The sequence below is a fragment of the Amblyraja radiata genome, chromosome 10 (assembly GCF_010909765.2).
Source record: "Amblyraja radiata isolate CabotCenter1 chromosome 10, sAmbRad1.1.pri, whole genome shotgun sequence".
Taxonomy (NCBI): domain Eukaryota; kingdom Metazoa; phylum Chordata; class Chondrichthyes; order Rajiformes; family Rajidae; genus Amblyraja; species Amblyraja radiata.
Window position 1 is genome coordinate 61,752,077 of NC_045965.1, and position 72,089 is coordinate 61,824,165.

The 72,089-nt window shown below is 45.5% G+C and overlaps 1 pseudogene; it reads right to left on the bottom strand.

The window, feature by feature from the left end:
* Positions 1-10,415: 10,415 nt before the first annotated feature.
* Positions 10,416-38,154, bottom strand: LOC116977412 (annotated as a pseudogene).
* Positions 38,155-72,089: the final 33,935 nt, after the last annotated feature.

Consider the following 72,089-nt stretch of genomic DNA (forward strand, 5'->3'; position numbering starts at 1 on the left):
ATTTTCAGTAATTAGTGCTTTTCAACTTCCAGCCAAAGCACCCAAGCCACCATTTGCCGTAAGTAGTGCCTTTCAACTTCAAGCCAAAGCACCCAAGCTGCCATTTGCAGTAAGTAGTGCCTTTCAACCTCAAGCCAAAGCACCCAAGCCACCATTTGCAGTAAGTAGTGCCTTTCAACTTCAAGCCTAAGCACCCAAGCCACCATTTGCAGTAAGTAGTGCCTATCAACTTCAAGCCAAAGCACCCGCCACCATTTGCAGTAAATAGTGCCTTTCAATTTCAAGCAAAGCACCCAAGCCACCATTTGCAGTAAGTAGTGCCTTTCAACCTCAAGCCAAAGCACCCAAGCCTCCATTTGCAGTAAGTAGTGCCTTTTAACTTCAAGCCTAAGCACCCAAGCCACCATTTGCAGTAAGTAGTGCCTATCAACCTCAAGCCAAAGCACCCGCCACCATTTGCAGTAAGTAGTGCCTTTCAATTTCAAGCAAAGCACCCAAGCCACCATTTGCAGTAAGTAGTGCCTTTCAACCGCAAGCCAAAGTACGCGCCACCATTTGCAGTAAGTAGTGCCTTTCAACTTCAAGCCAAAGCACCCAATCCACCATTTGCAGTAAGTACTGCCTTTCAACTTCATCCAAAGCACCCAAACGACCATTTGAAGGCAGTGCCTTTTTACTTCAAACAAACCATATTTTCATTTTCAAACCACATTATGGGTACTCACAGTAGTGTAGACATTTGTTCAGTGTTATTCAGAGCTCAGAGAGACGTGAACCTTGGCTTCATCCATCTTGCAGAGACTGAGTGAGGCACACCACTTCCTGGTTTTATAGTCCCTCCCCCTCCCTCCAGCAGGTGCAGCAGAGAGAATGGTGATTTTTTAAATCTTCAAGCCAAAGCTTCCAAGCCACCATTTGCAGAAAGTAGTGCCTTTCAACTTTAAACCAAAGCTCCCAAGCTACCTTTTGCAGTAAATAGTGCATTTAAACCTCTAGCCAAATCACCCAAGCCATCATTTGCAGTAAGTAGTGGCTTTCAACTTCAAGCAAAGCACCCAAGCCAAGCACCCAAGCCAAGCACCCAAGCCACCATTTGCAGTAGGTAGTGCCTTTCAACCTCAAGCCAAAGCACCCAAGCCTCCATTTGCAGTAAGTCGTGCCTTTCAACTTCACGCAAAGCACTCAAGCCACCATTTGCCGTAAGTAGTGCCTTTCAACTTCAAGCCAAAGCATCCAAGCCACCATTTGCAGTAAGTAGTGCCTTTCAACTTCAAGCCAAAGCACCCAAGCCACCATTTGCTATGTAATGCCTTTCAACTTCAAGCCAAAGCACCCAAGTCAACATTTGCAGTAAGTAGTGCCTTTCAACTTCAAGCCAAAGCACCCAAGCCACCATTTGCAGTAAGTAGTGCCTTTCAACTTCAAGCCAAAGCACCCAAGCCACCATTTGCAGTAAGTAGTGCCTTTCAACTTCAAGCCAAAGCACCCGCCACCATTTGCAGTAAATAGTGCCTTTCAATTTCAAGCAAAGCACCCAAGCCACCATTTGCAGTAAGTAGTGCCTTTCAACCTCAAGCCAAAGCACCCAAGCCTCCATTTGCAGTAAGTAGTGCCTTTTAACTTCAAGCCTAATCACCCAAGCCACCATTTGCAGTAAGTAGTGCCTATCAACCTCAAGCCAAAGCACCCGCCACCATTTGCGGTAAGTAGTGCCTTTCAATTTCAAGCAAAGCACCCAAGCCACCATTTGCAGTAAGTAGTGCCTTTCAACCGCAAGCCAAAGTACCCGCCACCATTTGCAGTAAGTAGTGCCTTTCAACTTCAAGCCAAAGCACCCAATGCACCATTTGCAGTAAGTAGTGCCTTTCAACTTCATCCAAAGCACCCAAACGACCATTTGAAGGCAGTGCCTTTTTACTTCAAACAAACCATATTTTCATTTTCAAACCACATTATGGGTACTCACAGTAGTGTAGACATTTGTTCAGTGTTATTCAGAGCTCAGAGAGACGTGAACCTTGGCTTCATCCATCTTGCAGAGACTGAGTGAGGCACACCACTTCCTGGTTTTATAGTCCCTCCCCCTCCCTCCAGCAGGTGCAGCAGAGAGAATGGTGATTTTTTAAATCTTCAAGCCAAAGCTTCCAAGCCACCATTTGCAGAAAGTAGTGCCTTTCAACTTTAAACCAAAGCTCCCAAGCTACCTTTTGCAGTAAATAGTGCATTTAAACCTCTAGCCAAATCACCCAAGCCATCATTTGCCGTAAGTAGTGCCTTTCAACTTCAAGCAAAGCACCCAAGCCAAGCACCCAAGCCACCATTTGCAGTAGGTAGTGCCTTTCAACCTCAAGCCAAAGCACCCAAGCCTCCATTTGCAGTAAGTCGTGCCTTTCAACTTCACGCAAAGCACCCAAGCCACCATTTGCCGTAAGTAGTGCCTTTCAACTTCAAGCCAAAGCATCCAAGCCACCATTTGCAGTAAGTAGTGCCTTTCAACTTCAAGCCAAAGCACCCAAGCCACCATTTGCTATGTAATACCTTTCAACTTCAAGCCAAAGCACCCAAGTCAACATTTGCAGTAAGTAGTGCCTTTCAACTTCAAGCCAAAGCACCCAAGCCACCATTTGCAGTAAGTAGTGCCTTTCAACTTCAAGCCAAAGCACCCAAGCCACCATTTGCAGTAAGTAGTGCCTTTCAACTTCAAGCCAAAGCACCCAAGCCACCATTTGCAATAAGTAGTACCTTTCAACTTCAAGCCAAAGCACCCAAGCCACCATTTGCAGTAAGTAGTGCCTTTCAACTTCAAGCCAAATCACCCGTCACCATTTGCAGTAAGTAGTGCCTTTCAACTTCAAGCCAAAGCACCCAAGCCACCATTTGCAGGAAGTAGTGCCTTTCAACCTCATGCCACCATTTGCAGTAAATAGTGCCTTTCAACTTCAAGCCAAAGCACCCAAACAACCATTTGCAGGCAGTGCCTTTTTACTTCAAACAAACCATATTTTCATTTTCAAACCACATTAAGGGTACTCACAGTTGTGTAGACATTTGTTCAGTGTTATTCAGAGCTCAGAGAGACGTGACCCTTGGCTTAATCCATCTTCCAGAGACTGAGTGAGGCACACCACTTCCTGGTTTTATAGTCTCTCCCCCTCCCTCCAGCAGGGGCAGCAGAGAGTATGGTGAATTTTTAAAAAACATTAATATCTCTCTGATTTGTCATCATTGGGAAAAATCCTCTGCACCCGTAAGTTGGAGGGGGGCTCTGTGCGAGGTGGCCAAAAATGACGGCCATAGATGGCAGCGTTCTGTCGGAAATCGCAGCACAGTGGGCCAAAAGCGGTCAAGATCAGAGATTTAGTAATATAGATATGGACGCACTGATCTGTTCCGTATTCATGCCTACTATATTCTGTTGTCCTGATGCAAAAGTAAGAATGTCATTGTCCTATCTGGGACACATGACAATAAACTCTCTTGAATCTGTAATCTTAAATTTCTCTCAGTTTGGTGAACTAGTATCTATAGTGGCAGATGTGCAGGAGTGGGTGCTGTCTGTGTATGGCAGCCTGCCCGCAGTCCGTCTATTCACCTTTTTTTAATTTTAAGTCCTGTCAAAAAATGTTAGTTGAAGGTCTTTTATGTGATGGGTGGGGGTGGGGGAGGGGGAAACTTTATTTCTTAGTCCCCTACCTGGTCGGAGAGGCAGCATCCCTCCGAGCTGCTTCTTCGCCCCGTCCTCGCGGCCTACCATCGAGAATGGAACGGCGTTTCCTGTCGGGACCGACCGGGACTACAGCTTCGGCGGCGGCGCAGCACTGGGACTCCATCATGGAGCGGGTGATGCCTTACCGGGTCGCCGTGCGATAAGCTCCAGAGCGCTGTGGCCGCCGACTCCCAACATCGTGGAGCTGTGGCTGCGGGCAGCGATGGACTTGGAGCACCGCGGAGCCTGGGATCGAGTTCGCCAGGGTCGGAGCTCCAACCGTCGCGGCCTGAGGACTACGAGTGCCCCGGTCTCCAGGGAGGAGGCAGCCGCTCCAGACTTTCCAAGCCGCTGAGGAATGTTTCACCCGACGCTGGAGTTCCATCTTCACGGCAAGAGGGCCCTGAAAATTATCGGACTGGCTGCAAGGCCACAAATGGGCCCCAACCTCGGGTGTTTCACAGAGGAAGAGGACTTAACTTTCTGGTGCCTTTCCCCACAGTGGAAATTTTTGATTCTGCTGTGGGGGGACGTTTGTATTGAACTCTATAATGTGTTGTGTCCACTTTTTTTTTTTTTTTACCTTTTTCTATGGTTTGTATGGAAACTTATTATTCATTTTTTCGGTTTGGAAAAAGAGAGATCTACAATCATTATAGGCAGCATGGAGTAAATGAGGTGCTTGAGGAGTATAAAGAATGTAAAAAGAATCTTAAGAAAGAAATTAGAAAAGCTAAAAGAAGATATGAGGTTGCTTTGGCAAGTAAGGTGAAAGTAAATCCAAAGGTTTCTACAGCTATATTAATAGCAAAAGGATAACGAGGGATAAAATTGGTCCATTAGAGAGTTAGAGTGGACAGCTATCTGCAGAGCCAAAAGAGATGGGGGAGATATTGAACAGTTTCTTTTCTTCGGTATTCACCAAGGAGAAGGATATTGAATTATGTGAGGTAAGGGAAACAAGTAGAGTAGCTATGGAAACTATGAGATTCAAAGAAGAGGAGGTACTGACACCTTTGAAAAATATAAAAGTGGATAAGTCTCCAGGTCCGGACAGGATATTCCCTAGGACATTGAGGGAAGTTAGTGTAGAAATACAGGGGCTATGACAGAAATATATCAAATGTCATTAGAAACGGGAATAGTGCCGGAGGATTGGCGTACTGCGCATGTTGTTCCATTGTTTAAAAAGGGGTCTAAGAGTAAACCTAGCAATTATAGACCTGTTAGTTTGATGTCAGTGGTGGGCAAATTAATGGAAAGGATACTTAGAGATAATATATATAAGCATCTGGATAAACAGGGTCTGATTAGGAACAGTCAACATGGATTTGTGCCTGGAAGGTCATGTTTGACTAATCTTCTTGAATTTTTTGAAGAGGTTACTCGGGAAATTGATGAGGGTAAAGCAGTGGATGTTGTATATATGGACTTCAGTAAGGCCTTTGACAAGGTTCCTCACGGAAGGTTGGTTAAGAAGGTTCAATTGTTGGGTATTAATGGTGGAGTAGCAAGATCGATTCAACAGTGGCTGAATGGGAGATGCCAGAGAGTAATGGTGGATGGTTGTTTTTCAGGTTGGAGGCCAGTGACTAGTGGGGTGCCACAGGGATCTGTGTTGGGTCCACTGTTGTTTGTCATGTACATCAATGATCTGGATGATGGTGTGGTAAATTGGATTAGTAAGTATGCAGATGATACTAAGATAGGTGGGGTTGTGGATAATGAAGTAGATTTTCAAAGTCTACAGAGAGATTTATGCCAGTTGGAAGAGTGGGCTGAAAGATGGCAGATGGAGTTTAATGCTGATAAGTGTGAGGTGCTACATATTGGCAGGACTAATCAAAATAGGACGTACATGGTAAATGGTAGGGAATTGAAGAATGCAGGTGAACAGAGGGATCTGGGAATAACTGTGCACAGTTACCTGAAAATGGAATCTCATGTAGATAGGGTGGTAAAGAAAGCTTTTGGTGTGCTGGCCTTTATAAATCAGAGCATTGAGTATAGAAGTTGGGATGTAATGTTAAAATTGTACAAGGCATTGGTGAGGCCAATTCTGGAGTATGGTGTACAATTTTGGTCGCCTAATTATAGGAAGGATGTCAACAAAATAGAGAGATTACAGAGGAGATTTACTAGAATGTTGCCTGGGTTTCAGCAACTAAGTTACAGAGAAAGGTTGAACAAGTTAGGGCTTTATTCTTTGGAGCGCAGAAGGTTAAGGGGGGACTTGATAGAGGTCTTTAAAATGATGAGAGGGATAGACAGAGTTGACGTAGATAAGCTTTTCCCACTGAGAGTAGGGAAGATTCAAACAAGGGGACATGACTTGAGAATTAAGGGACAGAAGTTTAGGGGTAACATGAGGGGGAACTTCTTTACTCAGAGAGTGGTGGCTGTGTGGAATGAGCATCCAGTGAAGATGGTGGAGGCAGGTTCGTTTTTATCATTTAAAAATAAATTGGATAGTTATAAGGACGGAAAAGGAATGGAGGGTTATGGTCTGAGCGCAGGTATATGGGACTAGGGGAGAATACGTGTTCGGCACGGAATAGAAGGGTCGAGATGGCCTGTTTCCGTGCTGTAATTGTTATATGGTTATATGGCGCTCTGGTTGAAGGCGACGGAGGAAGGAACCTGGGGCTCGCCTGGATCAGGAGCAGCTCCAGTAGACTGAGCACGCACGCGGGCGGACCGGATAGTAAAAGGCTTGGATAGAGTGGATGTGGAGAGGATGTTTCCAGTAGTGGGAGACTCTGGGACCAGAGGGCATCGCTTCAGAATTAAAGGATGTTCCTTTAGGAAGATGAGGATGCATTTCTTTAGTCAGAGGGTGGTGAATCTGTGGAATTCTTTGCCACAGAAGGCTGTGGAAGCCATCAATGTATATTTTTAGGCAGAGGTAGATAAATTCTTGAGTAACTCAGCGGGACAGGTAGCATCTCTGGAGAGAAGGAATTAAGGTTCATAAAGCAGGAAAGGGTGCAGAAAGGATTGACAAAGATGCCACCAGGGCTGGAGGTAAAAGGAGAGGCTGGGACTATTTTATCTTGCGTGTAACAGATTGAGGCTATGCAAAATAATGAGAGGCAAAGATAATGTGATTGGTCATAGTCTATTTCCCAGTGTAGAGGAAACTAGAACTAGAGGGTATGGGTTTAAGGTGAGAGGGGAAAGATTTCTAAGAGACTTGAGGGGTAATTTCTTCATGCAGATGGTAATGCATAATTGGAACAAATGGCCAGAGGGAGCTACAGAGGTGGGCACTTCGATAGTGTTTAAAACACATTTAGGCAGGGCAGCGCGGTTGCGCAGTGGTAGAATTGTTTGCTCTATCCTGACTATGGGTGCTTGTCTGCACGGAGTTTGTACTTTCTCCCTGTAATCTGCGTGGGTGTTCCCCGGGAGCTCCGGTTTCCTCCTTACCGTCCAAATACGTACAGGTTTGTAGGTTAATTGGTTTGGTAAAGTTGTAAATTGTCCCTAGTGTGTGTTAATGTGTTAATGTGCGGGGATCACTAGTGGGGCACGTAAATCAGCGGACCGAAGAGCCTGTTTCTGCGCTGTATCTCTAAACTAAACTAAAAAGCAGGTAGACAAAACTGCTGGGGAAACTCAGCTGGTGAGACAGCATCTATGGAGAGAAGGAATAGGCGACGTTTCGGGTCGAGACCCTTTGTCGCCTATTCCTTCTCTCCAAAGATGCTGCCTCACCCGCTGAGTTTCTTCAGCATTTTTGTCTACCTTCGATTTTTCCATCATCTGCAGTTCTTTCTTAAACTAAAAGGCAGGTATTTGGAAGGGAAATATTTAGAGGGATATTGGCCAAACGCAGGCAAATGCAACTAACTCAGTTATAAAACCTGGTCGGCATCAACGAGTTGGGCTGAAGTGTGAGCTGGGGATGGCGTCAGCAGCTGTTCGCAAGTGGCCGCCATAACCAAAATCCGTTACAAGGGGGTCCATTAAATATAAGGTTTCCTGTATTTAACCTGTGTTTAGGTACCTGTTGTTATCTTTATGCTTAACAAATATAAAACCTCCATGTACTTTGAGTTCAGGGAGATTCTTTGAGAGATTCTACGATAACAATACTAGCTTGTTGAGTTGTACAAAGATCTATAGCCGCAATCTCCGCCTGGGACTTTCATAGTCATAAAAAAGGTTACCAGCAGTTCAGCCAAGATTTTAACAAATGATGCAGCGGGATTAAATAGAGTCATGGAGTCATGCAGCACAGAAACAGGTCCTTCAACCCAACTTGTCCTTACTGATGAAGGTGTGTCATCTAAACTAGTCCCATTTGCCCACATTTGGTCCATATCTCTCTAAAACTTTCCTATCCATGTACCTGTCCAAGTGTCTGTTAAACGCTGTTATAGTCCCTGCCTCAACTACCTCCTCCAGCAGCTCGCTACATGTACCCACCACCCTCTGAGTGTAAAATGTGTATCAAAAGTTACCCATCTCACTTAAAACCTGTGCCCTCTGTTTCTTGATTTTCCTACCCGATAGATCAGCTTCATGATTTTATACACCTCTATAAGATCACCACATCATCCCTCTGTGCTCCAAGGAATAAAGTCCTAGCCTGCCCAGCCCTTCGCCATAGCTCAGGTGCTCAAGTCCTGGCGACATGCTTGTAAGTTTTCTCTGTGTTCTTTCCAGCTTAAATGATGAAGTTCCTGCTCCGATTCATATGTTTGTCCCTGACCTAACCCCACCCTACCACCAGCTGGATATTCTCTTAGCTCAAGGGCAGCCTTTTCTATTTGTGATGTGTACATGCCGAGATTTAATGTTCTTTCCAGTAATCCACTTGGCAATGATTAAGTAGCTGTGAACTCTGCATCCCACTGCCATTTGGAGCCCAGGAGATAATGTCCTTTTAACAATAGTCTTGTTAGGGCGGCACAGAGGCTCAGATGTAGTTGCTGAACTACAGCACCAGAAAACCAGGTTCGATCCTGACTACAGGTGCTGTCTGTACAGAGTTTGTATGTTCTCCCTGTGACCATGCGGGTTTTCTCCGGGTTCTCTGGTTTCCTTTCACACTCCAAAGACGTACAGGTTTTCAGGTAAATTGGCTTTGGTAACATTGTAAAATTATCCCTAGTGTGTAGGATAGTGTTAGTGTACGGGGATCGCTGGTCGGCAGAGACTTAGTGGGCTGAAGGGCTCGTTCCCACGCTGTATCTCTAATGTCTAAAGTCTGTGTGAAAAGCATACTAACGGGAAATATTTTACCACAATTATGCCCAATCTGTGATTCCATTTGTAGGCCTCCCGATTAGCTATCAGTCCTCACACACACACACACACACTATTTTCTACACTAATAAGTTCATAAATGATAGGAACAGAATAAGACTATTCGTCCAATCAAGTCTACTCTGAAGTAGATCATTCAATCATGGCTGATCTATCTTTCCCTCCTAACCCCATCCTCCTGCCTTCCCCCATAACCTAATCAAGGACTAATAAGGACAAAATCTAATTCCTGGGCTTCATTGTCAAAGGTAAAATGTTGGACAAAGATTACTACAGTGAAGTTGACAGAGGGGAAGTGGAGACATTTTGACTTGGAATGCTTTGTTACAGGAGATTATTCAAGGAAATAATATGTGTTGCCAGATTCCGCGTGAAAGATTTGGAAAAAAAGTAGAGGCTTGTTCTGGCAAAGAGCCTGTCGTACCTGACAGGCAGATAGTCCACCTTTCTTGTTAGAAACTTCATTGGCAACAGGAATGAGAAGTGTAGTTAGAAATTAACCAATTGTTAGTCTATCTTGCAATTGAGGCACAATTAGATGTGAATGAGAATATTTGTTTCTTTAAAAACCATAGAATGATAATTACACAGTCACGTTCAAGTTTTGCAAATAAAAAGAGTGTAGCTACATCCCAAATATAAAGCCCAATCATAGTAAAAACCATTAGCTTACTTTAAGAAGTTTGAAGAAGAGTCTCGATCCGAACATCACCTATCCATGTTCATCTTAGATATTGCCTGACCCACTGAGTTACTCCAACATTTTGTGTCCGTTTATGATCATTTCATACACAGTTTACCACATAGCATTGGTATACTGATAGCAGGACTATATCAATACAGACATTCTGATGATGCGCATTTATTATCAATTGCCAATTTTGCAATTAACTCAGAATTGTTCACAGAGTGCAGAATATAGTTCTCAAATCTGGGCCCCAAAACTGCAGGTAATGGCTTAAACCCGGTGTTACAAGGAAAATTCTAGGACACATAGTTTGTACCCAATTTAAGGAATCAGTTGTTGTAAAATGTCAGCCCAAAACACAAAAGAAAATTGGAGTCACATAGAAAACTTAGGGTTATTCTAACAAACCTTCAAAATACTTATTTAATACAAATTGGCTTGAAGGCTTTTGATGTTGTCGTCTCTGAAACTAGTTGGAGATTTATTGAGAAAAACAATCATTTATTGAGAAACTAACTATTGAGAAATGTTGTAAAATAATAAAATGAACAATCGATTTTTGTTGCTTGTGATGAATACTTAAAATGAAGTCAAGGACGACCAATTCTAACTTATGGGGAGGTGGGGAGGAGAATGGGATTGAGAGTGCAAGATAGGTCAGCCATGACTGAATGGCGGAGTAGACTTGATGGGCTGAATGGTGTAATTCTGCTCCTGGAACTTATGAATTTACTGATGGCAAGTGTCTTAACTGGGTGAGACTCTCTTACGACCTCTGGTAGCCACAATGCACACGGTTATGGCAATGATCAGAGTTACGACAACAACAAGACAACAAACTATCAGAACAATTGTTGTAACATCAATCACCGGAGAGTTATTAGGTTGGGACGATGAGCCAGGGAGCACGGATGAGCCAGGGTGCACGGATGAGCCAGGGTGCACGGATGAGCCAGGGTGCACGGATGAGCCAGGGTGCACGGATGAGCCAGGGTGCACGGATGTGGTTCGACGAGGTGAATGAGCTGTTGTCGGTGGCTGCGACTGGTTTGGTGGGCTGGTCGGGCTAGGTGGAACTGGAGGCGCCATTACCAAGGCAGCCGGTGCTATATTCGACAACGCTGAAGCTTGATTTGCCTTATCAAATGTAATGACACCAAAGTAGATTTCAGTCCCGTTTTTCAATTGAATATTCTCAGAGATTAAAAACGATTCCTTGGAGCTTGCAGTCTGAGGATTCAACCCAGTGGTGTTAATCTTGTGAGTCGATTGAAAATTATTTTTCAGCTGTGTGAAGTTCTTGCTCATCCTTATTTCATAATGGGATGCTAAACGAAGAAGAGAAAAAAAACATGAAAGCAAGTTAATTCACAAAAGAATGACCACTCAAACTTTGTTATTGTAACATGCTAATAAAATATTCATTCAGATTTTGTTAGGGAAGAACCGGGTCACGATCATAAGTAATAGGAGCAGAATTAGGCCATTCGGCCCATCAAGTCTACCCCACCATTCAGTCATGGCTGATCTATCTCTCCCTCCTAACCCCATTCTCCTGCCTTCTCCACATAACCCCTGACACCCGTACTAATCAAGAATCTATCCATCTCTGCCTTAAATATATAGATTGGCATGACCTCCACAGCTTTCTGTGGCTAAAGAATTCGACAGATTCACCACCCTCTGTCAAAAGAAATTCCTCCTCATCTCCTTCCTTAAGGAATGTCCTTTGATTCTAAGACTATAACCTCTAGTCCTAGACTCTCCCACTAGTGGAAACATCCTCTCCACATCCAAGGTGCAGTATATCCCCACACTACAGAGGTACATGTGATAATAAACTAAACTCAAACGCAGGATTGTCTGAACAGTATGCAAAAAAAAGAGTTCCAATGCACATAGGTACATCTGACAATAAAGCACCATTGAACGATTGAATAATTTATACATTAAATAATAATTTTAAATTACCATTTCCTTGATCCAGATCGTCTCCTGGCGCTGTCCAGTTCAGTTGTATGTTATCGTGGACTATTGTTGCTTTAAGATCCATGATTTTACTCGGGGGGAATACGTCAGGAATAGATCCTGTAGGTACATTACTTACTAAACAGGTGCCACCTGATTTAACTCTCTGAAAACTTCCCAGTTTCTGAGTGTTGTCACCAATGGACGGTGGCCGAGGTGGGTTTTGTTGAATTTGTCCTAAAAGAAAAAGAAAAGGCCACGTTTCGGAAAAAGGGTCAAGATATCTAAAATCTATTGTGAAATGACACCGCAGGCTGCAAGATGAAAGAACGAGTTATCGACGATTAGGAAGCAATGTGGAGTACATGCCCCAGTCGGCATCAATGGTGCCGAGGTGGAAATGGTTGAGAGCTTCAATGATCTGTCGTTGATCAACCACACTGATGTGGCAGTCAAGATGCCTCTACTTCCTGAGGAGACTGAGGACATTTGGCATGTCTCCAATGACTCTCACAAATATCTACAGATGCACCGTAGAAAGCGTACTGTCGGGTTGCATCACAGCTTGGTTTTGAAACAGCTCTGTCCAAGACCATGAGAAATTGAAGAGAGTTGTAGATGTAGCCCAATTCATCTCACAAACACTGTAGACTCCGTCTGGGCCTTGGAAAAGCAGCCAACACAATCAAAGTCTTGTCCCACCCCGGTTATTCCTTATTCTCCCTGTTCCCATCTGGCAGAAAGTATCGAGCTTGAAAGCATGCACTACCAGACTCAGGAACAGCTTATTTCCTTCTCTTTACATAAGCTAGGGTACAGTCTGATTCACCTCTACCTCATTGTGGGCATTGGACTTTGTCTGTGGAGCTGATTCACTACAATGCTGAGAACTGTATTATGCATTCCATATCTTCCCCCTTTGCTCTATAGACTATACGATTGTATTTATAGCACGCAATGAAAAAGCTTGTCACTGTACCTTGGTACACGTGAAATATTGTTGATATTAAGAGGGGTGATCCAACGTCTTAATGGAAAGGGGAACAGTGGGAGGAGGAACCCACAAACATTTTACGTCAGAGGCAGGGCAGAAAGAGATAAATGTATGAATGACCAGCGCCAGAGGACTTGAGAATTCGGGAGAGACTCTTGCCTTATAGAGGCAGGGTTTTGGGGGGGAGGGGGGGCTAAGAGTTAACAAAGATTTCATCACAAGTGTGGTATTTATTTTATATTGTGATTTTCCGAGTGTTATCATGCAGTGAGGACACTGGGCAATGGACAAGTGGACAATAGGATACTGGATGTAGAATAAAGGAACTGCAGATGCTGCTTTACATTAAAAATGACACAAACTGCTGGAGTAACTCAGCAGGTCAGGCAGCATCCCTGGAGAACATGGATTGGTGACAGTTCGGGTCGGGACCCTTCTATGGATTGATTGTAGGGAAGAGGATGAAGGCAGGAAGAGAGAAGGAGCAGGACAAAGCACGAACACAGGCAAGGGGGGATGGGGGGATGGGTTGATAGAGGTTCATAGAAACATAGAAAATAGGTGCAGGTGTGGGCCACTTAGTACTTCGAGCCAGCACCACCATTCAATATGATCATGGCTGATCATCCAAAATCAGCACCCTGTTCTGGCTTTTTCCCCATATCCCTTTGCCCATAGAGCTAAATAACTCTTTCTTGAAAACATCCAGTGAATTGGCCTCCGCTGCCTTCTGTGGCAGAGAATTCCACAGATTGACAACTCTCTGGGTGAAAAGGTTTTTTCTAATCTCAGTTCTAAATGGCCTACCCCTTATTCTTATACTGTGACCCCTGGTTCTGGACCCCAACAGAGGGAAAATTTTTCCTGCATCTACCCTGTCCAAGAATTTTATATGTTTCTATGAGATCCACTCTCATCATTCTAAATTCCATCAAATATAATCCCATTCGACCCATTCTTTCATCATATGTCAGTCCCGCCATCCCAGGATTTAGCCTGGTGAACCTACGCTGCACTCCCTCAATACCAGTAATGTCCTTCCTTAAATTAGGAGACCAAAATTGCACACAATACTCCAGATGAGGTCTCACCAGGGCCCTGTACAACTGCAGTAGGACCTCCTTGCTCCTAAACTCAAATCCTCTCACAATGAAGGCCAACATGCCATTAGCTTTCTTCACTGCCTGCTGTACCTTCATGCTTACTTTCAGTGACCGATGTACAAGCACACCCAGGTCTTGTTGCACCTCCACTTCTCCTAATCTGACACCATTCAGATAATAATCTGCCTTCCTGTTCTTGCCGCCAAAGTGGATAACCTCACATTTATCCACATTATACTGCATCTGCCATGCTTCTGCCCACTTACCCAACCTATCCAAGTCACCCTGCAGCCTCATAGCATCCTCCTTGCAGCTCACACTGCCACCCTGCTTTGTGTCATCCGCAAATTTAGAGATGTTACATTTAATTCCCTCGCCTTAATCGTTAATATATATTGTAAACAACTGGGGGCTCAGCACCGAGCCTTGTGGCACCCCACTGGGCACTGACTGGACAAAGGACAAAGATGAAAAAAACTGAACGTGTGAGACCAGAGGAAGGAATGTAGGTGGAAGCAGGATACTGGATGAGATGAGATGGGAATATGAAGGATGGGAGATTGTCCTTGAGACCATGGCATTTAGAGTCATTGAGTCTTACAGTGTGAAAACAGGACCCTCGGCCCAACCTGCTCACACTGGCCAACATGTCCCACTACACTAGTTCCACCTACCTGCGATTGGCCCATATCCCTTTAAACCGGTCTTATCCATGCACCTGTCTAAATGTTGCTATAAAGTTGCGAGAGTACCTGGCTGCTTGTTCCGTACACCCTGGCAGCTTGTTCCATACACCCACCACCCTTGTGTAAAAATGTTGCCCCTCAGATTCACATCAAATCCTTCCCCCCTCAGCTTAAACCTATGTCGTCTGGTTCTTGAAGTTTGTCAAGTCTAGGGATAGCAAGGTAATGGGCCTGTCGCACTTAGGCAATTTTTTAGGCAACTTCAGGCGACTAGGCTGTCGCCACAAGGTCCCCGGTGGTCAACGTGGTGTCGCCTGTATGGTCGTGAGCAGTCTCCTCAGTAGCCCAAAGAGTCGTAGCGTCTTTCTGGTCGCCGCTGGATTTTCAACATGTTGAAAAATGTTCGGCAACAGTGGCGAACATGGATTTGACGCCCATGAGCGTAGCTTGACGTAGGTGCTGTCGTAGGTTGTCGCCAGGTTAAGTAAGGTTGTCGCCAGGATGTCGTAGGTTGTTGCCAGGTGACGCAGGTTGTCACCGGTGCTGACCGGTGAATTCTATTGTATTCGTCGGCAGTCGCCTACAAATTCACGTAAGTGGAACAGGCCCATTAGTCCAGTCGCCGGCTTTTCGGCGACCTGCTACGAATATGACAATCGCCAGCAGTTGCCTAAGTGGGACAGGCCCATAAGAGTCCCAATGGCACTTGGGCTAAGGTGGTGATACTGTCAACATCAATGTGTAGCATTTATCCATCAATACATTACCATTCTGCACATATCCAGGGATGTACAGGGCACGACCATGCCTTCTGGCCGATAATCTTGTCACTCCATCTTTTCCTTGAACATTTATTTTGAAGCTGTACCGTCCATTTCCACCAAATTTAACAAAGTATCTAGAATAAATGCCATCGTTTTCAACCGCGTCAGGACCTGAAGACAACAAAGCAAATAAAGCTTATATAATGGCGTGCACAGGAAATTACGATATGTTAATTTTGTTCAGAACATCCTTTAATACATTGCTATAGTAGCAATGTTACAAAATTTTGAGATTTTAAAAATCAAGCCTTTAATTTATCCCATCAAATAAAGCATAAAAAGAAGTTTAATTTGACACCTAATTCGCTTTTATATCTTCAGTATTAAAAAATTTATGGCCATTTGCATACTCGGAAATTGGCATCTTGTTCCCTATTGCTTTTTCATTTACTTCAAAAGCTGTGATCGAGAACATTTAAAAGCCCATAACTTTCTTAAAATTTAAGAGAACTGAAAGAAATTTTCAGTTATTATAGATTGAAGCATTCTGAAACAAATATGAAACAATCTTACTTAGATGACTTGAAATTAAAGCATATAGTTAGTTAGTTACCTAATTGTAGCTAATTACAAAATTCAATTACTAGATCTAAACATCTATCCATTTCTTAAGAATAGATTAACATTTTTAAATAGCCTAAGTGTCCAAATAACATTCACACAAGAATTCAGAATATAACATAATTTTTAAATCTCATTGTCATGGGTTTATAGGCCAAATGGAAGGAATTTAATGTTTAATACCTGTAAATTAATGGCCATTTAAATCAGCTTGCGAGTGGGATTTTCTGGAACGGGACCATTTGGAACGTTGAGGTTGCGGTGATTTAGTCCCCATATTGGCAGCAAATACACTGCCGGTTTGTTCGGGGACTAAATCACCGTTTCGCAACTTAAAATGTGAATTAAATACATCTTAAGAAACACTTTTATACAAAAAAAAAACTACAGGGAGATGGGGACGGGGAGATGGCAGCCCTGCCGGCAGATTTTTCGTTTTTGTTTTCTTTTTGTTATTTTTTAGTGCGTTAAAAGTTTGTTTAATGTTCTTCGGTATGTTTTATGTGGGGGGAGGGGGGAGGGGATTGGGGGAAACTTGTTTTCAGGTTTCGGATCACTTTCTCCGGGCTCTGCGACCTACCATCGCTGGAGGCCTCTTCGGACTGTCGTGGACATAACATCGGAGCGGATCACTTGCCTGGGATCGCTCCCACCGTGGACTTACAATCAAGGGCTCGCAGTCTCAGGAGAGGCTAGTCGGGAGCTCCAATGCAGCGGAAGGCTCAACCAGCCCCGATGCGAGGTTCGATTGCCCGGCGCGGGGAAGCTGACATCCCCCCAGATGCAGGAGCTGATCGACTCGACGTGGAGGGCCTGAAAGCCGCCGGCTACGGGAGTCAAGATTGTCACGCCAACGGAGGGCTCGAGGCCCCCGACCGAGGAAGAACAAAAGGAAGGATTTGAACTTTTTTTCGCCTTCCATCACAGTGAGGAATGTGTAGGAGTCACTGTGGTGGATGTTCATGTTAAAATGTGTTTTTGAGTGATCTGTTGCTATTAATTGTATGACTGACCTGGCCAATGAAATTCCTCGTATGTTGCAAAACACACTTGGTGAATCAAGTGTGATTCTTATAGGAGCAGAACCTGACCATCTGTGGAAGAGTCTAGTTCCTACACCGGCCTTATCAGTCATCTCTGAGGCCTCAAAACCAGAGAGGAAGGAAGGAAGTCATCCTTAATCCTGACGGAAGCTGAAGCTCTTTTGTGGGAAAATGCCGCGCACAAAATGGTTGCCTCATTTCCTGTATTGAACCATGTCTACACTTCAATTATACCTCAAGGTCTAGACCCTATTCCTTTTCACCAGAGGTGCTGAGTTACTCCAGCTTTTTGTCTCATACTTCAACGCCTGTTATGCTCTGTAGCTCTCGGAAAGGAACAGGGATGATTCGTTATAGTCGCTTCGTTCTCGTTCTTTCACGTGCGTTTACCTGCGCCATTGTCCAGAAGGTCAACGATGATAGACTTGCCATCTGCCCGCTCCACTGTGGCTGACACTTTAGCGTTAATGACTGGCTCAAAGCCGTAACTGACCTCTGCGAAAATGACCAGGGGGCTCGGCCACGTCGATGTACCCTGATTGATGTGAGCATTGACAGTGACAGGTGGAACACCAGCATCCGCTGCGCGGGACATCATCACAGTGATGCTCAGAACCTGGTTTGCAGCATCCATATTCTTTATCGAGTATCTCCATGATCCTGTCTGATAGAAAGTCACGCCACTTTAATATGCAATACAGAGAGCAAATCAAAATCAACAAAAAGAGAAAACATGAAATCCAATAAGAAACATGGGTATTAAATCATGAGACGAATAGATCAGGTAGACATGATAATTGCTCGTTTCTAAGCTTCCCCCAGTCTAGTTTCAGTAAAAACACTGAATCAAGCACTTGAAACAACTACATTTTACTTTACCAAAAGCGCGTCACAGATCACACTCTGTACCTATCCCACCGCGGGTTCGATCCTCGCGTCTGCCTGTTCAAGCCCTCTAGGCCTCGCTCAGACAGAGGCACTCCAGAAGGTTACGCGGTCCTGAGCGCTCTTCCAGAAGATCGACGCCGAGCCTCGTGATCACGGACTATTATATTGTCCCGGGACCTTGAGGGGCCGAACCACATAGGGGTGGTCTCTTAATCACCCAATTACAGATATCGATTAACCCCATACATAACAGGCATTTACCTAACCCAATGATAGTTGAACAGTTTAATACATTGTATTCACAATGGACTTCGAGATGAAGTCAACTTGGAAACATTTACCCTGATTAACAAAAAACCCAGACAAGGCTCAACACCTCATCTAATCAACACTTGGCAAAGTCAAACTCTGCAACATTATTTACAACTATTTACAAGATGGTATGTCTGGTTTGCAGCCAGCCAATCCATTCTATGCTTTTTGCACCAGATTGGCAGGGTTTGTAGGGCTTCCCAATCTTTGCATGCAAATTGTATCTAAGCTTCAGACACACTGGCACCTCTCCGCAGCCTGTCCCAGCTCTGCAGAGAGTAATTCCAATTTGACCAAATCTCCCAGCAACCCTGAAACTTAACCCCATTTTGAAGCCCTAGCTGGTCCAATTTAGCCAGGATTAACAGACGCACAGAGTCTCTTGCCCAGAGTAGGGGAATCGAGGATCTGAGGACATACAATAGGTTTAGGGTGAAGGGGGAAAGAAATTAATAGGAATCTGAGGGGTAACTTTTTCACACAAAGGGTGGTGGATGTATGGAACAAGGTTCCAGAGGAGGTAGTTGAGGCAGAGCGACAATCCCAACGTTTAAGAGACAGTTAGACAGGTACATGGATAGGACATGTTTGGAGGGATATGGACAAACGCAGGCAGGTGGGACTAGTGTAGCTAGGACGTGTTGGGCAGAGGGGCCTGTTTTCACACTGTATGACTCTATGACACCATGACATACCTCTGCAGTGCCAGGAATAGCAAGTTGTCCTGTACGCAAAGTGTTTGTCTATGTTAAAGCTTGTATCATTGTAGATCATTCCCCCGAGGATCACGAACTAAGATGGATGGTGTACCTCCCTGCCACGTCATTACAAAGAACGTGTCGTTCCCAACGGTTTTATCAATGAAAACTGTACCGTTTAACCAACTATTACTGCTGATGAGCTTTCCATAACTTTTAAGCTGTAACCAAAGAGAAGAAATGTTTTTAATCCGGTGAGGCAGTTATTTCCAGCAAACATGACTGGAATGTTGCTCAATGAATCAAACCTGGATTGACTGCTGGTTAATGTCACCATTGCCTGATACTAATCCGGTGAATGCATCAACTAGTCCATTTTCATCCACGTTATCTGTGGCCGAAAAATGTAAGCCATCTGATAATGAAGAACAAAAAATTGTAGTGTTAACATAGAGGTCATTTACAATTTCATTGATCCATTTCGGTACATGTGACAATAAAACACTCTTGACTCTTGAAAGGGAAAATGTTTACACAAGATATCAATCACGTTATCTATACATAACTAGAACTGACCTTATCTTCACGGTTTGTGCAAAACGGTACGCGATAGCGCCTACGATTTTCCACCAGCTTACTCAATGTTCCTATGCTGTGATAGCACCAAGTTTTGTTTCAATCGGTTGGAAGCTGGTAAGAGTTATTGAGGTTTAAAAAAAAATAAACCCGCGCGTGCGCAGATCGATTGCCTCTACTGCCATTCAGCGGCGCGTGGATTTGTCCCTTCTACTGTCACTCACACGGGAGGATCTGGATGGTCCGGTGGAGGTCTCCAACCGGACACAATTTTCGGAGGGAAGGGACCGGAAATGGCCCGACCCAACCCAACCAGGCCCAGCCAAGAGTAGGAGATGGCGTTCAATGTCACCAAATGGAAAGCGGAGATTCTGATCCGGCGGAGGAGAACAACCCTGTGAGTCCCCATACGCACCCCCAAACCCCTTCCCCTATGGTTCCCCTCGCTGGCTTCCTGCCCCCCCCCCCCCATGCTACCGCACTATACCTCCATCTTTTCTCCGAGCTCTATCCCATCCCCTTTTCCCCCACACCACCTGCACCCCAAACCCCTCCCTACCCACAACCCCACCCCCACAAACCCTTCCTCTCACACACCCCTCCCTCCACCCCCACAACCCCTCCGCCCAACTCCCCTCTCCCCCACACCCCTCCGCCCACACATACCCCCCCACTCACCCCTGCCCTCCCACAACCCAGAACATCACCCAAACCAATCTCCCTTCATGGACTCCGTTTACATCCCACGCTACCTCGGTAAGGCCACCAGCGCAATCTAGGACGAGTCCACATCCTAGCCACTCACTCTTCACCTCTGTTCCATTGGCCAAAGGCACAGAAGTGTGAGAACAGCTCACCTCCAGATTCAGGGACAGTTTTTTCCCAGCTGTTATCAGGCAACGGAACCATCCTACCACAAGTAGAGAGCAGTGCTCAACTACTATCTACCTTGTGGGTGACCCTCAGCTATGTTTGATTGGTGGTTTTTTTTTTTTTTTTTTTTATAGGGACAGTGCATATTAATGAACATTTGCATGTAAATATGCGAGATTGTAGCCATCAGTAGCTAATTTCCGTCTCTAGTCCCAGGCAAAGGTGGGGTGAAGTGTCTTGCCCAAGGACACAACGACAGTACACACTCCAAGGAGGATTCGAACCGAACACTTAGCCCATTGTGCCATCTGTCGTCCCTTGGAGTTTATTGGACTTTATCTTGCACTAAACGTTATTCACGTTATTCCCTTTATCATGCATCTGTGGACGGCTCGATTGTAATCATGTATAGTCTTCCCACTGACTGGTTAGCACGCAATAAAAGCTTTTCAATGTACCTCGTTAAACATGACAATAAACTAAACTCAAATGTAGATTGGGCATCTTGGTCGGTATGGGCAAGTCGGGCCAAAGGGTCTGTTTCGGTGGTGTATGACTCTATGAGTCTAAATAGTGGACACATTGATGGGATAATCTTGTGTGCTAGAAACTTGTGGGCCCAAGTGTTCTTCAGGTTCATTTCCAAACAACGTTGGCCCCGTCCAGATGAAAGCAACCTGTACAATTCTCACCCCATCCACAATCCCGTACCTCAGTTCCCTCCATCATCAGCACAAATAGTTGCACGGTGGCGCAGTGGTGGAGTTGCTGCCTCACAACGCCAGAGACCGGTTTCAATCCTAACTACAGGTGCTGTCTACGGATTTTGTACGTTCTCCACGTTACCTGCTTGGGTTTTCCCCAGGTGCTCCAGTTTCTTCAAACATTGTACAGGTTTATAAATTAATCAGCTTGGTATAATAGCAAATTGTCCCGAGTGTGTGCAGGACAGTGTAAGTATGCGGGGATCGCTGACCAGCACAGACTCGATGGGCCAAAGGGCCTGTTTCCGCACTGAAAAATACACTAAACCAGACCAAACTAAACTTTGAAACCTATTTCTTGCCTGTCATAATTGATAGTTCTCCCAGATCTTTGTCTGCGTTTGGTCCCAATGCGATGGTGTGGACAATAGCTCCACTTTGTTTCACTTCTTTGTAGCAAGTGTTTATAGAACTGTCCTGCCCATCGGTCAGCACAACTATTTCATCGCCGTTTGTAGCGTTGTCATCTCCGCGAAGGACCTGGAAAACAATCATCGCTCCGTCAACGCTGGAAAACGATTGCAACGATTACCATGGAAAGTGAAATTAAAAGTCCTCTCGGACTTACCTGGAAAGCAGATCGAACCCCATTACAAATATTTGTTCCACCATTTGCGCTTGTAGGCAGGAACTTTATCAGTTCCCTCCGAACTGCTTCACTGTCGACTATTTTCAGATGTGTTTTAATAGTTGCCACGCTATTAAAAGTGACGATGCCAACCTTGGACCCTTCCTCAATGATCTGCAGCAGGAATATCGACGCTGCTTGTTGGAGCCTAGCAATACGATTTTCCTGTTTTCGGAAAGAAAACAAGTCAGATTCAAAATTCAGACTTCTTCAGAAGCAGCCAACTACATGCTTCAACAATATGTTTAATTTAGTTTTTAGTTTCGTTTAGAGATACAGCACGGAAACAGGGGCTTTGGTCCACCCAGTCTGCGTTGACCAGCGATCCCCGCACATTAACACGATCCTTCACACACTAGGGACAATTTTTACATTTATACCAAGCCAATTAACCTACAAACCTGTACGTCTTTGGACTGTGGGAGGATACCGAAGTTCTCTGAGAAAACCCATGCGATCACGGGGATAACGTACGAACTCCATACAGACAGCACCCGTAGTTGTGATCGAACCCGGTTCCTTGGCATTGTAAGGCAGCATCTCTACCTCTGCACCTCTATGCCTTATGACCTTAAGATCATCAGACATACGAGCAGAAATTCGGCCTGCAATGTCTGCTCTGCCATTCAATCATGGCAGATCTATTTTTCCCTCTCAACCCCATTCTCCTGCCAACTCCCCATAACATTTGATGCCCTTACCTGGCAATCTTCGCTTTGAAAACACCCAATGACTTGGCTTCCACCATCATCTGTGGCAATGAATTCCACAGACTCAGCACCCTAAAGAAATTCCTCTTCATTACAGAAGCCAATTAGCCTACAAATCTACATGTCTTTGGAATGTGGGAGGAAACTGGAGATCCTCTGGGCCTGTACTCGCTGGAGTTTAGAGGGACGAGGGGGACCTCATTGAAACCAAATAGTGAAAGGCCTGCATAGAATGGATGTGGTGAGGATCTCCACTAGTGGGAGAGTCTAGGACTAGAGGTCACAGCCGCAGAATAAAAGGACATTTCTTTAGAAAGAATATGTGGAGGTATTTCTTTAGTCAGAGGGTGGTGAATCGGTGGAATTCATTGCCACAGAAGTCTGTGCAAGCCGTCAATGGATATTTTTAAGGTGGAGATTGACAGATTCTTGATTAGTACGGGTATCAGGGGATATGGGGAGAAGGCAGGAGAAATGGGATTGACTGGGAAAGATAGATCAGCCACGATTGAATAGTGAAGTAGACTTGATGGGCCGAATGCCCTAATTCTGCTGCTAGAACTTATGAACTTATGAAGGGGTATACTAATAGATATCCTTAACTTAAACCAACACTACTATTCCGTACTGGGACATACGATGTTCATGCTACCAGAGTCATCGATAACTAAGCACAGCACTCGGTTTTTGACATATAGTAGAGTTATTGCCGGCACGAGGGATGGAATGTTAGCCGGAGGGTTATTCTTGAAATCATCTGACTTGCTGATCACGTCCCAAGTGCTCCTGTAATTGCACATTCTGTTCTGCATGTTGGGCGCTTCAGCATTGTGAGTCTTGTTATCACAGAATTCAACCACCTGAAAGACGAATGCAAGACTCGGTGTGAGAAGTGTCGCAGAATCTATCCAGCGAGAGAACACGCGCTTTCTTGGCATTTGCGGATTTGTTTCCTACGTTCCACTTTCTAAATGTGTAGAAAGGAACTGCGGATGCTGGCTTATACCGGAGATAGACAGCAAGTGCTGGAGTAACCCAGCCGGTCAGGCAGCATCTCTGGAGAAAAAGGTTGGGTGACGTTCTGGGTCGGGACCCTTCTCCAGACTCTGTAGAAGAGTCAGGTCCAGATCTGGAACATCACCCATCCTTTTTCTCCAGAGATGCTGCCTTACCCGCTGAGTCTATATCCTACTTCTAAATATCAGCTCAATGGAATCATTTTCCCTGAGCCAGCAGCTTTTAAGTACAACAAGGCTCTCCTGGTAATTTGGATCTCCCCGTCTCTGTGACAGTCGCTAGCTTTGCAAAGCCTTTGCAAGCCTTTCTACCAAGGTGTAATCTGTGGAATTGAACCAGTGACTCCACTCCCGAGGAAGCAATGGGCAAGAACATGCTGCACTGTCAAGTACTATACATTTTTATTTATATTTGATGTCCATTGGGATCGTGTAGTCCAGCTCCATATCTCCCTGAAAGTGACCACACAAGCAGATAAGAGTGGTACAGAAGGCATATTGTATGCTTGCCTTCATCAGTCGGGACATTGAACAGAGTCAGGGAGTCATGTTACAACTTTATAGGAATTTGGGCATGCTGCATTTGGAGGATTGTGTGCAGTTCTGGTCGCCCCATTACAGGGAGAGTGAGGAAGCTTTGGAGAGGATGCAGATGAGGTTGACCAGAATGTTGCCTGGATTAGAGGGTATTAACCATAATGAAAGATTGGACAAACTTGGATTGTTTTCTCTGGAGTTGGAGGTTGGGGGGAGACCTGATAGAAATTACAAGAGGCATGGATAGCATAGACAGTCAGAACCTTTTTCTCAGAATGGAAATGCCAAGATCTAGTGTACGTAGCTTTAAGATGAGGTGGGCAAAATTTATAGGAGATGTTCTTGGTTCTTGGTTACTTGGTCCTCCAAAATATTCCAACTGGAATTTAAACTGGAGGTGGTGAAGGGAGGGATTAAGCCAGAAAGGGTTATTGGGAAGAAAGTGCTACTTTAAATTTAGTTGCATCTGGTTGGGTAACTATAGTTTGGTGGAGATTATTCCATGCTTTAATTGTGCGTGGGAAGAACGAATTGCTGTACACATCTGTCTTTGTAGCTGGGATCACAAATTGGATCGAATGCCCTCATCTGCTCCTAATTGGTTTGGGGTTGGTGTAGGTCTTGTGATCTAATTCTAGCTGACCATTTAACATTATGTAAAAACAGGTAAAACGGTGAGCTTCACGTCTCTTGGAGAGGGTTCCACCCCAGAAAATTCAGAAGTTTGGTGACATCACTTCTCTCTCATAGGTGTTAGTAACAAATCGAGCGGCCTGTCTTTGGACACGGATGTGCGTGGCAAGCACTTTAATACAGATATTGGTGGGTGCCTGGAACGTACTGCCAGGGTAGTGATGGAGGCATTTAAGAGGTTTTTAGATAGGCACATGGATAGTCAGGGAATGGGGGGGATATGGATCATGTGCAGGCAAATTAGATAGATTCCATTTGGGATTATGTCAGCAGAGATCTAGGCCAAAGGACCTGTTCCTGTGTTGTTTGTACTATTCTATGTTGTACGTATTTACACCAACAGATACTCCAACGTTATATTAAGAATGAAATCAATTAGCTTTTAACGTGATTAAAGAAAGACATGCAAATGATATCAGAAGCATTGCCAGCTTCCTCGATGTGCCCTGTTGTGCTACTATAATATCTACATTTGTGGAAATGTAAATATTATGTAAGGTAAATCATACTGTTCTATTAGATAGAGTGAAATCTGACATGGGTTTTTAATGGGATACCTAAAATGAATAAGGATTTTGGTTTTGAAAGAGTTTATGAATGTTTCTTTGCTATTATATAGGATGTGGGCGCCGACCTGTAGGGGGTATGGCTGCCTAGCCTGCAGCTGTCTGTTTTTCATTTCTTTTTTCTTATTTTTAGTTAGTTTAGTGTTTTGTTTTTAAGGAGTTCTAGCTTTTTTTGTGTGTGGGGAGGGGGGGGGGGGGGGGGAAGGGGGAAACTAATTTTCAGGGTCCCTACCTGGTCGGAGATGCAGCTTTTCTCCGGGCTGCACTTTCGACCCGTCCTCGCGGCCTACCAGCGGGCCTGGAGCGGTATTTCCTGAGGGGACCGCCTGGAGCCTCAGCATCAGCGGCTGCGGAGCTGCGGGTCCGAGGAGCGAGGGGACCGCCCGGAGCCTCGGCATCGGCGGCACCGGCATCGGCGGCGCCGGCGGCACCGGAGCTGCGGGTCTGAGGACGGCGGTGCAGCGCTGGAGCGCCATTGCGGGGCGGGCGTTGCCTTGCCTGGGTCGCCGCGCTGGAACTCCGGTGAGCTGGGACCGGCGTTAAAAACATCGCGGAGCTGCGGGCGGCGGCGCTGAAACTTTACACCGGGAGCCTGGGATCTCGCGACGAGATCGCCAGTTGAGCTCCATTCGGCGCGGCCTTGTCGGCTCCGGAAGCCACGGTCTCGAGTAGGGAGGCGGCCGTTCCAGGGTTCCCATGCCGCTGAGAGGATTCTCCCGACGCCGGAACATCATCACCCGGCGAGGACGGCCTGGAACATCGGGCCTCCGTAGAGGCAACTGTGGAGGCCTCAATAGGCCCGATTATGGGTGGACATTGGGGATGGGAGTGCACTTTGTGCCTTCCCCCATAATGGGAACCATTGTGGGGGGATGTTTTTATGTTAAAGCTATTTATTATTGTTATGTTTGTATTCTTTTTTATGTGCTGCATTGGCAAAAGGAATTTCACTACATTTAGGTGTATGTGACAATAAATCAACCTTTGAACCTTTGAACCTTTGTTATAGGAAAGATATTGTCAAGCTGGAAAGGGTACAGAGAAGATTTACGAGGATTTTGCGAGAACTAGAGGGTCTGAGCTGTAGGGAGAGGTTGAGTAGGCTGGGACTCTATTCCCTGGAGCGCAGGGGGATAAGGGGTGATCTTGTTGAGGTGCATAAAATCATGAGAGGAATAGATTGGGTAGATGCACAGAATCTCTTGCCCAGAGTAGGTGAATCGAGGACCAGAGGACATAGGTTTAAGGTGAAAGGGAAAAGATATAATAGGAATCTGAGGGGTAACCTTTTCACAGAAAGGGTGGTGGATGTATGGAACAAGCTGCCAGTGGAAGTAGATGAGGCTGGGACTATCCCAACATTTAAGAAACAGTTAGACAGGTACATGAATAAGACAGGTTTGACCAAGCACAGCTAAGGTGGGACTAGTGTAGCTGGGACATTGTTTACCGGTTTGGACAAGTTGGGCCAAATGACCTGTTTCCACACTGTATCACTCTACGACTCTATGACTCTGTTACAGAAATTGTTAAAGTAAAATATTTAGTGGTTTAATTTAGAGATACGGAGCGGAAACCGAGTCCGTGCCCCATACACTAACACTATACTACACACTATGGACAATTTACAATTTTTACCGAAACCAATTAGCCTACAGACCTGTGCATCTTTGGAGTGTGAGAGGAAACCAGTGAGAACACGGAGAAACCCCACGCAGGTCACGGGGAGAGCGTACAAACTCCATATAATATGAGTATAGGAGCAGGGAGATTCTACTGCAGTTGTTCAGGGTCTTGGTGAGACCACACCTGGAGTATTGCGTACAGTTTTGGTCTCCAAATCTGAGGAAATACATTCTTGCCATAGAGGGAGTACAGAGAAGGTTCACCAGACTGATTCCTGGGATGTGAGGACTTTCATATGAAGAAAGACTGGATAGACTCGGCTTGCACTCGCTAGAATTTAGAAGATTGAGGGGGGATCTTATAGAAACTTACAAAATTCTTAAGGGGTTGGTCAGGCTAGATGCAGGAAGATTGTTCCCGATGTTGGGGAAGTCCAGGACAAGGGGTCACAGTTTAAGGATAAAGGGGAAATCCTTTAGGACCGAGATGAGAAACATATTTTTCACACAGAGAGTGGTGAATCTCCTGAACTCCCTGCCACAGAATGTAGTTGATGCCAGTTCATTGGCTACATTTAAGAGGGAGTTAGATGTGGCCCTTGTGGCTAAAGGGATCAGGGGGTATGGAGAGAAGGCAGGTACAGGATACTGAGTTGGATGATTAGTCATGATCATATTAAATGGCGGTGCAGGCTCGAAGGGCCGAATAGCCCACTCCTGCACCTATTTTTTATGTTTCTATGTTTCTTTACAGACAGCACCCGTAGTCAGGATCGAACCCGGGTCTCTGGCGTTGTAAGGCAGCAACTCTACCACCGTGCCGCCCCAAACTTGGCTGTTCAACTTACATCTTTCAATCCTTGGAGATACATTATTGAAGCCGCTGTCGTTTGCGTTTTGTCCGGAAAAAACATACAATCTCTGTTTGGGAGTCCTGTGTTGCTATTAATCTCGCAGGAAAGACAGGATCCTCCACTGCATTCGGCATGCTTTCCCTTTATCTCTTTTGAACACCTAAAAGTGAAGACAAACCCCAACATTTTTATTATTATTTGCCTGCAGAGCTCTTTCTGCAACATTCAAAAGAAACGAACACAAGACTTATTCAAGTTGCATCCTCCATGTTGAAGGTTCTCTTTAAAACATTGTCACTTCTTGTCTCTCCCACTGCACGTTTTGTTTCAGTTTAGTTTATTGTCGCATGTACCGAGATACAGTAAAAAGCCTTTTTGGTTCGTGCTATCCAGTCAGCAAAAAGATTATACATGATTGGAATCGAGCCGTCCACAATGTACAGATACATGATAGAGGGGATAACATTTAGTGCAAGATAAAGTCCAGTAAAGTCTGATTGAAGATAGTCCAAGGATTTCCAATGAGGTAAATGGGAGGTCTCTAGTTGGCGAGAGGACGGAGCAATAGCCTCATAACAGCTAGGAAGAAATTGTCCCGAATCTTGAGGTATGCATTTTAGGTTAGTTTAATTTAAGTTATTATAGTCATGTACACCAAGGTAACACGAAAAGCATTTTGTTGCATGTTATCCAGTCTGCATGTATAGTAAACATGATTACAATCGAGCTGTCCATAGTGTACAGATACAGGATAAAGGGAATAACGTTTCACGCAAAACAAAGTCCGATTAAAGAAAGTGCAAAGGGTCTCCAATGAGGTAGATAGTAGTTCAGCACTGGGTGGGTACACACAATTGCTGGGGAAACTCAGCGGGTGCAGCAGCATCTATGGAGCGAAGGAAATAGGCGACGTTTCGGGCCGAAACCCTTCTTCTGACTGATGGGGGGTGGGGAAAGAAAGAAGGAAAAGGGGAGGAGGAGGAGGAGCCCGAGGGCGGGCGGATGGGAGGGTGGGAGGAGACAGCTGGAGGGTTAAGGAAGGGGAGGAGACAGCACGGGCTAGCCAAATTGGGAGAATTCAATGTTAATGCCATAAGGACGCAAGGACACCAGACGGAATATGAGGTGCTGTTCCTCCAATTTCCGCTGTTGCTCACTCTGGCAATGGAGGAGACCCAGGACAGAGAGGTCGGATTGGGAATGGGAGGGGGAGTTGAAGTGCTGAGCCACCGGGAGGTCAGGTAGGTTATTGCGGACTGAGCGGAGGTGTTCGGCGAAACGATAGCCCAACCTACGCTTGGTCTCACCGATGTAAATGAGCTGACATCTAGAGCAGCGGATGCAGTAGATGAGGTTGGAGGAGATACAGGTGAACCTTTGTCGCACCTGGAACGACTGCTTGGGACCTTGAATGGAGTCGAGTGGGGAGGTGAAGGGACAGGTGTTGCATTTCTTGCGGTTGCAACGGAAAGTGCCCGGGGAGGGGGTGGTGCGGGAGGGAAGGGAAAAATTGACGAGGGAGTTGCGGAGGGAGCGGTCTTTGCGGAAGGCAGACATTGGGGGAGATGGGAAGATGTGGCGAGTGGTGGGGTCACGTTGGAGGTGGCGGAAATGGCGGAGGATTATGTGTTGTATTTGCCGGCTGGTGGGGTGAAAGGTGAGGACCAGAGGGACTCTGCCCTTGTTGCGTGTGCGGGGATGGGGAGAGAGTGCAGTGTTGCGGGGTATGGATGAGACCCTGGTGTGAGCCTCATCTATGGTGGCGGAGGGGAATCCCCGTTCCCTGAAGAACGAGGACATTTCCGATGCCCTGGTATGAAATGTCTCGTCCTGGGAACAGATGCGGCGTAGGCGGAGGAATTGGGAGTAGGGGATGGAGTCTTTGCAGGGGGCAGGGTGGGAAGACGTGTAGTCCAGATAGCCATGTGAGTCAGTGGGTTTGTAATGTATGTCGGTCAGGAGTCTGTCCCCTGCGATGGAGATGGTGAGGTCAAGGAATGGTAGGGAAGTGTCGGAAATCGTCCAGGTGTATTGGAGTGCCGGATGGAAGTTGGTGGTGAAGTGGATGAAGTCAGTCAGTTGTGTGTGGGTGCAGGAGGTGGCACCAAAGCAGTCGTCAATGTAGCGGAGATAGAGGTCGGGGATGGGGCCCTGGTACGCCTCGAACAAGGATTGTTCAACGTACCCGACAAAGAGGCAGGCGTAGCTCGGGCCCATGCGTGTGCCCATAGCTACGCCTTGTGTTTGGAGGAAATGGGAGGAGTCAAATGTGAAGTTATTGAGGGTGAGGACCAACTCCGCTAAGCGGAGGAGAGTGTCAGTGGCTGGGTATAGGTTGCTCCTCTGGTCGAGGAAGAACCGGAGGGCTCTGAGGCCATCGTGGTGGGGGATGGAGGTGTAGAGTGACCGGACATCCATGGTGAAGATGAGGGGGTGAGGGCCCAGAGACTGGAATGCGTGGAGGCGGCGGAGAGTGTCTGAGGTGTCTAGAACATAGGTGGGAAGGGATTTGACCAAGGGGGATAGGATGGAGTCAAGGTATGTGGAGATGAGTTCGGTGGGGCACGAACACGCAGAGACAATGGGTCTGCCGGGAGAGCCGGGTTTGTGGATTTTTGGGAGAAGGTAAAAACGGGCCGTGCGGGGCTGGGGAACGATGAGTTTGGAGGCTTGGTCAGGTAGGGCGTGGGAATTGATGAAGTCGGTGATGGTGCTAGAAATGGTGGCCTGGTGCTCGTCAGTGGGGTCATGGTCCAAGGGTAAGTAGGAGGAGGTGTCCGTGAGTTGGCGCGTGGCCTCAGCTTTGTAGAGGTCGGCGCGCCAGACTACCACGGCACCTCCCTTGTCGGCTGGTTTGATGACCCAGTCTGGGTTTTTGCGGAGTGATTCGATGGCAGTGCGTTCAGAGGGGGAAAGATTGGAGTGAGACAGGGGAGTGGAGAAGTTGAGGCGGTTGACGTCGCGGCGGCAGTTCTGAATGAAGAGTTCCAGAGCCGGGACTTTATGAACCAGTAGTTCAGCACTGCTCTCTGGTTGTGGTAGGATGATTCAGTTGCCTGATAACAGCTGGGAAGAAACAGTCCCTGAATCTGGAGGTGTGCGCTTTCACACTTCTGTACCTCTTGCCTGATTGGAGAGAGGATCTTGCTGCAGAAATACACCTCCCCACCAAAATATATAATTAAATACTCGAGCAACAGAAGACTAGGTACGGGTGTAAGTGCGCTAACTACATCCATAGAAACATAGAAAATAGGTGCAGGAGTAGGCCATTCGGCCCTTCGAGCCAGCACCGCCATTCAATGTGGCCATGGCTGATAATCCAAAATCAGTACCCCGTTCCTGTATTCTCCCCGTATCTCTTGATTCCTTTAACCCTAAGAGCTAACTCCCTCCAAGCCTGGAAACAACAAAAACAAATCTTATTTTATTGTCTACCTACTAACCATGTGATTTAGATTGAAAGGCGACTCACCCCGTGGCCAGGATTTCCTCGTTAGAGAAATAAAACGGCACCAAATCGTTGTATTCATCAAACACGCCCCACTGTAGATGAGCCCATTCATGGACAAATACCCGATCTGTAGAAGCCAAATAGGGTTGACTCAACCAAATATAAAACAAAAAGAGAGTCATAGCCTCAGAATTAAAGGACGTTCCTTTAGGGAGATGAGGAAGAATTTCTTTAGTTAGGTGAATCTGTGGAATTCATTGCTGCAGAAGACTGGATGCCAAGTCATTGGGTATTGGGTATAGTCACATGTGTCAGGAGCTATGGGGTGCAGGCAGGGGAATGGGGTTAAGAGGGAAAGATAGATCTGTCACGATTGAATGGTGGAGTAGACTTGATGGGCCGAATTGCCTAATTCTGCTCCTATCACTTATGAACTCATGGAAAGCATTGCTTCCACTGTTGGAAATGCTTTAACTCAACAAGTCAACTTAATGAGCTTCATTGGAACGTTAGATAGACACAAAATGTTGGAGAGACAGGCAGCAACTCTGGAGAGAAGGAATGGGTGACGTTACACGTCGAGATCCTTCTTCAGACTCAGAGTCAGGTGAGGGAGACTGGAGATATGGAAGGGTACACAGAGAATGTACGGTGTGAAAATAACATATCAAAGTTGACAATGTTCAAGGAAATGTGGGGTGGTTCTTTGTTGGCCAAGGTGAAGGTGACAATGAGGCATACAAGCAGTAAAATTAATCAGGAGGACAGTGAAACAGGTCAGGGAACTAGTGTGGGGGAGGAACGTTATTCAATTATACAATGTGATGTTAGAACAGACGACCAAACGTTTGGCCAAAGGCACAGACTTTAGACTTTAGAGTTACAAGGCAGAAACTGGCGCTTCGGCCCAGCGGTTACCCTATACAATAGCAGTCTCGTACAAACCAGGGACAATTTACTATTTTTACCAAAGCCAATTAACCTACAAACCTGTACGTCTTTGCAGTGTGGGACAAAAGCGGAGCAGCCAGAGAAAACCCACGTACAAGCGTGGGAGAACGTACAGGCTCCGTACAGACGGCACTCGTTATCAAGAGCAAACCCGAGTCACTGGCGTTGTAAGGCGGCAACTCGACCACTGTGAAACACCCTTACAGCTTTGTAAGAAGCATCTTAAAGACTATGAGAGGGGAAGAGGCACACCTTGCACACATTCAGCCGACTAGTTCATTAAAGTGCAACATCGCTCTCATTATCAACCTCATTGGTGATCCTCGGAATATCTTTGATCGCACTTTACTGGCTTTATCCTGCAGCAAACGTTATTCCCTTACCATGTATCTGTACACTGTGAATGGCTCGATTGCAATCATGTATTGTCTTTCTTTTCGTTTTTTTAAATAAATTTTTATTAGAGGCATCTGCATATCATAATCCAAACCAGGTCAGACTTTGTTTAACGGTTACATATTAAATATCCAGGTTTCCGGGGACCCAGTTACCAAAGTAGCTGGGATCCTCCTTTATCGGTTACCTATTAACATTCCCTCTAATTATTTATTTATATTTATAGATAGGAAAAATAAAGAAAGAAAGAAAGAAAAGAAATTAGAAAAATAGGATAAACTATCAATAATACAACCTTGGAGATAGGTCTGTCGGTCAGAGAACATAACTATTCATCTACTCCAGGGTTCAGGCTTCAGTCCGGCCTCCGTGCCGGTTCAATCTACCCCTTCAAATAATCTATAAATGGAGACCATATTCTAATAAATAATTATGGTTTGTCAATTAAGACATATCTAATTTTTTCCAAATGTAAGGTCTCCGACATCTCCATAATCCACATCTTGATTATGGGGGTTGTTGGGTTTTTCCAAAAAAATTTTAATCAATTTTTTCCCAATTATTATACTGTAATCAAGGAAATTTCATTGGTTTATTGTGAGTTTTAGGTATTGTTCTGATATGCCCAATATTATTCATTTAGGGTCGGAGTCCATTTGGATATTGACGACTACAGAGATTATTTTTTAAATATCCATCCAGTAATTTGTAATTTTTATACAGTTTACAAAAGTATGGGTTAAATTAGCCATGTGGTATTGACATTTATCACAGATAGGAGATAGGAAAATTTTTATTTAATTTTGTTTTAGAATAATGCAGTCTATGTAGTACTTTAAATTGTATTAAAGAATGTCTGGTATTTAATGAACATTGGTGTATATGTTGTAGGCTTTTGTCCCAAATATCTTTTGTTATAGGTTGAGCTAATTCCTTTTCCCATGCTAGTCTGTATAATTCCGTCGACGGATTCTCACTGTCTAAAAATGTATTATAAATGTAAGATATTAATTTGACTGTGTTAGGGTGTTTATTCAAACATTCATCTAGAATCTCTGGTTCTCTGGTTCTGTATTCTCGTGTATGTGTTTTAACATAATCTTTAAATTGTAAATATCTAAAAAACTATTTGAATGTAATCCGTAATTCTGTTGTAACTCCTGAAACGAGAGAAAAATGCCATTTCTATAAAGATGTCCCATCTTTTTAATTCCATGATTTTTCCATTGTACAAACCCTTTATCCAACACTGAGGGTTTAAATGGGGGATTATTTGCAATGTATTGTCTTTCTGCTGACTGGTTAGCACACAACAAAAAGCTTTACACTGGACCTGACATTAAACTAAACTGAAACTGAACAAAAACATCAGGGCTTGAGTGCTCTGTGCAAGCATTGCATCAAAATGCAACTTTACCAAGTGACACTAACATATTGGTTAAACATTGTTGTAGAGTTGTAGAGTTATAGAGTGATACAGCGTGGAAACAGGCCCTTCGGCCCAACCTGTCCACAATGGCCAACATGTCCCAGCCATACTAGTTCCAACTGCCCGCGCTTGGCCCATGTTCCTCCAAACCTGCCCTATCAACTTACCTGTCTAACTTTCTTAAATGTTGGGGTAGTCCCTGTCTCAACTACCTCCTCTGGCAGATTGTTCCATACCTCCACCACCCTTTCTGTGTAAAGGTTACCCCTCAGATTCCTATTAAATCTTGTCCTCTGCACCTTAAACCCATGTCCTCTGGTCCTCGATTCACCTACACTGAGCAAGAGACTCTGTGCATCTACCCGATCTATTCATCTCATGATTTTATACACCTCTATAAGATAACCCCTCTTCCTCCTGTGCTCCAAGGAATAGTGAACCAGCCAATTCAACCTCTCCCTGTAGCTAGCCCTGGCAACATCCTTGTGAATTTTCTCTGTACCCTTTCCAGCCTGGCAACATTCTGTACCCTTGACAACGTGATGGCACATCTTTAAGGGAAAGGTAACCATGATCGGCTTTTACCCTAATCGTGATCATCTAGCACACAATGCCACTCTACACAATATATGGACCATTAAAAGACCTAAGATCATAAGGCATAGGCGCAGAATTAGGTCATTCAGCCCATCGAGTTTGTTCCACCATTAGATCTTGCCTTATCTATTTATCCCTCCCAATCCCATTCTCTGTTCAGTTTAGTTTATTGTCACGCGTACTGAGGTACAGTGAAAAGCTTTTTGTTGCGTGCTAACCAGTCAGCGGAAAGACAACACATGATTCCAAACAATCCATTTACAGTGTACAGATACATGATAAGGTAATAACGTTTTGTGCAAGGAAAAGCCAGCATAGTCCAGTCATGGATAGTCCGAGGGACATCAATGTGGTAGATAGTAGTTAAAGTAAGAAATGTTGCTGTAGGAATACAGATTTAAGAGCGTGGAGCAATTGTAATATGAGTTTGTAGATCTGCTTCTGTGGCTCGCACGCAAAACCAGCGTGGATTTTCTCCAGGAGCTCCAGTTTCCGCCCACACTCCAAAGACACACAGGTTTGTAGGTTAATTGGCTTCGGTAAAATTGGTAAATTGTCCCATTGTCACTATTGCAGCAGGATAGTGTTAGTGTGCGGGGATCACTGGTCGGCACGGAGTCGGTGGGCCGAAGGGCCTATTTCCGCTCCCCATATCTAAACTGAATAAACAAGAAATTCTAACCAGTTGCACATTTGAAAATGTTTTCTTACAAAGTTGTTACCTCGTGAGCCATAAACATCGATCACACTGTCGTTCAGCATGAAGTTCGGGGTGAAGTGAATGTACCGGCCCCGTTCACCACACCTGCCGTACTGGAGAGTGTATGGGTCATCACCAAACTTCACATGTGAATCAGCAATGATCACGTCAGCCTAGGAAGATAAAGACAGGGGAGTTAAAAACAAAAAAACACTGCAAAACATAAGTAGTTAAACCACAGATGGAGAGCGGCACAGTGGCGCAGCGGTAGAGTTGCTGCCTAGTGCTTACAGCGGCATGGACCCAGGTTTTATTCCGACTACAGGCGCTGTCTGCACGGAATTTGTACGTTCTCCCCGTGACCTCATGGGTTTTCTCCGAGATTTTCGTTTTCCTCCCACACTCCAAAGACGTACAGGTTTGTAGGTTAATTGGCTTTCTATAAATATAAATTGTCCCTTGTGTGTGGAGAATAGTGTTAATGTTCAGGGATCGCTGGTTAGCGCGGACTCGGTGGGCTGAAGGACCTGTTTCACACCGAGGGACAGTGAAAAGCTTTTGTTGTGGAAAGACAACACATGATTATAATCAAGCTATTCACAGTGTACAGGTACATGATAAGGGGGTAACGTTTAGTGCAAGATAACGCCAGTAATTGGCAGATGGGTGGACCAAGGCCAGAGATGGGAGGAAGACAAACAGTTGTGTGATGGAGAGTAAAGGCACGAGACATGAAGCCAGAAGAAGTGATAAAGATGGAAGGGGATGGAGGAAGAGGAAGGAGTCACAAATAGTGAGAGAAATGGATGAGGCACAAGGTAGGGAGTTGGGGAAAAATGAAAGGGATGGCTGTTGGTTAGTTACTTAAAATGAGAGAATTCTATGTTCATGCTGATGGATTGTTAACTACTAAAGCAGAACATGAGGTGCTGTTCCTCCAGTTTGATTGTGGCCTTACTCTGGCAATGGAGGAGGCCCAGGACAGAAAGGTCAATATAGAATGGGAAGGGGAGTTGAAAGGGTTAGCAATCTAGAGATCTAACAGACCTTGGCGGGCTGAGTACAAGTGTTTGGCGAGGACTATTCTTTTAAGCCAAGATATGTTGGTAGGTATTGAGTTTGAATTTAGTTTATTGTCACGTGTACTGAGGTACAGTGAAAAGGTTTTGTTGTCAATGGAAAGACTACATTTTGAACAGTAGCTGGCAGATATTTTGATCAAAGATTGAACGGGTTAGCTAACAATTATTTCAGATGGTTGGGCTATTCTGAGAACAAAAAGAAGCTGTTTTCTCATTCACTAATGTTCTTTAGTAATGTTAATGTGTCACACTTAGCTTGTCTGACGGATCTGCTTCCTAAACGCATCAGGGCCGTTGACTCTACAATGGCCGAACAAACTATTCAGCTCAGGGGCAATTTGACAACGGCTTGGCCTGTGACTACAGCCCATGAAGGAAAGGTTTAAGTGGGACATGGGCCAAAAGTGGGCAAATGGAACTAGTTTAGATGGGGCATCTTGATTGGCATGGATGAGTTGGGCTGAAGGGCCTGTATTGGTGCTGTGTGACTCTAAATTTGAAAAGAAACAAAAGGAATAAACCAGACAGCAGCATATCTGATGTTTCTGAAATATGGGTAATGGAATCATTTGGCTGGATGATTAATTCAGGGATCTAGGTATATTCCTTCCTCTGGCATCACAATTCACACCTCCACTATCCTGATCACATTTTGCACTTTTTTATCATTTTATCGCCGGCTTTTGTCCAACCATCTGCCAATAAAGAAAAATGTGATTTAAAATAATCTTGGACAGGTACATGAATAGGAAAGGTTAAGAGGGAGAAAAACACAAAATGCTGGAGTATTTCAGCGGGTCAGCAAGCATCTCTGGAGTAAAGGAATAGGTGACGTTTCAGATCGAGACCCTTGATCAGATTGGTTAAGGAGGGATATGGGCCAAACACGGGAGAATGGGGCATCTTGGTCTGCATGGACAAGTTGGGCTGAAGGGCCTGTTTCTCTGTTGTAAAGTTCTAAGACTCTGTGACTCCAGATATTAACTAGTAAACTATAATAAAGCAAAACGCATGCTTCAGACTTTGCATTTGAGATACTGATGCTTAAGAATAAGTAACAGTGTGGATGAGGGAACATTCATGAAAATAACAAATAGTTTAGATTTTACCTTCTGGTAGGATTGCGTGGTTGGTCTTTGATATTCTGGTTTTGATGTCCATGTGATGGGTATTAGAATTTTCACATCTCAAAAATAAGCTCGTTGTTTGGTGGCATCGTACAGGAAGGATGAGGCAGACGTCACCATGTCCTGGTGTAAACACAATTTAAAAAAAAATCGGAAAACCATCTCACTTTTTAATGTTATCAGCCATAATTTTAATTGAATAGAATCCTCTGCTCAAGAGATGGAATACCTGACTCCTTCATACAAGAAATAAAACATGGAAGGCTCTTTGTTTTTTTCAAAACTTGCAACAACAATAGGGTAGCACCGTGGCGCAGCTGTAATGTTGCTGTCTCTAAACGACGGGGACCGGGTTCGATCCCGACTATATGAAGTCTGTACGTTTTCCCTGTGACTGCATGGGTTTTCTCCGGGTGCTGCGGTTTTCTCCCAAATTGCAAAAGAGACGTGCGGGTTTACGGGTTAATTGGTTTCTATAAATAGCCCTCAGTGTGTAGGATGTGAAAGTGGGATAACAAGGAACTAGTGTGAACGGGTAATCGATGGTCATTGTGGACTCGGTGGGCTGAAGGGCCTGATTCCACCCTGTATCTCTTATCTCTAGACTATACTCTAAACATTTATACAAACAATTAAAAAACATTGAAAGGTCAATTAAGAAATTCCTACCTTGATTTTTGTAATGAGGTTTTCATCTTCTGGAAGCCCAGGGTTAATAGCAATGACAACATTATCATAACCATTATTTACTAGCTTCAAGTCAGAACATCTTACAACACCACCAAAGGTAAGGTACTCCAGAGACAGAAGAAATACTGTGATGAATTTCATAATTAGATTCTGCACCCTTCTGCGACCAAATGATCAGATTTCTGAAATGAATCTAATTTATACTGAACCATATCAACATATTTCAAGCCAGCTATAAATTTTATTACTGAACATACAATAAGGAAATCACCTTTAGCAGTAAAAACATTTGAAATGTTGATGTGTCACTTATTTTTACAGGTGCAATCGTGATTCAGTGATGAAATCCGGTATGAGATGTGGAGAGCAGGGCATTTAGTTTTGTTTAGAGACACAGCATGGAAAGAGGCCGTTCTGCCCACCGAGTCCATGCCGACCATTGCCTGGTCACACCAGTTATCCCACTAAACACTAGGGGCAGTTTACAGAGGCCAATTAACTGACATACCTGCTCGTCTTTGGGATGTGGGAGGAAACATGAGCACCCAGAAGAAACCAGGGAAAACGTGCAAACTCCACACAGACAACACCTGAGGTCAGGATTGAACCTGGCTCCCTAGTGCTGTGTGGCAGAAGCTCTACTGTGCCAACATCACCAGTAGATCTTTTGTATTGTGAACAAGCAGAAGATTTAACGTAGAAATAACCGGTCAATAAAAAGATTGATCAAACATATTTAGCATCGATTCTTCCATACCAATTCATTTTTCTAGTCAGTACAGCAACGAGTTAAAAAGCCATAGCCCTTCATAGCTATAAATTCATAGCCATAGACAGGCACAGGGATTCATAGAGTCACAGGCTCATACAGCATAGACACAGACCCTTCGGCCCAACATATCCATACTGACCAAGATAAACCAGTCCCATTACCCACGTTTGACTCACATCCTTCTAACACAGGCATGTTTGGTTAATTGGCCTCTATAAATTGCTCCTGCAGAGTGTGTGCAGAGAGTGGATGAGAAAGTGGGATAACATAGAACGAGTGTGAACGGGTGATTATTGGTCGGCATGGACTCGCTGCGCCAACGGGCCTGTTTCTATGTTGTATCTATAAACTAAACATAATCATAGGGCCATATAGCATGAAAACAAGCCCCACGGTCCAACTCGTCCATGTCAACCAAGATGCCCCATCTAAGCTAGTCCCATTTGCTTGCGTTTGGCCCATGTCCCTCTAAACCTTTCCTATCCATGTACCTGTCCAAATGTCTTTTTAGCTACAGCATGGAAACAGGCCCTTTGGCCTACTGCAACCATCAATCACAATTTTTAACAACCAAGTCAGAGATAGATAGATTATTGATTAGTACGGGTGTAAGGGGTTATGGGGAGAAGGCAGAAGAATGAGGTTAGGAGAGAAAGATAGATCAGCCATTGTTGAATGGCAGAGTAGACGTGATGGGCCGAATGACCTAATTCTGCTTCGATCTATGACCTTATAACTCTAATCCATTTTATTGAACCCACACCCCCACCTGTGATAACTGTCATATTCTGCAGTCAGAAATAGGCTTAGCCCAAAGGAAAGCAGTATAGTGCACTTTTCTGGGATTTCTAACACCTGGGTTTCCAAGAGGATTTTCATTTGAACGTTCACGTCCAGTGGATGATCTCCCATTGAGTACAATGCAGCAACATGAACAATTCCACTCTGACTGATGCAGGTATCACAGTGGTAGAGTTGTGCCTTACAGCGCCAGAGCCCCGGGTTTGATCCTGACTACGGGTGCTGTCTGTACGGAGTTTGCACGTTCTCCCCGTCACCTGCATGGGTTTTCTCAGGTGCTCCGGTTTCTTCCCACACTCCAAAGACGTACAGGCTTGTAGGTTAATTGGCTTTGGTAAAGTTGTAAATTGTCCCTAGCGTGTAGGATAGTGTTAGTGCGCGGGAATCACTGGTCGGCGCAGACTCAGTGGGTCGAAGGGCCTGTTTCTGCATTGTATCTCTAAACTAACTAATATTTGTTGATGCAATGAGTTTTGTTTAGTTTAGAGATACAACGCGGAAACAGGCCCTTTGGCCCTCCGAGTCCGCACTAACCAGAGATGCACTAGCACTATCTTTGTCACCAGGGACAATTTACCATCTTTACCAAAGACAATTAACCTACAAACCTGTACGTCCTTGGAGTGTGTGAGGACACCAGAGCATCCAGGGAAAACCCATTTAGTCATGGAGAGAACGTACAAATTCCGTACAGACAGCACCTGTAGTCAGAATTGAACCTGGGTCTCTGGCACTGTAAGGCAGCAACTCTACCACTGCGCCACCGTGTCACCTAGGATGAAAGATTATATTAATACCGTGAGGTCGGGGGGAGTTTCCCCCACCACGGGTACCATGTAATCCCGTGCTACGTGCTCCATGATCGGATAGTCGGTGACTAAACCGTCTCCCCCACCTGGTTTGCCAGGTGAGGAAGGGGCTGTGGACCACCAGCAGGACCAAAAACAAGACCTGTCAAAGGGCGGATGAGCTCCTAGCGAGCCAACGGCCATCCACACTTCAGTAGAAATTGCGACCACTGTCGTACAATAGCATCGTAAGGCACTGTGCCCGTTGATGATGATGATGTATGGATGCAAGATTATATAAATATCTAAAACAAGGGGGCACAGGCTCAAGGTGAGAGAGTAGAGATTTACAGTAAGTAGGATCTCAGGTGTAACCTTTTTTTGGATCAAGATTCCAAAAGAAGCAATAGAGTGGGTACAATTACAACTTTCAAAAGACATTTGGACAGATACATGAATATGAGGGGTTGAGAGGAGTATGGGTCAAACGGGACAAGCCCAGAATGTCAACGTGGTCGGTATGGACAAGTTTGGCCAAGGGGCCTGTTTCCATGCTGTCCAGCTCTATATTTCACAACAATATTATAGTTAAGTAAACAAAGAATACATAACGTGGAACAAATGTTTGATTGTTTCTGGCAGAACGACTCTCCCCTTGATCATATGTTTGTTTATAACAAATTTCAAACCTCTGCTGTGTGTACACGCCTCAAAAAATGAAGGAAGTATCTTTGGTGCATTATAATGATCGCAGTTGTAATGATCCAAATTACCCCTCCTAACGAGGAAAAGGACACAAATTCTTAGACTGATGCTTCATTGATTTCCAGAAGTGTGTCCCCTTCGTTACGTACCCGATGCAGTTAAGAGGAAAATGTTGCTTGATTCTACTTTTGTATCGAGTATCAAAATCCAAAGAGTAGATTTTGGCATTGTCTAAGAATTTGTGTCCTTTTCCTCATTAGGAGGGGTAATTTGGGCAAGGTTCATAAGGCCTTTGGTTACACTACATGACGCAGCAGAGAGGCACTGATATGAATCATTAAAACTGCTCTCCTCCATACATGCCCTCCCTTGTAGTGACTCCCTTACACCTCCCCCTTCCTTCAACCCCTTCCTACTCTCCTTGTCGACATCTTGCCACACCCGTCCCTCTCCTTCCGAACCCCTCTCTCTCTACCCCTCCTCACCTACCCTCCAGCTCCTCCCCTCATCACCCCACTCCCCCCCATAAAACTACCTCCTCCCCTCATCCATCCCTCCCCGTTGAGCTGCGATGGTCCCGTGAAGGTCGGGCGCGATTACATGCGTACGAACAGCCGTCTGGAGCGCGTGACGTCATTTGAAGATGGACACAAAGCTGGAGTAACTCAGCAGGACCAGCAGCATCTCTGGAGCGAAACAATGGGTGACGTTTCGTGTCGAGACTCTTCTTCAGTCTGAAAAGAAGGGTCTTGACCCGAAACGTCACCCATTGCTTCTCTCCAGAGATGCTGCCGGTCCCGCTGAGTTACTCCAACATTTTGTGTATCTTCAATTTTCTTGGCCCCGCTCTGGGAGTAGAAGTGAGGGCGGATCAGGACCGCAACGGCCGTGAGCCCCAGGCCGAGCTCGGTGATCGTTTGCCTGCTTCTGCTGCTGTTGGAGATGAGACGTTGCGTCGCTCCAGGGTCTTGGACCTGTCCCACTTTGGCCATCAGTTCCGCGACAGGCCATTGGCGCGCGAAGATTTTGTTCACTACAAAAATTTCGGAGCCCCGTGCAATGTCGCGCACAACTACATACCCCTCCGCACTTCTAAGTGGGACCGGCCCCGTGCGGCCATACGATGCCCGTGCGCCTCAACGCGACCACAGGGTCACGTAATTTACGTGCCAAGGACACGTAAGTGGGACAGGCACTTTAGGTTGTGGTAGGATGATTCAGTTGCCTGATAACAGCTGGGAAGAAACTGTCCCTGAATCTGGAGGTGTGCGTTTTCACACTACTGTACCTTTTGCCTGATGGGAGAGGGGAGAAGAAGGAGTGGTCAGGGTGCGACTCGTCCTTGATTATGCTGCTGGCCTTGCCGAGGCGGCGTCAGGTATAAATGGAGTCAATGGAAGGGAGGTTGGTTTGTGTGATGGCCCGCGCTGCGTCCACAATTTACTGCAATTTCTTAAGGCCCTGGATGGAGCTGTTCCCAAACCAAGCGGTGATGCATACTGCTCCCCTACACCAGCAATACCTCTTCAAATCCTTCCTCACCACACCGCTTCCATATACCCCAACATTCCTGGCGAATCCTGTTGGCTCCCACTGCCTTCTCCACATCGCCCCATTCCTTCCAAAGTCCAGTTTCCTCCCTCCATCTCCACCGACCCACTTTCCAACTGCTGATCTTTACCTATTTACCTCCACCTTCACTGGTTACTCATACCCTCCAGATCCTTCACCTGTACCTCACCTTCCATCCCTTCCCCAACCACTCCCTCCCCCTCCCTGCCCAATCCCACCCGCTCTCCCTCCCCATTCCCACCCCTCCCCATTACCTTCCCACCCATCCATCCATCCCTCCCTCCCATTCCACCCCCCTCTTCCATTCCCTTCCTCCCGATTCCCACTCCACCCTTCCATTCCCCTCCCTCCCTCTCCTCCCCTCTCTCCCATTCCCACCCCTCTTCCCCTGCACCCTCCCATCTCCATCCCTCCCATTCCACCCCTCTCTCCCATTCCTCTCTCCCTCCCATTCCTACCCCTCTCCCTACCCCTCCCATTCCCACCTCCTCCCCACCTCTCTCACTCCATCCCTCCCCTCCTTGGGTCAGTCGCTGCCTTGAGGCAGACAGACAAGCCCCGGCCCCTCTACACAGCCCCGCCCGGGCTCAGCTCCGCCCCGTGTCGCGGGCTCTCTCTCCATCAGCCGCGGCGCCAGGCAACAGGCGGCAAACACCCGTCTCCCGGGATGCGGCTCCGAGCCCGCCAGGCAAGGGCAGAGGCACGGGGGGGAAGGTAGGGTGCCGGGGGAGAGAGAGAGGGTGTAGGGGAGAGAGGGAGGGAGGGTGCAGAGGGAGGGAGGGTGCAGGGGGGGTGAGGGTGCAGAGGGAGGTTGCAGCTAGGTATGTGGAATTCAGGAGATGCAGGTTGGAGGAGGGGATGGGAGAAAGGAATGAGGAGGGAGGGGGAGAGGTGGAGGGGGTGAGGAGAGGTGGAGGGGTGAGGGGGGGGGTAAAGTAAAAGGGAGACTGGTGCAAGAGGGAGGAGGATGAAGAGAGGGGATTGGGTAGCTACTGGAGAGGAGGAATGGAGCGACGGGGAAGTGGGAGGGAGGATGAAGGGATGACAAGGGTGGGGTAATGTAGAGGGGAGGGAGGGTTGAAGGGGAGGAAGGAGGGGGGGGTGGAGGGGGGAGATGTGATGCAAGAGGGAGTGAAAGAGAGGGTATGTGGGAGGAGGGAATAAGGAGAAGAGGTTGAATGGGGAAACGGAGGGAAGGAGTTGGGAAGAAGGGGATGAATAGGTTGAAGTCTCAGAGACCTGATACAACAATGAGCTGACCTGCATAGCAGTGTATCTGGTCACAATCCATTTCCAAGTACAAGTGTAATTTTCTGCATTTTATTTTTGCTGAACAAACTCCGCCTAATCTAAAACTAACCAAAATCCTAAACGTCGACCGTCTATTTCCCTCCACTGGTGGTGCCTATCCCGCTGAATTCCTCCAGCTCATTGCTCGTTGCTGTGGCCTATATCCCTGTGCATGTTGAGGTTATGGCCACATCCTTAGAGTGGGCCGAGAGACCAACATAAAACCAATAATTAAATCAGTGTGTGTTGGGCTCAGCAGGTCAGTGTGTGGAAGGAGAAAGTTCAATATTTATCCTGATGACCTTTCATCAGATGCGAACGATAAAAGGTCCAGAGCTACTACCTCACAGCGCCAGAGAGCTGGGTTTGATGTGCGGAGTTTGCTGTCTGTGTGGTGTTTGCACGTTCTCCCTGCGACCGCGTGGGTTTCCTCCCACGTCTCAAAGACGTGAGGTTTTGGAGGTTAATCGGCCTCTGGAAAGAAATTACCTTTGAGTGCAGGGAGTGGACAAGAAATTGGGATACCGAAGATTCAGTATGAACGGGTGACATAATCGGCATGAACATGATGGGCCAAAGGGCCTCTTTGCATGCTGTATCTCAAAAGTAAACTCAATTAAGAAGGGATAAAAAGGATTTGAAATGGTGTGACAAAACAAAGAAGAGCACAAAATAGACACCGCAGATCAGTCAGCATCTGGAAGGAAATGGGCAGGTCAAAGCCTTCCTCTAGATGGAAGGAGTAGAGGGAATGTCGTCAGTGTAAATGGGTGGGGGAGCTTAAATTCTATTTAAGAATAAGGAGTAAGCCATTTAGAACCATTTAGAGTGGTGAGTCTGTGGAATTCTCTGCCTCAGAGGGTGGTGAAGGCAAGTTCTCTGAATGCTTTCAAGAAAGTGCTAGGTAGGGCTCTTAAAAATAGCGGAGTCAGGGAATATGGGGAGAAGGCAGGAACAGGGCACTGATTGGGGATGATCAGCCATGATCACATTGAATGGCGTTGCTGGCTCGAAGGGCCAAATGGCCTACTCGTGCACCTATTGTCTATTGTCTATTGTTAATCAGTGTAGTAATTGCTTGCTAGATTCCCTGAAAGATGAACTACGTCACTTCAAGAAATTTGGAGAGGGAACTAAAATGGTGAGTGAGATTACCTTGGGTGGAAGGGTCAAAAGTTTAATTTCTGGAACAGAAATACTGATAGATTTGGAAAGTTGACAGTGGCAGCGAGAAAGCTTCACCTAACTTGGAGGAAAAAATAAACTGCTGGAAGAACATCAGATCGCTTCGCCGAACACCTCCGCTCGGTTCGCAATAACCAACCTGATCTCCCGGTGGCTCAGCACTTCAACTCCTCCTCCCATTCCGAATCTGACCTTTCTGTCCTCGGCCTCCTCCATGGCCAGAGTGAGGACCACCGCAAATTGGAGGAGCAGCACCTCATATTTTGTTTGGGCATTGTGCACCCTGCGGTGTGAACATTGATTTCTCTAATTTCAGGTAGTCCTTACTGTCTCCTCCTCTTCTCAGCTCTCCCTCAGCCCACTGGCTCCACCTCTTCCTTTCTTCTTCCCCCCCACCCTCACATCTGCCTGAAGAAGGGTTTTGGCTCGAAACGTTGCCTATTTCCTTCGCTCCATAGATGCTGCCTCACCTGCTGGGTTTCTCCAGCATTTTTGTCTACTTTCGATTTTCCAGCATCTGCAGTTCCTTCTTAAACATCAGGCCCTAATCCATGGTTTCAACCAAATTCTTCAACTTCAACGCATTTATTTAAAAATAAAACAGAAAGTGCTGGAGTCACTCAATGGGGCAGGCAGCATTCCTAGAGAACATGAACCAAGCCATGTTCCCCACAGATGCTGCCTGACTTGCTGTTACTACAGCACTTGTTTTTCCTGTTTAAAACATCCACTAATTTGCCTGATCCACTGAGTTTATGTTAGTTTAGAGATGCAGCGTAGAAACAGACCCTTCAGCTCACAGTCCACGCCGACCAGCAACCCCCCCAACCCCCCCCACACACACAAACACTATCCTACACACTAACACTGCCCTACACCCACCAGGGAAATTTTACATTTATACCAAGCCAATTAACGTACAAACTTGTACGTGCTTGGAGTGTGGGAGGAAACCGAAGATCCTGGAGAAAACCCACGCAGGCCACGCGGAGAAAGTACAAACTCCGTACAGACAGATGAGGGCATTCGATCCAATTTGAGATACCAGCTACCAAAACAGATGTGTACAGCAATTCATTCTTCCCCAGCACAATTAAAGCATGGAATAGTCTTCACCCTACCATAGTTGTTCAACCAGACGCAACTAAATTTAAGGTAGCTCTTCTTCTCCAAGAATCCTTTTTTGCTTAATTCCACCCTCCACCACCTCCACTTTAAATTCCATTTGGAATATTTTGGAGGACCAAGAACCAAGAACCCCATGTCAGGACCGCGCCCAGGTATTGTAGGGCAATAGTTCCCCCCCAGCGTTAATGTGTGGTGTGATGCAGACTCGGTGGGCCGTAGTCCTGTTTCCATGCTGTATCTCTAAAAAATAAATTAAACAAAACTAAAAACCATAGATTTAAAATAAATGAAATTTATGTTCTCTTGAATTTTCTGTAGAATGAAGTCAAGATCATCTTTACCGGCAGTCAAAATTTATCTGAGTGAAGCTACTCCCGTTTGTGTTTATATTCAAAAACCTAAATTGCTGCCCTCTATTGTGGAAGTAAGTGAACGTTTTGTCAATTTCTTAAATAATTGTTGGAAATAATTCTTGGCTAAAGAACCAAAGGGGATGATGTAACTTTTGAATTCCTGGCATTTTGTGATTATTTGAAATGTAATGTATATGAGTAGTCAGTTGAACAGTAAGTGCAAAAAATCTTAAGTTTGCAGACAGCTGTTCAAACAAGGTTATCATTCGTCAACAACAAGGGATGTCAGGACTGTCTTATGAAGAAAGACTGGATAGACTTGGTTTATACTCTCTAGAATTTAGGAGATTGAGAGGGGATCTTATAGAAACTTACAAAATTCTTAAGGGGTTGGACAGGCTAGATGCAGGAAGATTGTTCCCGATGTTGGGGAAGTCCAGGACAAGGGGTCACAGCTTAAGGATAAGGGGGAAATCCTTTAAAACCGAGATGAGAAAAACTTTTTTCACACAGAGGGTGGTGAATCTCTGGAACTCTCTGCCACAGAGGGTAGTTGAGGCCAGTTCATTGGCTATATTTAAGAGGGAGTTAGATGTGGCCTTGTGGCTAAAGGGATCAGAGGGTATGGAGAGAAGGCAGGTACGGGATACTGAGTTGGACGATCAGCCATGATCATATTGAATGGCGGTGCAGGCTCGAAGGGCCGAATGGCCTACTCCACCTAATTTCTATGTTTCTATGTTTCTAAGTCCTGTAAACGGTAAATTAATTCATGTGTTTGGCGGTAGTGGGAGATCAAGGTTGAACAGGCTAGTGTAGAAACAAGGAACTGCAGATGCTGGTTTAAAAAAAGAAAACACACAAAGTGCTGGAAGAACTCAGCGGGTCAGGCAGCATCTCTGGAGAAAATGGATAGGTGATGTTTTGAGTCGGGAACCTTCTTGAGTCGAAAGAAGTAATTGGACTGATACTTGAATCTGTACAGCATGAAAGTCTTGAGGCAAGTAGTGGTACACTGAGTTAGTGTTGATAGCAAGCATGGACGTAGTAGGGTCGAGGGATCTATTTCTGTGCTAAATTATTATATAATCCATGGTACTGTCCAATATATGTTTCATGTTAAACTTTGATTTATCGTAAGAAGGAACTACAAGTCTTGTCGTACTTAAATGGTCACTATAGGTGTTAAGTTACACTGGTCAAGAAAGGTTTAGCTGTCGATGACCTCATAAGGTCATAAGTTGTAGGGTCATAAGTAATAGGAGCAGAATCAGGCCATTTGGCACATCAAGTTTACTCCGAATTCAAGTGCAATTTCCAACCACTTCAAGCAGGCTGCAAGGCCACCGAATTCAAGTGCAGTTTCATACCACTTCAAGCTGGGTCCATGGCCACCAAATTCAAGTGCAGTTTCATACCACTTTCAGCAGGGTGCAAGGCCACCAAATTCAGTGCAGTTTCATACCACTTCAAGCAGGGTCGAAGGCCACCAAATTCAAATGCAGCTTCATACCATTTTCTTTATTTCTTATGAATTTCTTTATGAATACTGTGTTGTATTTTTATTAGTGTGCTGCAAGGACATCAGAATTTCCCCTGAATAAGGGGATTAATAAAGTATTTATCTATCTATCTATCTACCATTTCATGCAGGGTGAAACCACCATAAAACCACACAAAACACCAAACTCGCAGTTCAGTAGACATTCAGTGTGTTCAGTTGATTCACAGCTCAGACAGAGTCATGACCTCTCCCTCTCCCATCATGCAGAGACTGAGCCACACCCACACTTCGAGGTTTTATAACCCCTTCCCCTCCCACCGGAAAAGGTGTGGCTTTCAGGGCGTGATTGAGAGAGATTCTCATTTTTTAAACACTAGTAACACTTTTATTTTTCATTGATGGGAAGAATTCTCTGCACCTGCTCAGCGGGGGGACTTAGTAAGATGGCCAAAAATCACAGCCGTAAGAGGTAGCGTTTTATCTAAAATCAATATACAGTGCAAACAGGAAGTAAGTGCATTTGCAGTAGTGCCTTTTAACTGCAAGCCAAAGCACCCAAGCCGCCATTTGCAGTAAGTAGTGCCTTTCAACTTCAAGACAAAGCACCCAAGCACCATTTGCAGTAAGTAGTGCCTTTCAACTTCAAGCCAAAGCACCCAAGCCACCATTTGCAGTAAGTAGTGCCTTTCAACTTGAATTGAATTGAATCCTTTATTTGTCATTCAGACCTTTCGGTCTGAACGAAATGTCGTTGCCTGCAGCCATACATCTAATAATAAACAACAAAACACACAATAAACACAAATTAACATCCACCACAGTGCGTTCACCAAGCACCTCCTCACTGTGATGGAGGCAAAAGTCTTAGGGTTGCTGTCTCTTCCCTCCTCTTCTCCCTCTGCGCTGAGGCGTTACCCCACCGGGCGATGGTAAGTCAGCCCCGCGGTTCAAGCTCCGCGGCCCGGGGGTGGTCGAAGCTGCCGCCCTCCAGTCCAGCGGACGCAGCTGTTGCCACGGGAGCTCCGGAAAACAGGCATCAACCTGTGACCCGCGAGCTCCCGACGATGTCATCAACTGGCCCGCGGCCGAGCCCCAGATTCAGGTCGCCGCCGCCAGAACGCCGCCTCAGCCGCCGGAGCACCGTCTCCGCCCCGCACCGGGCCACCCCCACGGGAGCGCCTTCCAGCCGGGAGCCGAGCCGCCCACACGGGAGCACCTTCCAGCCGGGAGCCGGGCCGCCCTCACAGGAGCTGCCCGAACGCCGCCGCTGCTCGAAGACGGCCAGCCTCGCGTTGGTAAGTCCTGGCTGGTTCTACCTCCGGATCCTCGAGGTCGGTCGCAGGTTGGACGTCGCCAGCTCCGCCATTAGGCCTCAGCTCAGACGGGGCAAGACAAGGGGGATACGACAAGAAAGTCGCATTCCCCCGAAGGGAGAGACAGAAAGCCTTGTTCCCCCCCCCCCCCCCACACATAACAAAACCCAAATAACCAAAAGTTTAACTGAACAAAAAAAACAACACAAAAAAGTACAAACATACAGACTGCAGGCGAGCCGCAACCGTTTCACAGCGCCGCCACTTCCGGAACTTCATGCCAGAATTTGCAGTAAATAGTGCCTTTCAACTTCAAGCCAAAGCACCCAAGCCACCATTTGCAGTAAGTAGTGCCTTTCAAGTTCAAGCCAAAGCTCCCAAGCAACCATTTGCAGTAAGTAGTGCCTTTCAACTTAAAGCCAAAGCACCCAAGCCACCATTTGCAGTAAGTAGTGTGTTTCAACTTCAAGCCGAAGCACCCAAGCCACCATTTGCAGTAAGTAGTGCCTATCAACTTAAATGCCAAAGCAAGGAAAGTAGGGGATATGTATGAATTGGGTAAACTGTTATCATTTCAACAATTAAAATTAAAATTTAAATTGAAGGATAATCAATATTTTAAATATATACAGGTATGTGACTTTATGAAGAAATATATACATAGATTTCAAACTATATTTTTAGACCCTTTAGAAGAAGCAATGAATATTAAGGCTGATTCACAAAAATTAATTTCATACTTTTATAATAATATATTAGATAGAGAATCACCCTCAACAGAAGCACTAAGGGAAGATTGGGAACATGAGCTAATGATAAAGATCTCGAAGGATAGATGGGAAAAGTATTTGATGAATACACATAACTGTTCTATTAATACAAGACATAATTTAATTCAATTCAAATTATTACATAGACTATATTATTCAAAAACGAGGTTGAATAAATTTTATCCAAACGTCTCTCCCAGATGCGATAAATGTTTGTTTCAAAACGCTAATTTAACACATTCATTTGTAGGATGTACAAAGTTGAATAAATTTTGGAGTGATATATTTGATATATTTACAAAGCTCTTCAAGTCAAGAATAGAACCCAAAATGGAATGGATTATATTTGGAATAATAGGAGAAGATACCAATTTAAATAAAGACCAAAATGTTTTTTTTAATTATGGGTTAATAATTGGAAAGAAATTGATACTTAAATTTTGGAAAAATACAACCATACCAACTGTTAAAATGTGGATTAGGAATATGATGGACATAGCACGCCTTGAAGAAATGAGACTCCGACTAATAGATAAATATGACCAATTCTTAAGGAGTTGGTCTCCTTTCATCGACTTTTTGGAATCATGTGATGCAGCGGTACCATAAGGATTGCTGATTTCAGTTCATGACGTGGATAGATCTACATCTCCGAATATAGATTTGAAAAATTCTCTTTTAAGGGACCTTTTTCTTTTATTTTTTATATCCACACTTCACATTTTTCTACTCTCTACCATCTATTTTTCCACTCTTTCTCCTTTCTATTGTTTTCTTTTTCTTGTCTTGCCTACTCATAACATAAAACTAGAGGTTGTACATAGAATGGATTACGGTATGACATAGTTGGCACCTAAAATTAGGTGCCACTGTATTGTTTTGTATTGTATTAACTTCTAATAAAATAAACAAAAAAAAAAAAAAAAAATGCCAAAGCACCCAAGCCACCATTTGCAGTAAGTAGTGTGTTTCAACTTCAAGCCGAAGCACCCAAGCGACCATTTGCAGTAAGTAGTGCCTTTCAACTTGAAGCCAAAGCACTCAAGCCACCATTTGCAGTAAGTAGTACCTTTCAACTTCAAGCCAAAGTACCCAAGCCACCATTTGCAATAAGTAGTGCCTTTCAACATAGTGCCTTTCAACTTTAAGCCAGAGCACCCAAGCCACCATTTGCAGTAAGTAGTGTCTTTCAATCATGCCATCATTTTCAGTAATTAGTGCCTTTCAAGCTCAAGCCAAAGCACCCAAGCCCCAATTTGCAGTAAGTAGTGCCTTTCAATTTCAAGCAAAGCACCCAAGCCACCATTTGCAGTAAGTAGTGCCTTTCAACCTCAAGCCAAATCACCCAAGCCACCATTTGCAGTAAGTAGTGCCTTTCAACTTCAAGCCTAAGCACCCAAGCCACCATTTGCAGTAAGTAGTGCCTTTCAACTTAAAGCCAAAGCACCCAAGCTACCATTTGCAGTAAGTAGTGCCTTTCAACTTCAAGCCAAAGCACCCAAGCCACCATTTGCAGTAGGTAGTGCCTTTCAAGTTAAGGCTAAAGCACCCAAGCCACCATTTGCAGTAAGTAGTGCGTTTCATCTTCAAGCCGAAGCACCCAAGCCACCATTTGCAGTAAGTAGTGCCTTTCAACTTGAAGCCAAAGCACTCAAGCCACCATTTGCAGTAAGTAGTACCTTTCAACTTCAAGCCAAAGTACCCAAGCCACCATTTGCAATAAGTAGTGCCTTTCAACATAGTGCCTTTCAACTTTAAGCCAGAGCACCCAAGCCACCATTTGCAGTAAGTAGTGTCTTTCAATCATGCCATCATTTTCAGTAATTAGTGCCTTTCAAGCTCAAGCCAAAGCACCCAAGCCCCAATTTGCAGTAAGTAGTGCCTTTCAATTTCAAGCAAAGCACCCAAGCCACCATTTGCAGTAAGTAGTGCCTTTCAACCTCAAGCCAAAGCACCCAAGCCACCATTTGCAGTAAGTAGTGCCTTTCAACTTCAAGCCTAAGCACCCAAGCCACCATTTGCAGTAAGTAGTGCCTTTCAACTTAAAGCCAAAGCACCCAAGCTACCATTTGCAGTAAGTAGTGCCTTTCAACTTCAAGCCAAAGCACCCAAGCCACCATTTGCAGTAGGTAGTGCCTTTCAAGTTAAGGCTAAAGCACCCAAGCCACGATTTGCAGTAAGTAGTGCGTTTCATCTTCAAGCCGAAGCACCCAAGCCACCATTTGCAGTAAGTAGTGCCTTTCAACTTAAAGCTGTAGATCAGTGCATGCTCCTTTAACATAGTGACCTCACCACTACTAACCACTCCCCATTGTCTCTTGTATAATTGTAGCTTCCCCACCTCCAGCTCGCTCTCTAGCTCCAGTGATGACCACGGACAGCTAGTGCATAGTGTGTGTAGTGCTTATAATAAAGTTATCTAGTAAAAGACTTTGTGTGACAAGCAAGCCATTTTACATGGTGTCACAGCGGTAGACTCGCGTCTCCTGTTCATCGGCTTTATTTTTATTATTTGCATTCTCCCAGTTGTGTCCCCATCCCCCCATTTTTTATTATGTCCAACTCGTGTCGTCGTCCCGACACACTCGTTTTTGACACGGACATCGTCCACCGCTGGACTGTCTTCCAGCGCGACTATGAACACTATATTGCAATCGCTCATCCTGATGCCACTCCTGCTGTACAGGCTCACCTGCTCCTCAACCTGGCTGGTCCGGAGGCCATGGAACACTATGCCTCGCTCGAGTTCGCCCCTGCTGAAGACCGTCGCAACCCGGTATGTCTCATGGCTAAATTCACTGCCCTCTGCGATATCCCTACCAATAACATTATCGAGCGCTTTAAGTTCTTCCAAAGGCGTCAGATTCCCGGTGAGCATATTGACGCTTTCATTGCCTCTTTGCGTCATTTGGCTCGGCGGTGCCGCCTTGAAACGATAACACCGGACGAAATGATCAGGGACGTCCTGGTCAACGGTCTCCTGAACTCTAAGCTGCGTGACGAGCTCCTGATGAAGCCTGATCTAACGCTAAGGGAAGCTATGCGTGCCGCTCGCATGGCCTCTGCTGTTGGCTCCGTATCTCAACCGGTGTCCCAGGACATCAACTTCACCGGTGCTGCTGGCTGCCGGCGGATCAATAGCCCGCCACGCCAGGGCACCGCCTCTGTGCCCGCTAAGGTCACCCCTCGTCGCTGCCCAAATTGCAATTTCTCTTCCCACCAATTCAACGTTTGCCCAGCGCAGGGTAAAACTTGTAATTCCTGCGAACAGCTGAACCACTTTTCTGCGGCATGTCGATCCCGTGGGAAACCTGTCCCTGCTCCAAGAAGGAGTCTAAACAACCTTGTGGACTCTGATAGCGCGCCTGGTTCCCAGTACCAGCCGGATGAACTCCCTGACTCTGATACGAGCTCCTCCCATGGTGATTCAACTGTGTTTTCGCTTTTGGGTGCACCTGCATTGATAACAGATCCCTCTGTACATGTCACTGTGAATGGCCACTCCTTCCCTGCGAAGGTCGATACTGGTGCTTTTGCCAATGTTATGTCTGTTAGCCTCTTCAAACAGATAGGATCTGGGGAGAGGGTTACTCCCGATGACTCCCGCCTTCATGCCTATGGGGGAGGTGTTCTGGTCCCTGTGGGGAAGGCCACGTTTATCTGTACAGTTCTTGAGACCTCTCGGCCCCTCACTTTTCTCCTGCTGGATTCTGAAAATGTCACCCTGCTGGGCGCCCGTGCATGCCAGGACTTATAACCATACAACAATTACAGCACGGAAACAGGCCATCTCGGCCCTACAAGTCCGTGCCGAACAACTTTTTTCCCTTAGTCCCACCTGCCTGCACTCATACCATAACCCTCCATTCCCTTCTCATCCATATGCCTATCCAATTTATTTTTAAATGATACCAACGAACCTGCCGCCACCACTTCCACTGGAAGCTCATTCCACACCGCTACCACTCTCTGAGTAAAGAAGTTCCCCCTCATGTTACCCCTAAACTTCTGTCCCTTAATTCTGAAGTCATGTCCTCTTGTTTGAAACCACTTTGGCTTTGGCTTGGTCTCTTTCCACTGCGACATCCACCTGGTGCAGGCCCCCATGGACCCTCCGAGCGAGAACCCCGACCGTTTTGACGACGTTCTGGGCAAATTGCCCTGTGCTTACAAAATCGTTGTTGACCCGGGGGTCAACCCGGTGATTAGACCGGCCCACCGCATTTCTTTTGCCATGAAGGGCCGCGTGGAGTCCACACTACGTGACATGGTGGCCATGGGCATCCTCAAGGAGGTGAGTGCTCCCACCCAGTGGGTCTCCACCATGGTCGTCGCTGCCAAGAAGGACAAGAGCGAGATTAGGATCTGCATCAACCCGAAAGACCTGAACCTTGCCATCAAACGCCCGCACTACCCCATGCGGACAGTGGAGGACGTCGCTGCACAGGTCGGTCCGGCCACAGCCTTCTCGGTCCTAGATGCCAAGAGCTCCTTCTGGCAGATCCCTCTGGATGAACGTTCCTCCTTCCTGACCACCTTTATCACACCCTTCGGCAGGTTCCGTTTTCTCCGCATGCCTTTTGGGATCAACTCAGCAAGCGAGGTTTTCCAGCGCACCATGGAACAGCTGTTTGCCGGGTTGCCGTGCGCTATCATCGTGGATGACATCCTGGTGTACGTGAGGGACGTCGCTGAGCACGACCTGCACCTCTGCCAGAACGCCGCCTCAGCCGCCGGAGCACCGTCTCCGCCCCGCACCGGGCCGCCCCCATGGGAGCGCCATTCCAGCCCCGCACCGGGCCGCCCCCACGGGAGCGCCTTCCAGCCGGGAGCCGAGCCGCCCACACGGGAGCACCTTCCAGCCGGGAGCCGGGCCGCCCTCACAGGAGTGTCTCAGCCCCGCGCCGTCCGCCCTCACCGGACCGCCGAGTCATGCCGCTGCCCGAACGCCACCGCTGCTCGAAGATGGCCAGCCTCGCGTTGGTAAGTCCTGGCTGGTTCTACCTCCGGATCCTCGAGGTCGGTCGCAGGTTGGAGGTCGCCAGCTCCGCCATTAGGCCTCAGCTCAGATGGGGAAAGAGAAGGGGGATACGACAAGAAAGTTGCATTCCCCCAAAGGGAGAGACAGAAAGCCCTGTTTCCCCGCCCCCCCACACATAACAAAACCCGAATAACCAAAAGTTTAACTGAACAAATAAAACAACACAAAAAAGTAAAAACATACAGACTGCAGGCGAGCCGCAACCGTTTCACAGCGCCGCCACTTCCGGAACTGCATGCCAGAATTTGCAGTAAATAGTGCCTTTCAACTTCAAGCCAAAGCACCCAAGCCACCATTTGCAATAAGTAGTGCCTTTCAAGTTCAAGCCAAAGCTCCCAAGCAACCATTTGCAGTAAGTAGTGCCTTTCAACTTAAAGCCAAAGCACCCAAGCCACCATTTGCAGTAAGTAGTGTGTTTCAACTTCAAGCCGAAGCACCCAAGCCACCTTTTGCAGTAAGTAGTGCCTTTCAACTTCAAGCCAAAGCACCCAAGCCACTATTTGCAGTACTTAGCGCCTTTCAACTTCAAGCCCAAGCACCCAAGCCACAATTTGCAGTAAGTAGTGCCTTTCGACTTCAAGCCAAAGCACCCAAACCACCATTTGCAGTAAGTAGTGCCTATCAACTTAAATGCCAAAGCAACCAAGCCACCATTTGCAGTAAGTAGTGTGTTTCAACTTCAAGCCGAAGCACCCAAGCCACCATTTGCAGTAAGTAGTGCCTTTCAACTTGAAGCCAAAGCATCAAGCCACCATTTGCAGTTAGTGCCTTTCAATCATGCCACCATTTTCAGTAATTAGTGCCTTTCAAGCTCAAGCCAAACACCCAAGCCACAATTTGCAGTAAGTAGTGCCTATCAACTTAAATGCCAAAGCACCCAAGCCACCATTTGCAATAAGTAGTGCCTTTCAAGTTCAAGCCAAAGCTCCCAAGCAACCATTTGCAGTAAGTAGTGCCTTTCAACTTAAAGCCAAAGCACCCAAGCCACCATTTGCAGTAAGTAGTGTGTTTCAACTTCAAGCCGAAGCACCCAAGCCACCTTTTGCAGTAAGTAGTGCCTTTCAACTTGAAGCCAAAGCACTCAAGCCACCATTTGCAGTAAGTAGTACCTTTCAACTTCAAGCCAAAGCACCCAAGCCACCGTTTGCAGTAAGTAGTGCCTTTCAACTTCAAGCCAAAGCACCCAAGCCACCATTTGCAGTAAGTAGTGTGTTTCAACTTCAAGCCGAAGCACCCAAGCCACCATTTGCAGTAAGTAGTGCCTTTCAACTTGAAGCCAAAGCATCAAGCCACCATTTGCAGTAAGTAGTGCCTTTCAATCATGCCACCATTTTCAGTAATTAGTGCCTTTCAAGCTCAAGCCAAACACCCAAGCCACAATTTGCAGTAAGTAGTGCCTTTCAATTTCAAGCAAAGCACCCAATCCACCATTTGCAGTAAGTAGTGCCTTTCAACCTCAAGCCAAAACACCCAAGCCACCATTTGCAGTAAGTAGTGCCTTTCAACTTCAAGCCTAAGCACCCAAGCCACCATTTGCAGTAAGTAGTGCCTTTCAACTTCAAGCCTAAGCACCCAAGCCACCATTTGCAGTAAGTAGTGCCTTTCAACTTAAAGCCAAAGCACCCAAGCTACCATTTGCAGTAAGTAGTGCCTTTCAACTTCAAGCCAAAGCACCCAAGCCACCATTTGCAGTAAGTAGTACCTTTCAACTTCAAGCCAAAGCACCCAAGCCACCATTTGCAGTAAGTAGTGCCTTTCAACTTAAAGCCAAAGCACCCAAGCCACCATTTGCATTTAGTGCCTTTCAACTTCATGCCACCATTTTCAGTAATTAGTGCCTTTCAACTTCAAGCCAAAGCACCCAAGCCACCATTTGCAGTAAGTAGTGCCTTTCAATTTCAAGCAAAGCACCCAAGCCACCATTTGCAGTAAGTAGTGCCTTTCAACCTCAAGCCAAAGCACCCAAGGCCCCATTTACAGTAAGTAGTGCCTTTCAACTTCAAGCTTAAGCACCCAAGCACCATTTGCAGTAAGTAGTGCCTATCAACTTCAAGCCAAATCACCCGCCACCATTTGCAGTAAGTAGTGCCTTTCAATTTCAAGCAAAGCACTCAAGCCACCATTTGCAGTAAGTAGTGCCTTTCAACCGCAAGCCAAAGCACCCGCCACCATTTGCAGTAAGTAGTGCCTTTCAACTTCAAGCCAAAACACCCAATCCACCATTTGCAGTAAGTAGTGCCTTTCAACTTCATCCAAAGCACCCAAACCACCATTTGCAGGCAGTGCCTTTTTACTTCAATCAAACCATATATTCATTTTCAAACCACATTAGGGGTACTCACAGTAGTGTAGACATTTCTTCAGTGTTATTCAGAGCTCAGAGAGACGTGACCCTTGGCTTCATCCATCTTGCAGACTGAGTGAGGCACACCACTTCCTGGTTTTATAGTCCCTCCCCCTCCCTCCAGCAGGTGCAGCAGAGAGAAGGGTGATTTTTTAAATCTACAAGCCAAAGCTCCCAAGCCACCATTTGCAGTAAGTAGTGCCTTTCAACTTTAAACCAAAGCTCCCAAGCCACCTTTTGCAGTAAATAGTGCATTTCCACTTCAAGCCAAATCACCCAAGCCATCATTTGCAGTAAGTAGTGCCTTTCAACTTCAAGCAAAGCACCCAAGCCACCATTTGCAATACATTGAACCTACTATAGAAGGGGCGGTGCTGGACCTCCTGTTAGGAAATGAGACGGATCAGGTGACAGAGGTATGCGTTGGGGAACAGTTCGGGACCAGTGATCACAATACCATTAGTTTCAATATAATTATGGAGAGGGTCAGAACTGGACCTAGGGTTGAGATTTTTGATTGGAGAAAGGCTAACTTTGAGGAGATGCGAAAGGATTTAAAAGGAGTAAATTGGGACAGTTTGTTTTATGGGAAAGATGTGGAAGAGAAATGGAGGACATTTAAAGCTGACATTTTAAGAGCACAGAATCTTTATGTCCCTGTTCGGTTGAAAGGAAATAGTAAAAATTGGAAAGAGCCATGGTTTTCAAGGGAAATTGGACACTTAGTTCGGAAAAAGAGAGAGATCTACAATAATTATAGGTAGCATGGAGTAAATGAGGTGCTTGAGGAGTATAAAGAATGTAAAAAGAGTCTTAAGAAAGAAATTAGAAAAGCTAAAAGAAGATATGAGGTTGCTTTGGCAAGTAAGGTGAAAGTAAATCCAAAGGGTTTCTACAGCTATATTAATAGCAAAAGGATAACGAGGGATAAAATTGGTCCATTAGAGAGTCAGAGTGGACAGCTATCTGCAGAGCCAAAAGAGATGGGGGAGATATTGAACAATTTCTTTTCTTTGGTATTCACCAAGGAGAATGATATTGAATTATGTGAGGTAAGGGAAACAAGTAGAGTAGCTATGGAAACTATGAGATTCAAAGAACAGGAAGTACTGACACTTTTGAGAAATATAAATGTGGATAAGTCTCCAGGTCCGGACAGGATATTCCCTAGGACATTGAGGGAAGTTAGTGTAGAAATAGCAGGGGCTATGACAGAAATATTTCAAATGTCATTAGAAACGGCAATAGTGCCGGAGGATTGGCGTACTGCGCATGTTGTTCCATTGTTTAAAAAGGGGTCTAAGAGTAAACCTAGCAATTATAGACCTGTTAGTTTGACGTCAGTGGTGGGCAAATTAATGGAAAGGATACTTAGAGATAGTATATATAAGCATCTGGATAAACAGGGTCTGATTAGGAACAGTCAACATGGATTTGTGCCTGGAAGGTCATGTTTGACTAATCTTCTTGAATTTTTTGAAGAGGTTACTCGGGAAATTGATGAGGGTAAAGCCGTGGATGTTGTATATATGGACTTCAGTAAGGCCTTTGACAAGGTTCCTCATGGAAGTTTGGTTAAGAAGGTTCAATGGTTGGGTATTAATGGTGGAGTAGCAAGATGGATTCAACAGTGGCTGAATGGGAGATGCCAGAGAGTAATGGTCGATGGTTGTTTTTCAGGTTGGAGGCCAGTGACTAGTGGGGTGCCACAGGGATCTGTGTTGGGTCCACTGTTGTTTGTCATGTACATCAATGATCTGGATGATGGTGTGGTAAATTGGATTAGTAAGTATGCAGATGATACTAAGATAGGTGGGGTTGTGGATAATGAAGTAGATTTTCAAAGTCTACAGAGAGATTTATGCCGGTTGGAAGAGTGGGCTGAAAGATGGCAGATGGAGTTTAATGCTGATAAGTGTGAGGTGCTACATCTTGGCAGGACAACTCAAAATAGGACGTACATGGTAAATGGTAGGAAATTGAAGAATGCAGGTGAACAGAGTGACCTTGGAATAACTGTGCACAGTTCCCTAAAAGTGGAATCTCATGTAGATAGGGTGGTAAAGAAAGCTTTTGGTGTGCTGGCTTTTATAAATCAGGGCATTGAGTATAGAAGTTGGGATGTAATGTTAAAATTGTACAAGGCATTGGTGAGGCCAATTCTGGAGTATGGTGTACAATTTTGGTCGCCTAATTATAGGAAGGATGTCAACAAAATAGAGAGAGTACAGAGGAGATTTACTAGAATGTTGCCTGGGTTTCAGCAACTAAGTTACAGAGAAAGGTTGAACAAGTTAGGGCTTTATTCTTTGGAGCGCAGAAGGTTAAAGGGGGACTTGATAGAGGTCTTTAAAATGATGAGAGGGATAGACAGAGTTGACGTGGATAAGCTTTTCCCACTGAGAGTAGGGAAGATTCAAACAAGGGGACATGACGAGAATTAAGGGACAGAAGTTTAGGGGTAACATGAGGGGGAACTTCTTTACTCAGAGAGTGGTGGCTGTGTGGAATGAGCTTCCAGTGAAGGTGGTGGAGGCAGGTTTGTTTTTATCATTTAAAAATAAATTGGATAGTTATATCGACGGGAAAGGAATGGAGGGTTATGGTCTGAGCGCAGGTATATGGGACTAGGGGAGAATACGTGTTCGGCACGGACTAGAAGGGTCGAGATGGCCTGTTTCCGTGCTGTAAATTGATATATGGTTATAGATTTCCAGTAGGTAGTGCCTTTCAACCTCAAGCCAAAGCACCCAAGCCTCCATTTGCAGTAAGTCGTGCCTTTCAACTTCACGCAAAGCATCCAAGCCACCATTTGCAGTAAGTAGTGCCTTTCAACTTCAAGCCAAAGCATCCAAGCCACCATTTGCAGTAAGTAGTGCCTTTCAACTTGAAGCCAAAGCACCCAAGGCACCATTTGCATTAAGTAGTGCCTTTCAACTTCATGCCACCATTTTCAGTAATTAGTGCCTTTCAACTTCAAGCCAAAGCACCCAAGCCACCATTTGCAGTACGTAGTGCCTTTCAACTTCAAGCCAAAACACCCAAGCCACCATTTGCTGTAAGTAGTGCCTTTCAACTTCAAGCCAAATTACCCAAGCCACCATTTGCAGTAAGTAGTGCCTTTCAACTTCAAGCCAAAGCACCCAAGCCACCATTTGCAGTAAGTAGTGCCTTTGAACTTCAAGCCAAAGCACCCGCCACCATTTGCAGCAAGTAGTGCTTTCAACTTCATGCCACCATTTGCAGTAAGTAGTGCCTTTCAACTTCAAGCCAAAGCACCCAAGCCACCATTTGCAGTAAGTAGTGCCTTTGAACTTCAAGCCAAAGCACCCAAGCCACCATTTGCAGCAAGTAGTGCCTTTCAACTTCATGCCACCATTTGCAGTAAGTAATGCCTTTCAACTTCAAGCCAAAGCACCCAAGCCACCATTTGCAGTAAGAAGTGCCTTTCAACTTCAAGCCAAATCACCCGCCACCTTTTGCAGTAAGTAGTGCCTTTCAACTTAAAGCCAAAGACCCAAGCCACCATTTGCAGTAAGTAGTGCCTTTCAACTTCAAGCCAAATCACCCGCCACCATTTGCAGTAAGTAGTGCCTTTCACCTTCAAGCCAAAGCACCCAAGCAACCATTTGCAGTAAGTAGTGCTTTTCAACTTCATGCCAAATCACCCGCCACCTTTTTTCAGTAAGTAGTGCCTTTCAACTTCAAGCCAAAGCACCCAAGCCACCATTTGTAGCAAGTAGTGCCTTTCAACTTCATGCCACCATTTGCAGTAAGTAGTACCTTTCAACTTCAAGCCAAAGCACCCAAACAACCATTTGCAGGCAGTGCCTTTTTACTTCAAACAAACCATATTTTCATTTTCAAACCACATTAAGGGTACTCACAGTTGTGTAGACATTTGTTCAGTGTTATTCAGAGATCAGAGAGACGTGACCCTTGGCTTAATCCATCTTCCAGAGACTGAGTGAGGCATACCACTTCCTGGTTTTATAGTCGCTCCCCCTCCCTCCAGCAGGTGCAGCAGAGAGAATGGTGATTTTTTTTAAACTTCCTGCCAAATCTCCTAAGCCACCATTTGCAGTAAGTAGTGGCTTTCATCTTTAAACTAAAGCTCACAAGCCATCTTTTGCAGTAAATAGTGCATTTCAACTTCAAGCCAAAGCACCCAAGCCACCATTTTCAGTAAGTAGCGCCTTTCAATTTCAAGCCAAAGCACCCAAGCCACCATTTGCAGTACGTAGTGCCTTTCAACTTCAAGCCAAAACACCCAAGCGACCATTTGCTGTAAGTAGTGCCTTTCAACTTCAAGCCAAATTACCCAAGCCACCATTTGCAGTAAGTAGTGCCTTTCAACTTCAAGCCAAAGCACCCAAGCCACCATTTGCAGTAAGTAGTGCCTTTGCACTTCAAGCCAAAGCACCCAAGCCACCATTTGCAGCAAGTAGTGCCTTTCAACTCCATGCCACCATTTGCAGTAAGTAGTGCCTTTCAACTTCAAGCCAAATTACCCAAGCCACCATTTGCAGTAAGTAGTGCCTTTCAACTTCAAGCCAAAGCACCCAAGCCACCATTTACAGTAAGTAGTGCTTTTCAACTTCATGCCAAATCTTCCGCCATCTTTTTTCAGTAAGTAGTGCCTTTCAACTTCAAGCCAAAGCACCCAAGCCACCATTTGCAGCAAGTAGTGCCTTTCAACTTCATGCCACCATTTGCAGTAAGTAGTGCTTCAACTTCAAGCCAAAGCACCCAAATCACCATTTGCAGTAAGTAGTACCTTTCAACTTCAAGCCTAAGCACCCAAGCCACCATTTGCAGTAAGTAGTACCTTTCAACTTCAAGCCAAAGCACCCAAGCCACCATTTGCAGTAAGAAGTGCCTTTCAACTTCAAGCCAAATCACCCGTCACTATTTGCAGTAAGTAGTGCCTTTCACCTTCAAGCCAAAGCACCCAAGCCACCATTTACAGTAAGTAGTGCTTTTCAACTTCATGCCAAATCTCCCGCCATCTTTTTTCAGTAAGTAGTGCCTTTCAACTTCAAGCCAAAACACCCAAGCCACCATTTGCAGTAAGTAGTGCCTTTGAACTTCAAGCCAAAGCACCCAAGCCACCATTTGCAGCAAGTAGTGCCTTTCAACTTCATGCCACCATTTGCAGTAAGTAGTGCCTTTCAACTTCAAGCCAAAGCACCCAAGCCACCATTTGCAGTAAGAAGTGCATTTCAACTTCAAGCCAAATTACCCGCCACCTTTTGCAGTAAGTAGTGCCTTTCAACTTCAAGCCAAAGCACCCAAACCACCATTTGCAGTAAGTAGTGCCTTTCAACTTCAAGCCAAATCACCCGCCACCATTTGCAGTAAGTAGTGCCTTTCACCTTCAAGCCAAAGCACCCAAGCCACCATTTGCAGTAAGTAGTGCTTTTCAACTTCATGCCAAAACACCCGCAACCTTTTTTCAGTAAGTAGTGCCTTTCAACTTCAAGCCAAAGCACCCAAGCCACCATTTGCAGCAAGTAGTGCCTTTCAACTTCAAGCCTAAGCACCCAAGCCACCATTTGCAGTAAGAAGTGCCTTTCAACTTCAAGCCAAATCACTCGCCACCATTTGCAGTAAGTAGTGCCTTTCAACTTCAAGCCAAAGCACCTAAACAACCATTTGCAGGCAGTGCCTTTTTACTTCAAACAACCCATATTTTCATTTTCAAACCACATTAAGGGTACTCACAGTTGTGTAGACATTTTTTCAGTGTTATTCAGAGCTCAGAGAGACGTGACCCTTGGCTTAATCCATCTTCCAGAGACTGAGTGAGGCATACCACTTCCTGGTTTTATAGTCCCTCCCCCTCCCTCCAGCAGGTGCAGCAGAGAGAATGGTGATTTTTTTTAAACTTCATGCCAAATCTCCCAAGCCACCATTTGCAGTAAGTAGTGCCTTTCATCTTTAAACTAAAGCTCCCAAGCCATCTTTTGCAGTAAATAGCAAAGATCTTATAGCAGAGCAAGATAGACCACTCCTCCGAAATCCAATGGACTGACGTGTAGTACGTGACGGAACGTCACGGCCGCCATTTCTTTAAGTGACGCGCGGGGAGAGAGGGATCGAGAGAAGGGAGTGGATTCGAGAGGGGAGAGGGATCGAGAGGGGAGAGGGAGAAGGGGAGAAGGGGGGAGAGGGAGAAGGGGGAGAGGGAGGGTGGAACGATAGCATGTTATAACGTTCTGCCGTCCTATTCCGACCAAAGATTATAGAGCAGAGCTCCTCTAGTATCTTTGATTGCAACCGCCGCCGCCGAACGCCACGGCCCACCATTGCACCCAAAGATGATAGAGCAGAGTTGTATAATCTTTGATTGCACCCTTCTTCACGGCGGGCTTGTGATCTTTGCTTGTGATGTCTCGACAATTCGAGGGCTATAACGGGTAACAGCCGCCGCGCTCTCGGACTTGAATCTGAGCTCGAAAAATCTCGTGGTCACTGGGCCTAATGTGTCCCGCGGGCCATATTTTGGAGATCAATCCCTTACAAGAACAAAACCAAAAACGTACAGAAGTGTTAAAATTATCTTTATTATGGTGGTAAGTAAAGATCTATTAAAAATAAGTCTACTAACTTTCTAATGTACCGACAAACCTAGTTTCACAATGGCCGTTGATGGGAGAACAGAAAATAACATTTTCACGACAGAATATCGACCAAAAATAATAATAATATTTTCTAACCTTTCTTTTTTATCGGGGAACCTAAAGAATGACAGGTCTGGTCGTTTAGATTTACGATTAGAACAATTGATAGCGGAGCAGTGAGATGAAGATTTAGATGAGTACGCCATGACAGCCCAATTAAATGCTCAATAAAATGGCGTCGACAATCACACACCTCATACTACGCGTTTTTCGAGGATTGGTCTATCTTGCTCCTCTATAATCTTTGGTAAATAGTGCATTTCAACTTCAAGCCAAAGCACCCAAGCCACCATTTTCAGTAAGTAGTGCCTTTCAACTTCAAGCCAAAGCACCCAAGCCACCATTTGCAGTACGTAGTGCCTTTCAACTTCAAGCCAAAATGCCCAAGCCACCATTTGCTGTAAGTAGTGCCTTTCAACTTCAAGCCAAATTACCCAAGCCACCATTTGCAGTAAGTAGTGCCTTTCAACTTCAAGCCAAAGCACCCAAGCCACCATTTGCAGTAAGTAGTGCCTTTGAACTTCAAGCCAAAGCACCCAAGCCACCATTTGCAGCAAGTAGTGCCTTTCAACTTCATGCCACCATTTGCAGTAAGTAGTGCCTTTCAACTTCAAGCCAAAGCACCCAAGCCACCATTTGCAGTAAGAAGTGCCTTTCAACTTCAAGCCAAATCACCCGCCACCTTTTGCAGTAAGTAGTGCCTTTCAACTTCAAGCCAAATCACCCGCCACCTTTTGCAGTAAGTAGTGCCTTTCAACTTCAAGCCAAATCACCCGTCACCATTTGCAGTAAGTAGTTCCTTTCACCTTCAAGCCAAAGCACCCAAGCCACCATTTGCAGTTCGTAGTGCCTTTCAACTTCAAGCCAAAACACCCAAGCCACCATTTGCTGTAAGTAGTGCCTTTCAACTTCAAGCCAAATTACCCAAGCCACCATTTGCAGTAGGTAGTGCCTTTCAACTTCAAGCCAAAGCACCCAAGCCACCATTTGCAGTAAGTAGTGCCTTTCAACTTCAAGCCAAAGCACCCAAGCCACCATTTGCAGCAAGTAGTGCCTTTCAATTTCATGCCACCATTTGCAGTAAGTAGTGCCTTTCAACTTCAAGCCAAAGCACCCAAACAACCATTTGCAGGCAATGCATTTTTACTTCTAACAAACCATATTTTCATTTTCAAACCACATTAAGGGTACTCACAGTTGTGTAGACATTTGTTCAGTGTTATTCAGAGCTCAGAGAGACGTGAGCCTTGGCTTAATCCATCTTCCAGAGACTGAGTGAGGCATACCACTTCCTGGTGTTATAGTCCCTCCCCCTCCCTCCAGCAGGTGCAGCAGAGAGAATGGTGATTTTTTTTAAGCCTCATGCCAAATCTCCCAAGACACCATTTGCAGTAAGTAGTGCCTTTCATCTTTAAACTAAAGCTCCCAAGCCATCTTTTGCAGTAAATAGTGCATTTCAACTTCAAGCCAAAGCACCCAAGCCACCATTTGCAGTAAGTAGTGCCTTTGAACTTCAAGCCAAAGCACCCAAGCCACAATTTGCAGCATGTAGTGCCTTTCAACTTCATGCCACCATTTGCAGTAAGTAGTGCTTCAACTTCAAGCCAAAGCACCCAAGCCACCATTTGCAGTTCGTAGTGCCTTTCAACTTCAAGCCAAAACACCCAAGCCACCATTTGCTGTAAGTAGTGCCTTTCAACTTCAAGCCAAATTACCCAAGCCACCATTTGCAGTAGGTAGTGCCTTTCAACTTCAAGCCAAAGCACCCAAGCCACCATTTGCAGTAAGTAGTGCCTTTCAACTTCAAGCCAAAGTACCCAAGCCACCATTTGCAGTAAGAAGTGCCTTTCAACTTCATGCCACCATTTGCAGTAAGTAGTGCCTTTCAACTTCAAGCCAAAGCACCTAAACAACCATTTGCAGGCAGTGTCTTTTTACTTCAAACAACCCATATTTTCATTTTCAAACCACATTAAGGGTACTCACAGTTGTGTAGACATTTGTTCAGTGTTATTCAGAGCTCAGAGAGACGTGACCCTTGGCTTAATCCATCTTCCAGAGACTGAGTGAGGCATACCACTTCCTGGTTTTATAGTCCCTCCCCCTCCCTCCAGCAGGTGCAGCAGAGAGAATGGTGATTTTTTTTAAGCCACATGCCAAATCTCCCAAGACACCATTTGCAGTAAGTAGTGCCTTTCATCTTTAAACTAAAGCTCCCAAGCCATCTTTTGCAGTAAATAGTGCATTTCAACTTCAAGCCAAAGCAGTCAAGCCAACATTTGCAGTAAGTAGTGCCTTTGAACTTCAAGCCAAAGCACCCAAGCCACCATTTGCAGCATGTAGTGCCTTTCAACTTCATGCCACCATTTGCAGTAAGTAGTGCTTCAACTTCAAGCCAAAGCACCCAAACCACCATTTGCAGTAAGTAGTGCATTTCAACTTCAAGCCTAGGCACCCAAGCCACCATTTGCAGTAAGTAGTACCTTTCAACTTCAAGCCAAAGCACCCAAGCCACCATTTGCAGTAAGTAGTGCCTTTCAACTTAAAGCCAAAGCACCCAAGCCACCATTTGCATTAAGTAGTGCCTTTCAACTTCAAGCCAAAGCAACCAAGCCACCATGTGCAGTAAGTAGTGCCTTTCAACTAAACCAAAGCTCCCAAGCCACCATTTGCAGCAAGTCTTTCAACTTCAAGCCAAAGCACCCAAACAACCATTTGCAGGCAGTGCCTTTTTACTTCAAACAAACCATATTTTCATTTTCAAACCACATTATGGGTACTCACAGTTGTGTAGACATTTGTTCAATGTTATTCAGAGCTCAGAGACGTGACCCTTGGCTTCATCCATCTTGCAGAGACTGAGTGAGGCACACCACTTCATTGTTTTATAGTCCCTCCCCCTCCCTCCAGCAGGGGCAGCAGAGAGAATTTTGAATTTAAAATAAACATTTATAGATCTCTGATTTGTCATCGATGGGAAAAATCCTCCGCACCCGTAAGTTGGAGGGGGGCTCTGAGCGAGGTGGCCAAAAATGACGGCCATAGATGGCAGCGTTCTGTCGGATATCGCAGCACAGTGGGCCAAAAGCGGTCAAGATCAGAGATTTAGTAATATAGATATGGACGCACTGATCTGTTCCGTATTCATGCCTACTATATTCTGTTGTGCTGATGCAAAAGTAAGAATGTCATTGTCCTATCTGGGACACATGACAAATAACTCTCTTGAATCTGTAATCTTAAATTGCTATCAGTTTGGTGAACTAGTATCTATAGTGGCAGATGTGCAGGAGTGGGCGCCGTCTGTGTATGGCAGCCTGCCCGCAGTCCGTCTCTTCACCTTTTTTTAAATTTTAAGTCCTGTCAAAAAATGTTAGTTGAAGGTCTTTTATGTGATGGGTGGGGGAGGGGGAAACTTTATTTCTTAGTCCCCTACCTGGTCGGAGATGCAGCATCCCTCCGAGCTGCTTCTTCGCCCCGTCCTCGCGGCCTACCATCGAGAATGGAGCGGCGTTTCCTGTCGGGACCGACCGGGACTACAGCTTCGGCGGCTGCGCAGCACTGGGACTCCATCATGGAGCGGGTGATGCCTTACCGGGTCGCCGTGCGGTAAGCTCCGGAGCGCTGTGGCCGCCGACTCCCAACATCGCGGAGCTGTGGCTGCGGGCGTCCGGCCGCGGCCGGCGCTGGATTTGAAGCACCGCGGAGCCTGGGATCGAGTTTGCCAGGGTCGGAGCTCCAACCGTCGCGGCCTGATGACTACGAGTGCCCCGGTCTCTGGGGAGGACCAGCCGCTCCAGACTTTCCAAGCCGCTGAGGAATGTTTCACCCGATGCTGGAGTTCCATCTTCACGGCAAGAGGGCCCTGAAAATTATCGGACTGGCTGCAAGGCCACAAATGGGCCCCAACCTCGGGTGTTTCACAGAGGAAGAGGACTTAACTTTCTGGAGCCTTTCCCCACAGTGGAAATTTTTGATTCTGCTGTGGGGGGACGTTTGTATTGAACTCAATAATGTGTTGTGTCCACTTTTGTTTTTTTTAACCTTTTTCTATGGTTTGTATGGAAACTTATTATTCATTTTTTTAGGTTCGGAAAAAGAGAGAGATCTACAATAATTATAGGCAGCATGGAGTAAATGAGGTGCTTGAGTATAAAGAATGTAAAAAGAATCTTAAGAAATAAATTAGAAAAGCTAAAAGAAGATATGAGGTTGCTTTGGCAAGTAAGGTGAAAGTAAATCCAAAGGGTTTCTACAGCTATATTAATAGCAAAAGGATAACGAGGGATAAAATTGGTCCATTAGAGAGTCAGAGTGGACAGCTATCTGCAGAGCCAAAAGAGATGGGGGAGATATTGAACAATTTCTTTTCTTCGGTATTCACCAAGGAGAAGGATATTGAATTATGTGAGGTAAGGGAAACAAGTAGAGTAGCTATGGAAACTATGAGATTCAAAGAAGAGGAAGTACTGACACTTTTGAGAAATATAAATGTGGATAAGTCTCCAGGTCCGGACAGGATATTCCCTAGGACATTGAGGGAAGTTAGTGTAGAAATACAGGGGCTATGACAGAAATATTTCAAATGTCATTAGAAACGGGAATAGTGCCGGAGGATTGGCGTACTGCGCATGTTTTTCCATTGTTTAAAAAGGGGTCTAAGAGTAAACCTAGCAATTATAGACCTGTTAGTTTGACGTCAGTGGTGGGCAAATTAATGGAAAGGATACTTAGAGATAATATATATAAGCATCTGGATAAACAGGGTCTGATTAGGAACAGTCAACATGGATTTGTGCCTGGAAGGTCATGTTTGACTAATCTTGAATTTTTTGAAGAGGTTACTCGGGAAATTGATGAGGGTAAAGCAGTGGATGTTGTATATATGGACTTCAGTAAGGCCTTTGACAAGGTTCCTCACGGAAGGTTGGTTAAGAAGGTTCAATTGTTGGGTATTAATGGTGGAGTAGCAAGATGGATTCAACAGTGGCTGAATGGGAGATGCCAGAGAGTAATGGTGGATGGCTGTTTTTCAGGTTGGAGGCCAGTGACTAGTGGGGTGCCACAGGGATCTGTGTTGGGTCCACTGTTGTTTGTCATGTACATCAATGATCTGGATGATGGTGTGGTAAATTGGATTAGTAAGTATGCAGATGATACTAAGATAGGTGGGGTTGTGGATAATGAAGTAGATTTTCAAAGTCTACAGAGAGATTTATGCCAGTTGGAAGAGTGGGTTGAAAGATGGCAGATGGAGTTTAATGCTGATAAGTGTGAGGTGCTATATCTTGGCAGGACAAATCAAAATAGGACGTACATGGTAAATGGTAGGGAATTGAAGAATACAGGTGAACAGAGGGATCTGGGAATAACTGTGCACAGTTCCCTGAAAGTGGAATCTCATGTAGATAGGGTGGTAAAGAAAGCTTTTGGTGTGCTGGCCTTTATAAATCAGAGCATTGAGTATAGAAGTTGGGATGTAATGTTAAAATTGTACAAGGCATTGGTGAGGCCAATTCTGGAGTGTGGTGTACAATTTTGGTCGCCTAATTATAGGAAGGATGTCAACAAAATAGAGAGCGTACAGAGGAGATTTACTAGAATGTTGCCTGGGTTTCAGCAACTAAGTTACAGGGAAAGGTTGAACAAGTTAGGGCTTTATTCTTTGGAGCGCAGAAGGTTAAGGGGGGACTTGATAGAGGTCTTTAAAATGATGAGAGGGATAGACAGAGTTGACGTAGATAAGCTTTTCCCACTGAGAGTAGGGAAGATTCAAACAAGGGGACATGACTTGAGAATTAAGGGACAGAAGTTTAGGGGTAACATGAGGGGGAACTTCTTTACTCAGAGAGTGGTGGCTGTGTGGAATGAGCTTCCAGTGAAGGTGGTGGAGGCAGGTTTGTTTTTATCATTTAAAAATAAATTGGATAGTTATATGGACGGGAAAGGAATGGAGGGTTATGGTCTGAGCGCAGGTATATGGGACTAGGGGAGAATACGTGTTCGGCACGGACTAGAAGGGTCGAGATGGCCTGTTTCCGTGCTGTAATAGTTATATGGTTATATGGCGCTCTGGTTGAAGGCGACGGAGGAAGGAACCTGGGGCTCGCCTGGATCAGGAGCAGCTCCAGTAGACTGAGCACGCACGCGGGCGGACCGGATAGTAAAAGGCTTGGATAGAGTGGATGTGGAGAGGATGTTTCCAGTAGTGGGAGACTCTGGGACCAGAGGTCATCGCTTCAGAATTAAAGGATGTTCCTTTAGGAAGATGAGGATGCATTTCTTTAGTCAGAGGGTGGTGAATCTGTGGAATTCTTTGCTACAGAAGGCTGTGGAAGCCATCAATGTATATTTTTAGGCAGAGGTAGATAAATTCTTGAGTAACTCAGCGGGACAGGTAGCATCTCTGGAGAGAAGGAATTAAGGTTCATAAAGCAGGAAAGGGTGCAGAAAGGATTGACAAAGATGCCACCAGGGCTGGAGGCAAAAGGAGAGGCTGGGACTATTTTATCTTGAGTGTAAGAGACTGAGGCTATGCAAAATAATGAGAGGCAAAGATAATGTGATTGGTCATAGTCTATTTCCCAGTGTAGAGGAAACTAGAACTAGAGGGTATGGGTTTAAGGTGAGAGGGGAAAGATTTCTAAGAGACTTGAGGGGTAATTTCTTCATGCAGATGGTAATGCATAATTGGAACAAATGGCCAGAGGGAGCTGCAGAGGTGGGCACTTCGATAGTGTTTAAAACACATTTAGGCAGGGCAGCGCGGTAGCGCAGTGGTAGAATTGTTTGCTCTATCCTGACTATGGGTGCTTGTCTGCACGGAGTTTGTACTTTCTCCCTGTAATCTGCGTGGGTGTTCCCCGGGAGCTCCGGTTTCCTCCTTACCTTCCAAATACGTACAGGTTTGTAGGTTAATTGGTTTGGTAGAGTTGTAAATTGTCCCTAGTGTGTGTTAATGTGTTAATGTGCGGGGATCACTAGTGGGGCACGTAAATCAGCGGGCCGAAGAGCCTGTTTTTGCGCTGTATCTCTAAACTAAACTAAAAGGCAGGTAGACAAAACTGCTGGGGAAACTCAGCGGGTGAGACAGCATCTATGGAGAGAAGGAATAGGCGACGTTTCGGGTCGAGACCCTTTGTCGCCTATTCCTTCTCTCCAAAGATGCTGCCTCACCCACTGAGTTTCTTCAGCATTTTTGTCTACCTTCGATTTTTCCAGCATCTGCAGTTCTTTCTTAAACTAAAAGGCAGGTATTTGGAAGGGAAATATTTAGAGGGATATTGGCCAAACGCAGGCAAATGCAACTAACTCAGTTATAAAACCTGGTCGGCATCAACGAGTTGGGCTGAAGTGTGAGCTGGGGATGGCGTCAGCAGCTGTTCGCAAGTGACCGCCATAACCAAAATCCGTTACAAGGGGGTCCATTAAATATAAGGTTTGCTGTATTTAACCTGTGTTTAGGTACCTGTTGTTATCTTTATGCTTAACAAATATAAAACCTCCATGTACTTTGAGTTCAGGTGCTCAAGTCCTGGCGACATGCTTGTAAGTTTTCTCTGTGTTCTTTCCAGCTTAAATGATGAAGTTCCTGCTCCGATTCATATGTTTATCCCTGACCTAACCCCACCCTACCACCAGCTGGATATTCTCTTAGCTCAAGGGCAGCCTTTTCTATTTGTGATGTGTACATGCCGAGATTTAATGTTCTTTCCAGTAATCCACTTGGCAATGATTAAGTAGCTGTGAACTCTGCATCCCACTGCCATTTGGAGCCCAGGAGATAATGTCCTTTTAACAATAGTCTGTTAGGGCGGCACAGAGGCT